Genomic DNA, 72,089 nt, shown 5'->3' on the forward strand with positions numbered 1-72,089 from the left:
AGAATTGCCAAAAGAAGAATTGAGACAAGCTGATATACTAGTAGTGAGGGAATTCCCAGATGTCTTTCCAGAAGAATTGCCTGGTTTGTCGCCTGACCTTGAAATTGAGTTTATTATAGATCTTTTTCCAGGATTTGCACTGGTATCTAAAGCACCGTACTGTATGGCTCTAGTCGAGTTGAAAGAATTGAAAGATTAGTTACAGGAATTGCTGGACAAATGGTTTATCAGGCCCAGTGTGTCGCCCTGGGGAGCGCCAGTTTTGTTCTTGAAATAGAAATATGGAACTATGAGATTATGCATCGATTATAGGGAGATAAACAAGCTGACATTCAAGAATAAATATCCTCTCCCTAGGATCGATGATTTATTTGATCAGCTTTAGGGGACCCAAGTTTACTCTAAAATTGACCTACGGTTGGATTACCATCAAGTGAAAGTTAGAGCAGAGGATATTTCAAAGACCGCATTTTGAACTCGATATGGGCATTACGAGTTCTTGGTGATGCCATTTGGGTTGACTAACGCACAAGCAGTGTTCATGGATTTAATGAATCGAGTGTTTCATCAATATTTGGATCAGTTTGTGGTTTTCTTCATTGATAATATATTGGTCTACTTGAGGAGTTTTAAGGAGCATGAACATCATTTAAGGCTAGTGTTACAGATATTGAGAGAAAGGAAATTGTATGCAAAATTCAAGAAATATGAGTTCTGACTAAGGCAAGTTACCTTTCTCAGCCATGTGATCTCTGAAGTAGGTGTATCAGTTGATTCAAGTAAAATAGAGGCGGTAGTAAGTTGGGAAAGGCCAGGTAGCGTTCAGGAGATCAAGAGTTTTTTGGGATTAGCAGGCTATTACCAACGCTTCATAGATGGCTTCTCCAGACTATCAGGTCCATTAACACGGCTTACGAGGGAAAATGCAAAGTTTAATTGGGCCGATGACTGTGAACAGAGTTTTCAGGAATTAAAGCGGCCGTTAGTTTCAACTCCGATATTAGCTATTCCATCAGAGGAGGACGGGTTTGTAATATACAGTGACGCCTCTTTGAAGGGTTTTGGATGCGTGTTGATGCAGCATGGCAGGGTTATTGCGTATGCGTCTAGACAACTTAAAAAGTATGAGAGGAATTATCTTGTCCATGATTTAGAGCTTGCTGCGGTGGTGTATGCTCTCAAGATCTGGAGGCATTACCTATATGGTGGAAAATGCTAGATTTTAACTTATCACAAGAGCCTGAAGTATTTCTTTACTCAGAAGGAACTAAATATAAGACAAAGAAGGTGGCTAGAGCTTATTAAAGACTATGACTGCACCATTAGTTACCACCTAAGGAAAGCGAATGTGGTAGCTGATGCTTTGAGCAAGAAATCAATTGGACTAGTACTAGCAGCCAAGGAGATTCCGCATTCAATTTTGATAGATTTGGAGAGGCTTAGCATAGAATTAATAGAGGAAAGTCCTTAGGCAGCCATTGCCACTCTAGTGTTTCAGCCTACACTATACGAGAGGATTAAAGCGGCCTAGAGTGATGATGAAGAGTTGGTAGAGGTATTAGCTAGAGTGCGAGATGGTCTGGGTGAGGAATTCAGCATATCAGATGACGGAGCTTTGCGGTTCATACTTAGCTTTGTGTTCCTATAGATACTGAGATCAGGAGAACTGTATTGGAGGAAGCTCATAGATCCTTATACACCGTACATCCATGTAGCACTAAAATGTATCGGGATCTGTGGGAGTGCTTCTGGTGGAGTGGAATGAAGAGAGAGATAGCTGAATCTGTACAATAGTGCTTGACGTGCCAACAGGTTAAAGCTGAGCACCAGAGACCAGCAGGGCAGTTGCAACCATTATTTATTCTAGAATGGAAATGGGATCACGTTTTGATAGATTTTGTTACGGGATTACCATCAGTGCATCAAGGGTTGAATGCAATTTGGGTGCTTATGGATCGTTTGACGTAGATCGCTTATTTTATCCCTATTAAAATTAGCTATTCCATGGACAGACTGGCAGAGATATATGTTCAGGAGATAGTTCGTGTTCATGGAGTACCAGTATCCATAGTCTCGGACCGAGATCCTCGGTTTACTTCACGATTCTGGAAAAGTTTTCAAGAGACTATGGGTACACAGTTAGCATTTAGCACTACTTTCCATCCCTAGACAGATGGACAGACTAAGAGGACGATCCAGACATTAGAAGATATGTTTTATGCGTGCATGCTGGATTTCGGGGCTAGTTGGACTCAGTTTCTACCACTAGTTGAATTTGCTTATAATAATAGCTACCAGGCTAGTATCGGCATGGCTCCATACGAGGCATTGTATGGTAGGAGATGTCATTCTCCTTTCTTTTGGGACGAGGTAGGCGAAAGGTGAGTTTTGGGTCCAGAGATAGTACAACAGGCTTGTGACAAGGTCCGACTAATTAAAGTAAGAATTAGTACCGCGCAGAGTCAACAGAAAAGCTACGCAGACACTCGCCGCTGAGAACTAGAGTTTGATGTGGGAGATCGAGTATTTTTTAAGATAGCTCCTCTGAAAGGAGTTATGAGGTTTGGAAAGAAGGGCAAGTTGAGCCCTAGGTATATTGACCCTTTTGAGATACTATAGAGAATAGGGTCAGTTGCCTATAGGCTAACTTTGCTACTAACTTTGGCTAGAATTCATGACATGTTTCATATAGCTATATTAAGGAAATACATCCCAGACCCGTCCCATATTATCAGCTATGCAGAAATAGAGCTTAAAGATTTATTAGCTTATGAATAAGTACCAATACAAATCCTAGACAGAAAGACACAAGTACTGCGCACCAAAGAAATTCAGTTAGTAAAAGTTTTGTGGAAGAATCACGCTATAAAGAAAGCTTCTTGGGAGATTGAGGAACAAACTAGGCTGAGATACCCGTAGCTGTTCCAAGAGGGTTAGCAGTAAACAGGTAAAGTATAAGTAGTTAGGTAAAGTTTCTTTTGCAGGTACATGTATTGAATTAGTTAGTAGGTAGTTTTTAGTTTTATTTGTGTAATCTCTCAGAACATAGTATGTAACTACGGTATTCCTCCACCATAAGTGAAGGTAAATAATAAAATGAGTAGACCCTTTTCCTTTATGGGATGATGGAGTGTATAGATGGTGTTCAATTCAGATAGTAAATTCCAAGGACAAAATTTTATAAGGAGGGGAGAATGTAATAACCTGATGAATTTTTCAGCATCTCGTCGAAGAACACAGGGGATTTGTTGACGAGGATATAAGAGGAGCTCGTCGATGAGAAAATACTGAGAAAGGCTTTTGGGACAGTCTGAAATTTGTCGACAAGGGGGGAAATTCGTCGACAAAATTCCTTAAGGACTCGTCGATGAGATGACATGTCTCGTCGATGAATTCAGGGCTATAAATAGTGAAAACCTGGATTTTTCAGCAAAAAACTGGCGCAAACTTCCTCTCTATCTCTCTCTCTAAAACGTCTCCCACTCCTTCTCTCTTCGATCCTGACTCTCTTTCTCGCCAGATTGAAGTTATGAGGCCACCACGACGCTCCTGGCGAAGTACTCTACAAGTCTGTGGGAGCTGATCGTGGGAGAAGTTGACTTGAAATTCATCCCAAATTCAGGGCAAGGTGTTTTATTCAGAATCTGCTTTTCCTGCAGTTATAGGAAATGTTGTTTGCAGGAAAATACTGACGTTTTTTTTTCTGGGGGATGTCGTTTTTAGGGTGTTGAATAGAGAACCCTGCGGGTGTAGGGCCAGAGTCTAGTGAAGGCTTTTCAAAAACTAGGTAAGGGAAATATGTTATACTAGGAAATTTGAATATATTAATAGAAATTTTACAAACATGCATGTATACCAGTATTTATGTAATTTTTACAGAATATGTGATTTTAAAGTATGTGTGGCTTGAGTAGATATTATTCGATATGGAGTTTTATACAGTTTTTCAGTATATCAAGTTGTACAGATATAGTTAAATATTTACAGATTTTATACAGACAGAATATGTATACATATACAGTTTTTATTCAAATGATTACAAAGACAGATATATATATATATATATATATATATATTACAGTATACATATGTTTATTCAGATTAGTATATATAGTATTTATAGAATGTTATGTTTTTCCTAAATGCCATAACACTCAGAGTATACAGACAGATTATACAGATAGAAGATACAGACAGATTATACAGTTTTAGCATCAAAATGCTACAGATATTATAATATTTACAGTACAGATTAATAGTGTTATGGTTATTTTGGAAACATGATGAAAACAGTAAAAGAGTATATATATATATATAGTATCAGATCCCTGTGAATAGATTACAAACAGATATAAAGTTCTGGGGATAAAAACACAGTTATGTATATGTATACAGTTTTACAGTATTTGATGAATATAGTATGATATTAGCAATATGAAAAGTAGAAAAACTCAGATGATACAGTTATGTTTTAAACTGCGAAAAATGTAAGATATGCTTTACAGATTTATCATTCTATTAGAGCTCAGATGTTATTAAAAGTTTATATGTAACTTAGTCGCCACACACTATTAATAGCATATTTCCACTTACTGAGCGTCGACTCATCCTATTATTCTAACATTTTTCAGGTGATCCAGTTAGGCGAGCAAATCAAACTCACGGATGGAGATTTCTAGATTACCCTAGTTGTAGGGTGAGTTTGTGACAGAGTTTTGTATTTGTGAGGTAGATGATACTGGAGGGAAATGTTTTATGACTATAGTCTGTATGTACTGAATTCTGGTATTGTATAGTATATATGGATGTATGACTTATGTTTCCGCTCCATAGGTATGATTATATATATATAAATGATATAATTTTGAGGTCGTTATATAAAGAATATTAAGAACATATAAAGAACATAGCAGAAAAAATAAGCACACAATGCCAAGAAAAAGAATGAAAAGACATAAGGTAAAGGGCGGAGCGAGGCGTACCTAGCAGCAAGGGAACCTCTCGGTTGAGACAGGGAGCAAATAGGCCTATAAGCGCCTTTTATGGAGAATATTTGGCCCAAATCTCTATAAGAACTCAAATCCAGAGAAGGCAGGATCATTGATTATTTCATGTCTTAAATAAAAGGTTGTAAGTCCCCATACGGGCCCACAGTCGAAAGAAGATATCTTCTAACTCCCGCGTGTTGGCAAAGGCTCCGTACAGGCACGTCTCCCAACCAGATGGGACACCTAAGAGATGTATGGTCCCAAGGAAAATCGTGATACCCCAAAGGTATGGTTCACTTAACAAAAAATCTTGAAACTCTACAGGTGAAAGTGAAATTATGGAGACTCTTTGGACTTCTGTTGACCTTATAGGTCACACCCGGTTTTGATAATGACAAATACTCTTGATATTTAATGTCTGTCAAGTTTGTGTGCAGCTTCATAATAACAAGATCATTTCATAGCAAGAGAAGACTTGAAGGCTAAAGACCCTAGAGACTTATTGTAATTTATATTTTGTATAATTTGGGTCTCTAATAGTAATATAGGGCAAAGGTCTGTAATAATCTGCATTGCATGCATGTAAGAACTTATAAGTTCAAGACCTTAGAGAAGACCTTAGGGATCACCCTTTGGTCATCCTTCGGTCGACCGATGCCAAGTTTTTTGGCGTACTTAAAAAGGCCTTAGAAAAGACCCTAGGTCCCAGTACTTGCACATAAGAAAGTCTTTAACATCACTTACTATATCAAGTGACCAAATCTATGCCGTGTTAAACGGCTCGGGCGACTGAACAAGTCAATATGTTGACTTGGTTTTCGGGCACTCGAACCACTTTTGAGCGTATCTGCCTTGGGCCCTTGAACCTGTGTCAACTTCCTTTTCAACAACCTAGGCGCCCGAACAATTACGTTCAATATAGGCTCGGGCGACAGAATTAATCAATTCGGTTAACTGAACTTTGAGCCAGCCACCTGAACTAACAAACAAATGCTATTGACTTTTGTTCAACCGACCGACTCACTATTCAGGCACCCGAACCACTAAAAACTAAATTTTTGACTGTGTCTATTTGGGCACCCGAACCTCACAGTTTAAAATATTTTTTACTGATTTTTAAATGGGGTAAACTGGGTTAATTTTCTTAATGGCTTTTGAAACAAATTTAATTATACTCATTGTGTCCCCAACGGTCAAAAAATTCTCCTTGCCTATAAATACCTGTTCATTTGTCTTAATTAGCAAGGATTAGAAAATTTGATTAGGGCAAAATTCTCTTAACATCCAAAAACCTATTTTAGCCTATACTACTCCAAAAACACCCATACACTTCATTTTCTTAGATCTTTCAAGTGTTGTGAGTATTTCTAAAGTGCTTGTGTCCAACCTAACCTGCTCATACTCTTATTAGATTATATTGTTTGTTTGATTTTATTGAGAGTAGAAACATCAAGTTCTTCCACTGATTTAACTTGATAAATCTTGTGTGGGAAGACTTGGAAGGTTGTGGTTCTTGCATTGTCATTGCAAGTAACCTAAGCCTATACATTTGTGTGCAAAAATAATTTTTAAAGCTTGTTTTCAAATAACTCTTGTGCTTGCTACATTGAAGAAAATATTTTTTGAGTTTGTTTGAATATTATTGCTAACATCTTTGAAACCCTAATATGAGATTGAGATATAGTTTATCTGGTTTTCAAAGAATTGCTTGTTTGATATACACTCTTGTGCTTGATTAGATAAAGTCAATATTTTGAGTGTTGATTGCATATGTAGGGCACCGAGCTTATATTTCATACATCATTGAGGTGCATTGATTATATTGCGCGTATTTGGGTACTTATCTGCTTTACATGAAAGCATAGTCACTGTACCAGTTTGATTGAGAAAAATATTGTAATATTCCAGGCGTGGCCTAAGGGGGTTTGATCTAACCCACAAGGATCATATTGGGTTCATCCTTGTGAATTTGACCTACGGCCTTCTTTGCCCTGCAAGGAGAATTCGTAGAGGTTGAGGTCAGCCCTGTGCTAATTGACCTGGTTGTATTAGGTGCCGCTCCACCCTTTAAGTGAGCATTAGTGGAATCCTTGTGCTGGTGTGGCCAAGGCGGGGATGTAGGCATAGTTGGCCGAACTCCGATAACATATCGTGCGTGTTCTTTATATTTCCGCAAATTTATTTTTCGCACTTTTATTTTCAACACATATATGTTATATGCTTGATTCATTATATGCAGTACCTGTGTTGATTGGGTTTATAATTAAATAGAAAGACCCTAGGATTGCGTAATACTGCTGATCTAATTTAACCTAGGAAGTAATTTTTGAATACCCAATTCACCCCCCCCCCCCCTCTTGAGAATACACCAAAGCTAACAACTTCAAAAGTGCACCACTGCTTACGAACTTGTCTCGAAACTGGCCTAAATGATGAGCAACGCTAATGAGGCCCAAAGAAGATGCTAAAAAAAAAAAGCATGACTCATTAAGCAAATAAGACCGACCAAATTGATGAGCTAAAGCTTATGAGACCACAAAAGATGCCCAAAAAATGAGCACGACTCATTAGGCAAAGACGACCGTCCCTACTGATGAGCTAAGGCTCATGAGGCCATAAAACATGCCCAAAAAATGAGTATGGCTCAATAGGCAAAGACAACCGGTCCAATTGATGAGCTAAGGCTCATAAGGCCACAAAAGATGCCCAAAAAATGAGTATAACTCATTAGGCAAAGCAGACTGACCCAACTAATGAGCTAAGGCTCATAAGGCTGCGAAAGATGTCCAAAAGATGAGCATGGATCATTAGGCAAAGAAGACGAAGAGCTGCTCAGAAGGCATCTTCCCTTCCTTCATTCTTATGTATCGAGCTATGTTCGATGCATAGCCATCAGGGAACTTCACTGATTTCAACTATTCGAAGAATTTATTCTTCTCATCCTTCGAAAATGTGTAACAAGTTGATGGCATGAGAAGTTTTTCCCAATTACGAATTAGATGCAACTCATGACGTATTCCCATATCTTCCATATCCCAATAAGCATTTGCCGTGTCCTTTGTCTTCCTATTTATATCCAGCAATGTACAAATGACATTCTCACAAATGTTCTTCTCAATGTGGATGACATCCAAGTTGTGGCATAGTGGAAGATCTTTCCAGTATGGCAACTCGAAGAAGATGCTTTTATTTGTCCAATTCAACTCCCACTCAGCATGTTTCCTTTTTCTACTACTTGGTGGTTTCCCAAATTTCACATCTCCGATCAACCTGAGCTAGTTCAATATATCTTCCCCACTTAGTTGGTTTGGCTGCACTTTCATTCAAGTTTTCTATTAAAGCTTCTGACACCACGAGTTCTCCAAGGATGTCCAGGTCATAGAAAACGATAATGACACATAAAATATAACTTGCATCCATGCTTCAAGGATAAGGACCCAACATCCTTATTACACATTGGACATGCTAAGTAACATTTTGTGTTCCAACCCGATAAGTTGTCTTAAGCGGGGAAATCATTAATTGTCCACAATAGTGCAGAATGCATCTGAAATGTTGTCACTATTTCCACATTGAATGTCTCCACTTCTTTTTCCCATAGTTCTTTGAACTCATCAATGAACGGACGCAGGTAAACATCAATATCATTAGCAGGTGCCCTTGATTCAAGAATAAGCAGAGACATATAAATGAAGGGTTCTTTCATACATCGCCATGGCGGCATATTGTATGGCATCATCATAACTGGCCACATACTATATGGGTTGTTCATGTTACTGAAAGGATTGAACCCATCTAAAGTAAGGCCAAGTCTGATGTTTCGAGGATCACTAGAAAACCACGGATGCAGTTATCAAACTCAACCCAAGCTTCCGAGTCCACTGGATGGCTAAGCGTGTTTTCCTCTTGAAGACGTTTCTCTTTATGTCATCTCAAATCTGTAGTAGTCTTTTCACATGTACAATTGTTGCAGACGTGGTATTAATGGACAATATCACAAAACTTTTTAGGGGATCTTTTTACCCTTCTTTTGATTCGTTTTATACCTCAGTTCACCATATTCTGGGCACTCATTCGCATTTTCATGTTCACTATAAAAGAGTGCACAATCATACCTATACTCATGTATTGGAGTGTAACCAAAACCCAATATATGCATGTATGTCTTCTCCTCATAAAAGGACTTTGGAAGTGTTTCACCATCAGGAAGTACCACCTTAATGGGGCATAAATGCATGTTGAATGCACTCTAAGATAACCAATGCATTGTCCTTGCATGAAGCAACTTTATCAGAAACTCTAATTTTGAGAACTTTGTACAGTTTGGATATTGGGACACCCGTGCATCCCTCACAAGATTAACAAATAGTTCATCAAATCGATTTAATGTACTAGGATCGCAAGGTATGGTACCTTCTGAAGTAGATTCATCATCAGTACGCGACACACTGACATCATCTGTGTCCACTGCAATCCCCTTTTGCAAGTCACCTAACACTTTGATTAACCCTTCCGAACGTGTATCACCACCTATTATATTTTCCCCCTCATCTTCATCATCATCATCATCATCATCGCTTTGAACTACGTAATCTTCACCGTGGAACACCCATATTGTGTACTTTTCTCCATTCCAAAGTCTAATAAATGTGTATGAACCAAATCAATGTGTTTGAATGTTAGGTTTTGGAATTTCTTGCAAGCACATCTTATTCTACTGGATTTTTCTGCACGAGGACGTGCGAACTCTATAAAATCATGTATCCCTTTCACGCATTCTGGGAAAAACCTACCCCGAGCCTCCATCCAACTCTTATCCATGTTCATTAATTATCATATAACATGTTCAAGTAAATGGTGTTAATTACATTCTCAGAATGTTTATGACGCATGCATTATGAATCCTAAAATCAACCACCTTCCGTCTAAAGGGTACGGATCCTATCCCATTTAGGAATGTCATATTTACAATGCAATCAATCACTTAAATTCCTTCATTGTAGTCATTATAAATTTCGGTAGTATCTCACCATGGATCTCCAAGTACATGAGATGGGGGAAGTGCACATCGCTTGCTCGTTTTCCGTCATCAACAAATTGTCACAACACCCCACTATGCACCCAGAGAATACAAGTAGAGACGCGCACGAAATATATAATGACAATGAACAAAGCGTGAACGATGAAAATAATATAAATACAATTTCCTAAACTGTCCACATTGGACAATTCAAGAATGGTTGAGAGCTTCTTGTGGAGAAGATTAGGAAGAAAACTGTAGGGTGGAAATTTAAGTTGCACTTGCAAGGTAGAAGATTGATTTATTAAGACATGTGTTGTCTAGCATGCCGATATATTTGATGTCGGTTATTAAGGTTTCATAGGTCACATTTTCTCGCATCAATAATTTTCTTGATAATTTTTTTATAGGGAGAGGTGAAAGGTAAAAGGAAGATTCATTGGCACTCTTGGGAGAAAATTTGTAAACCCACCTCAGGCTTGAGAGATCTTAAAGAAGTCTAAAAATCGCTTCTCATGAAATTTGCGTTCAGACTGCTCACTCCTAACAATCTATGGTCAAGTATTTTTAGGGCTAAATATTATAGAAATGATCATTTACTAATAAGGAGAGGGAGACCAAATGATTCTCGATTATGGAAATCAATGATGGCCACTACTTCAAAAGTTATGGACAATGTTAAAATTTTGGTGAGAGGTGGGAATTCTTCTTTTTGGTTTGATAGGTGGCTTACATTAGGCCCGTTAGTGGTGCGCATTGAGGATATTTTGAACAAGAAGCTGTGTATTAAGGATTGTTGGCTGAATAATAACTGAAACTCTGATTTATTAATGGAATTATTTGGGGCCGAAAGAACAATGAAAATCTTGCATAATGTGCCAGCTGGTAAAAGTGGTCAGGATATATTCATCTGGAAGCTTGCCCCTAATGACAATTTCTCTACAAAAATGGCATAGGAGGCAGTGAGGAGTAGAAGTGATAATTTTGAGTGGAATGACTGGTTTTGGCATTCTCTATTGCCTAGAAGAATTTCAATGTGTTTATCGAAAGTGTGGTTTAGATGTTTGGAAGTAGATGATAGAATTCAGGCAAAAGGAATATCGATGGCTTCGGCTTGTGATTGCTGTGTGCAGAGAAGCCACGAAAATACTGATCACATTCTTTCTTTAGGTGAGGTGGCTTCAGAGGTTTGGCGTCGGGCTAGTGTGGTGTTGGGGATTTCTTTCCAACAGTTCCTTCCCTGGAAAAATAGAATTGCAAACGGGTTCCACTATGCTCGAAAATTATCTATTAAAGGTATTTTAATCGATCTGATTTCGTGTTTGATTACGTGGTACCTTTAGAATCGAAGATGCAAAGCGAAAGTGGAAGGAGTTTACCAAAGTGCGGATCAAACGTGGAGAAGTGTTCGATACTGGGTTAGTTCTTTAGCTAAGAGCTCTACTTCTTTTTGAAAATTGAAGATATCAGACATTACAATTTTAAAAGAGTTTCAAATTCAGCATCAGGGAGTTTGCGCAAGGCCTGAAAAAATTATCTCTTGGGTTAAACCCCCAGCGGATAAAATTCACTTAATTGTGATGGGAGCTATAGGGCAATCCGGGTACTTCAAGAGGTGGAGGAATCATTTGGGATTGTCATGGCATGGTGAAAGCATCTTTTTCAAACTATTTTGGCAATGGTACAAACAATAGTGTAGAATTAAAAACAATCGTAGAAGGAATTCGTTTATGCAAACGACTTCATTGTTTTAATGTGATTATTGAAAGTGACTCGAGAGTTGTTGTTGATTGGTTTTGGAAAGGTAGATGTACATTATGGTATCTTTGGGATTTTTGGGAGGTCCTCGTGGTGGAGTTAGAAGGAGTGAACTTCATGGTGATCCATCAATATAGGGAAGACAATAGTACGGCTGATTTTCTCGCTTGAGAAGGAGAAATGGGAAATAGTGTCATCTACAAAGAACGATATCGTTTACCACATTCTCTAAAAGGTATCCTTTGGATGGATAGGTTGGATCTCACTTTCCTTCATCCTTAATTCATCCTCTCGATTTTTGTTTGGTTGGTTTAGATTTTTTTATTTTAATTTATTTTATTATGTTTGTTTTTCGCTAGGCCTGTTTAGATTTGTTTCTTATTTAGCTTTATTTGGATTTGCAGTCCTGTTTTGGTTGGTTGTTGGTGTTGTTTTTGGGAGGCCTTTAATGTCTTTTTTATCTGCAATCTCCTAATGCTTGTCTTATAACCATGGTATTCCTCCGCCAAAAGTGAGGGTATATGTAACGACCTGCTTAATTTAACATAAATGAAACATAAATAATAACAATCTCAACCCGAACCCGTGGGTAACGGGGACACCTGTTATTCACAGTGGAAACCTAAGTAACAGTAAACATAAAATCTCAATCATCCAACCATAGGACATAATACCAGAGTTATCTACATTCCCAAAATACTGTATTTATTTACATTCTTCCAAAATATTTCAAAATACATCTAGGATCCTATAACCAAAACAATCCTGATCCTAGTACATTGCTTACCCTCCTAACGGGGTAGTTTAGTAAACTCAACAGCGGCCATAACCCGCCGGTCACTCAGGGTCTCTTGAAAAATTAATTAATGTTAGGGGAGAGACACATTTCAGTAAGGGAAAATAAACTAAATACAGTTGTGTTGCAACATGAATATTTAATGCAATTATACATATACAGTAGCAACATGAATATTTAATGCAATTATACATATACAGTACATTCCATATTTTCGTAAACGTTTATCATATCATACTGAATAATCACATGCTTACATATTTTCTAATAAATCATATTGTACATAAAACATCTGTTATAACTGATAATATTGAAAACATACCCAGGATGAATAGTTAGCTAATGTCATGTATTACCCCCAATGACGGGTTGTGCAGCTCGAAGGCGGGACCAGACAATGGCTGGCCGACCACTGCCGAGTCAAATATGTTTGTAAGTACGATGGACCCACCACACCCTGGTTCGGACTGCCAGGTGGACGTCTACAACTTTACACCGAAAGTCACATCGACTATCCATCTCCCACCCCCTCATGGGGTGGTTAGCACAAGTCTGAATATAGATATCTGATCTATATAGCTACGGTACCGAGCTCCTGAACTAAACTAAACTAACATCCTAGTTATGATAACATATAATACATGATCATATATAACATCATTACGGCCTCATGCCGAACATATCATAATTACGGCCTCGTGTCGAACATAACATAATTACGACCTCGTGCTGAACATATCATAATTACGGTCTCGTGCCAAACATATCATAATTATGGCCTCGTGCCGAACATAACATAATTACACGGCCTCGCACCAGAATCATTTCAGGTATATACATTCTGAAAATAAATCAATTATCATGTATTTGTCAAAATCATCATAGCATATCATATCTTTTCATAATACCTGAAAACATACTTTACTCATAAAATCTTTCATATCATAATACGTTTCATATAAAATAATATTCATGCCACACATGCACTGTATAAAATCATACTTCTTATTCTAAAATCGTAATTCTCTGGCATCTCATACATACATATACATTTCAACATAACAGCAGTATTTCCCAAACGTACATTTCATCCATAATATCCAAATATAACATATGCTTTTCTGAAAATAAATTGACTCATAATTAATAATAATTTTTATGGAAAGTAACTGCTTTAATTTATTCCCTTACCTGGCTACTGAGAAAGCCCATAAAATATCTTGGTTTACCCCCCCCCCCGGGTAAGATTTCCAGATCAATACCCTGAAACTAAAAACTCTCAGTATTAAACTTTGGTATTTTTACGTGTACATCATTTCTTATAATTACCACAATATCAAATTTGGCTTAAAAATCCTTACCTCAACCCAGGGATGATTTCCAACTTACTTTCACCAACGATCCGCTCCGGCAGATTTGGAGAGAACTTCTCTAGGAGCATCGTGGTGACTTCGGATTGTCGATCCAGCATAAATCTGGCCCAAAATTGATGAGAGAGAAAGAAAGAGGGCCGAAAGGGGGGGGGAGAGAAGATAGTTTACTTAGTTGTGAAGTTAAAAATCCGAATTTTTCTATTTATAGAACTGGATTCGTCGATGAGCCACGTCATTCGTCGACGAATCCTTCTTTAATTTCGTCGATGAAATTCAGTCCTCGACGATGAAATTCAGTCGGCTCAAAACACCTCTCGGTATTTCTTCGTCGATGAAATTCAGTCTTCATTGACGAATTCTCTTAAGCCTTCGTCGATGAATCCCCTGTATTCGTCGACGAAGCCCTGATGATCCCCGCACCCTCGATTATTCCTTCTAAAGTGTGATGTCGTCGACGAATGCTACTTCCTCCTTCTGTTACTGGTTTCATTTTTCTTCCTCTTTATTATCTAAATTCCATTTTTATTCAGGTTGTCACAGTATATCAATAAATAATTGGAGGTGCCACCCTCCTTTAGTTGAAAAAAAAAAAATGGATGAAATACAAACATCAATAATCATAAGTGAAAACAAATAATTAACATATTCAGTTGATTATTAGTCTACATAGTATGACTAATAATCAATTGAATTTTAACAATTCATTTGTCTCATATCTATGATTAGTCATGAATGTATAGTAACCATTCTTGAATGAGTGAAAGTTTCAATGAACACAAAAAGGTGACAGTACTTATTATGTAAGGATGAAGTTTAATATTCGTTTAACTTTCATTCATCCTTTGAAAAATATTTTAATTAACATTCATTTTATCATAATTATCGTTGTACATGGTTTTATTTTGAAAAAATTTTAACGAAATTTTGGCAGCATGCCATCTGTAAATTGGATATTTCCCAAAAAATTCATACACTAAAACCTGATAGAATCAAGCAAACAAATCATAATAATCTACATCATGTAGATACCATTCAGTTAGAGCATGCGAAGACCTAAATCCACTACCAGCATACAATTCACAATATACTGCATTAGCCATACAGTTGGCATTTAACATAAGCATGTATTCCAGTAGTTCAATCTACAATTCATATAACATAATACCATCCATAAAAAAGATTTAGTCATTTGATGCATTATGGATAGTCATCCATCACCCATTGTGGACCTACTTGTTATGGATATAGATCTTTATTTTGACTAGATTTTATGTATGTTTTTTATCTTCGTTTCCCTAGTTGGGTCTTAAGTTGGGAGTTTAATATTGTTAGATCTTCAGTTAAGGAGTTAGGAGGCTCCTGTATTACTTCTAGGCTATAGTGTCTGGAAGATTTAATTAGGGGTGTGGTCTTCAAAATTTTCCTTTGCCCAATTTTAGGTTGCTTTGTTGGTTGGTTGGATAGGTTTCCATGTTGTGTGATTGGAAGGAGGTTAAGAAAACGTTGGAATTTAACAAATTTTTGGCAGCATGTCGTCTATAAATAGAACATTTCCCAAACCTGCAAGTCATAAAAGGTCGCAATTCACAAAATTTGTTGATCAACAAATTTTGTATGGAGTACATTCATCTTTCTTTGGTTTTATTTGGATTTTAGAATAGATTTTAACCCAGCTATTAATTTCAACCAAGGTTTCTCTCATCCTTCAAGAGCCAAGCTAGCAAAGAGTATCCTTGCCTACATTTGCATTGTTTAGATGGGCATAGATGTTTTTTTTATTAGTTTAGCACATCTTACTTTTTTTTTTAAAGAAAGGAGAGCGGCACCTCCAATTATTTATTGATATACCCTCACTTTTGGCAGAGGAATACCGTTGTTTCAAGACAAGCATTGGGAGATTACAGATAAAATAGACATTAAAGGCCTCCCAAAAACAACACCAACAACCAACCAAAACGGGACTTCAAATCCAAACCATGCTAAATAAGAAACAAATCTAAACGAACCTTCAAAAATCTAAACCAACCAAACAAAAATCAAAAGGATGAACTAATGACGAAGGGAAGTAAGACCCAACCTATCCATCCAAATGATACATTTCATAGAACGTGGTAAAAGATGTTGTACTTCATAGATGATATTGTTTCCCATTTCTCCTTCTCTAGCGAGAAAATCAGTCGCACTATTGCCTTCCCTATATTGATGGATCATTATGAAGTTTACTCCTTCAAGCTCTACCACGAGGTCCTCCCAAAAATCCTAAAGATACCACAAGGTACATCTACCTTTCTGAAACCAATCAACAACAATTCTCAAGTCACTTTCAATAATTACATTAAAATAATGAAGTCGTTTGTATAAATGAATTCCTTCCAGGATTGCTTTTAACTCTGCACTATTGTTCGTACCATTGCCAAAATAGCTTGAAAAAGCCGCTTTCACCATGCCATGGCAATCCCGAATGATTCCTCCACCTCTTGAAGTACCTGGATTGCCCCTATAGCTCCCATCACAATTAAGTTAATTTTATCCACCTTGCTAGGGATTTAAGCCACAAGATAATTTTTCTAGGCCTTGCGCAAACTCCCCGATGCTGAATTTGAAACTCTTTCAAAATCTAAATGTCTGATATCTTCAATTTTTGAAAAGAATTAGAGCTCTTAGCTAAAGAACTAACCCAGTATCGAACACTTCTCCATGTATGATCCAAACTTTGGTAAACTCCTTCCATTCTCGCTTTGCATCTTCGATTCTAAAGGTACCACATAATCCAACATGAAATCAGACTGATTAAAATACCTTTAATGGATAATTTTAAAGCATAGTGCAACCATTTTGCAATTCTATTTTTTCAGGGAAGGAACCATTGGAAAGGAATCCCCAACACCACACTAGCCAGATGCCAAACCTTTGAAGCCACCTCGCCTAAAGAAAGAATGTGATAAGTGTTTTCCTAACTTCTTTGCACGCAGCAATCACAAGTCAAAGCCATCGATATTCCTTTTGCTTGAATTCTATACTACCAAACATCTAAATCAGGCTTTCCATAAACACATTGAGATTCTTCTAGACAATAGAGAATTCCAAAACCAGTCATTCCACTCAAAATTATCACTTCTGCACCTTGTTGCCTCCCATGCCATTTTTATAGAGAAATTGCCATCAGAGGCAAGCTTCTAGATGAATATATCCTAACCACTTTTACCATCTGGCACATTATGCAAGATTTCCATAGTTCTGTCAGCCCCAACCAATTCTATTAACAAATCATAGTTCCAGTTGTTATTCTACCAGCAATCCTTAATACACAATTTCTTGTTCAAAATATCCTCAATGCACACTGCTAACGGGCTTTATGTAAGCCACCTATCAAACCAAAAAAAAAGAATTCTCACCTCTCACCAAAATTTTTTACATTATCCATAACTTCTAGAATTGTGAGTTTAGCACATCTTACTTCTTAAAGTGCTTTTTCTGTGGCTCTGGCTGGGTGTTTGACCAAGCTTAAAGGAGTGGGTTAGATGGGCATAGATGTTTGTTTTTAATTCTTCTTGATCTTTTATATATATATATATATATATATATATTATCATTATTTTGTAATAGTGCGTTGTTTTGTGTTTCTGACCAGATTTGATAATATAGCAAAAAGGTTTTGAATTATTTATAAAACACCCAATCTCTTTGTTAATAAAAAAAAAAAATAAAAGGCATAAAATATGTGTTTCTATTTTCAATGTTTGCTAATCAAACAAAAAAACACAAAGCTATATATTTTTTTCATTTGTCTAAACTTTTTACATTAAATTGTTAGAATTGCAATTGCCTCATAAAGTCTTCTAACCTTATATGGATTGACAATGCTTAACTTCTTTACTTTGTTTTTAATTAGTTAAATTAAATGTGTGTGTGTGCTCCACAAATGGATTGGCATTGTTGGGCTTTTGTGGAGCCTAGTTATGTTTTGATTTGGATGACGACCCGACCTCTATTTAATTAGAGATTTCTATCCTAAGGCTTAGTCCATGGAGCGAAGGCTTGGGCCGTGAGGCCATTCGGAACGGAACCCTAGGCGCAACATATAAAAGGGTGCTTTCGGGTGATTAGGGTTTCGGTGGTTGTATCCGCGAGAGAGAACGAGAGCGAGAGAATTGTATCGCCACACTCTCTGTGATTTCTTCCTGATAATATTGAAATCCCTGCAACTCCGTGGACGTAGGCAAAATTGCCGAACCACGTAAATATTGTCTTGTGCGTGTGATTGAATTTTTCTTTGGCGTTATTCTTTCTCTATTTGTTTCTCACAGGTTTTGGAATTTGATCGTATATTCCTAACAGGCATCCATAGCTTCCAATTGTGAGTTTCTTTCTTATTTCGGCGATCTTGTTTGTATTTTCTCTTGGAATTCTTTGTTTGGTTGTAAAGAATTGTTGAAAAAATTTTAAGGTTTCAATTTTATAGTCAATCAAATTTTGAGTTACACTATTTTGTAATATAGCTTTCCAATATTAGCGCCTTTTGTTTTCTGCTGCCACTTCTTTGATGATTTTAAATTCTATTATGCCTCTTCTTCATATTTGAATATTTACAGTATTTGGCTACCTTCATTTTATACTTGTATACTACTGAAATTTCTACAAAATTGATGAAGTTTTGGTAGACTTGTACTATTATATGGTTTTTAAAGCAAAGAGAAAAAAGTTAGCCATAAATCTTATCCATTTGATTCTACTGAAAAAAAGCTCCATAATTATTTCACTTGCTGAAATTATACAGTTACTTTTACTCTTTTTTTTTTGGGTGGGGGCTATTAAGAACATAACTTTTTGTTATTTCATTTTTACATAATTTTTACATATTCAAAAAAAGCTCCATAATTATCTTTTGTTTCAAAAAAAATTTTCGGTGGGAAAGGCATCCTTTTCTATCAAAGACATATTATGATTGGGGATGACTCCATTGTGTTGTTTTGAAAAGATGTTTGGGTAGCAAATACAACTCTTGAAGCACTTTTCCAATGTATTGTTCAACTTATGTGGGAATAAAGAAATGCACGACTTATGCAGCTGAATCCCTCAATCAAAATTGGAACCTCTCCTTATCCAAAAAATCCTAGGGCACAGAATGCCATGTGGCAATTATTTTAATTGAAATTCTTCACTTATACTGCCCGAAAGAGTGTGAAATTGACGATATTTATTGGCCACATTCTTCTTCTAGAATTTTCGTAGTGAAAATTCAATACAATGATACTGAAACAAAAAATAATTGGACTTATAGATTGAAAAGAAGTTCCTCACTAAACTATTGGCCATCTCCAACCCCATCAAATGTAAATTATTTTCTTTAGGACAATCTTAAGAAAAAAGGGCAGACTATTGTTCTCTAAATTTCCTTCTTTCTAATAAATTTCCGTATTAGATGTTGTCTAATAAAAAATTAAAGTATCAAACATAGAGAAGCATATTTCAAATTTTAAATGATTTTTTGTACTAAAAAAAATAATTTAAGTAGAACTGCATTTGTTATTGAAACCCATGGAGCCGCACATTATATATATATATATATCAAAGCATCACTCATGATTCCAGGGAGCATTTTGGACCCAAGAAGATTTATCAAAGTTGAGGTATATATATACTTGACAAGTTGTTGGTGGCAGAGCAAATCTCGAAGAAATAGAAGATAAGAGGCGGTTGGGGCAAGGAGCTGCGGAGGTTGGATAGAGAGGTTCCGGTGGAGATGGGGGTTGCGGTGGTGGATGAACGGTTGAGGCCATCGTAGGTGGTGTCGAAGGCGTCGAAGCTTCTCATGGAAGTGAAGGAGTTTGGGAGGGTTTGGGGGATTGAGAGCTTCGCGGGGTGCCAATGGGTTCTGTGTCGTCGGGTCTACTTTTTGAAGGGCGAGGGGCTACGATGGTCTGCGAACGGCGAGGGTGTAGAGACCCGAAGAATTATGATAATTAAATTAAAAAAAGAAAAGAGAGAAAAGGAATTTAAAAAAATGGGGGGGTTTCAGCCGGGTCTCATCGACGAGTGTAGAGTACTCGTCGAAAAGCAGGCCTCTTGGGCTCATCGACGAGGACGCGTGTCTCGTCGACAATAAATTACCGAAAGGGCTATTTTCAGGGTCTGAAGCTCGTCGACAATGAATAAGTATTCGTCGATGAACTCCCTTCATGGACTCATCGACGAGGTGACACATCTTGTTGATGAATATAAGTTGTATAAGTATGCAAATCTCGGGATTTCAGCGTGAAAATTCTTCAGGAAATGCTCTCTCTCTCTCTCTCTCTCTCTCTCTCTCTCTCTAAAACATCTCCCCATACTTCTCTCTAAGTTTCCAGCTTTGTCCTTCACCGGTTTGGCGATCGAAAGCCGCCACGCTACTCCTGGGAAGATTCTCTTCAAATTTGCTGGAGTAGTTCATTGGTTGGGCTAACTTGGGCACCATTCCAAAATTTGGGTAAGTTAGTTATTTTAGGCTCTTTAAGTTATTTGGTGTTGATGGATTAGGGAAAATGCTTTAGATAGTATTATACTAAAGTTTGGTTGGGGAAAATACAATTTCAAGGTGTTGTGCTGGAAAACACACGAATGTAAATTTGGAGTATTTTGTGGGTTTTACGGTAAGAAAGGTAAGGGGATAAATTAAGTCAGCATTTTCTATGTAATTATTATGAATTAAACAGTATTTATTTTTAGGAAAATATGTATGATATAGAATAATGTTTGGGAATACTGTTGTTGAACAGGGAAATGATTTTAACACATTTTATATGTAAATGTGATTTCAGAATTAATTATGAGTTTATAAGGTTATGTATATTTGTGTGACATGAGTACAGTATTTTTATGAAAATTACGCAATGTTGAAATATTTCGAGTTTTCCCAAATAAGTATGTTATAGTAATTTTGGAGGAAAACCCTAAAAATAGTACAAGAACTATGGTTTTAAAAGTATGTTGAAAAGTATAAGAAATTATGTTTATTATGTTATGAAATAAGCCGACCTAAATGTTGTGAATATTATGTTATGAATTATGTTGGCGTAAATGTAGTGATTCTTATGTTATGAGTTATGCAGGTGCAAATGTCATGAACATTACGTTATGAATTATACCAGTGTTGATGTCGTGATTATGTACGATATGCAAGAAATTATGAAATATGTTTACGTCAAATATTACTTTGAATTACGAAACAGTTATGTTTAAATAAGAAAAGTATTATATGTTATCAGAACCCGGATAGCCTAGTTCAGTTTTATGAAGTACGGTACCGTAACTATATGTTTATGATTATGAATATGTTAGAGCTACCACACATCTTATGTAGAGTGTGGAAGATGGTAGTCGATGTGGCTTTATGGGAGTGTTGTAGTTCCCCTAGTAGACCGGCATAGGTGGAACAAGTCCATCGTACTTATAGACTTATGTTTGATTTAGCATGGTCGGCTAGCCATTGCTAGGTCCCGCCTTCGGGTCGCACAACCCTGTCATGTGGGGGGTAAGACATGATGATAGCTAACTAACTATCTATCCTGGGTAATAAGTTTCGTATGATATGGTTATATATATGATGATTTCTCAGTACAAGACTTTAGTATTATACGCTATGTTATGATAAACCATGTTTCTATGCAATATGATACATGTAACAACTTCGACCCATCACGTGGGCCTGGAGTGCTAGTTTAGGGACGTCAGTGTACCTGATACCTTATTCATCAAATATAAAACACACATACGCAACAAAAATAAAATATAAAATCCTCAAATTACATTACCAGAGTTCTAACTATCTTTATACACAAATATATCCATTTTCACATAATTACATCCCATAAAACTAAAAAAAATAAAATCTCTATCTACACACTACCTACATAAATTTACACTTCTAGCCCGGTTCCTCTAGCCTGCCAGACCCGATTTCTAAGATTTCCTGAAAAAATAGTTTGTAAAGTACGGGTGAGGCACAGCTGAGTAAGGGAAAAACTAAGTTAATGTCAGTGTGTGGCCAACATGCATTTAGTGTAAAAAAAAATGACCAGGTCACTAAACAAATAAACACATTTATGAAAACATTATTATTTTACACTCACGCACACATTTAGCCGAGGATAGGGAAGATTACCTACCCATACAAGTAGCTTCCCTCTGCTCTAGTACCATTACTGCTGCCAGGGCACTCACCTTTTTCAGTAAGCCCTCAAAGTTATCTTATTAATTAACTGTATTCACATAAATTAACAGATATGAATATAAGACACTGCCTGTGACAAACACATCATTTACATCCCCATGGCACGGGTTGTGCAACCCAAAGGCTGGACTAATGTCCTGAGAGATCCACCTAGACAATAGTCATTTGTACTCTCCCCTAACATACTCCGCGGGTCTATCCAGCTCCAATTGCTGGTCCGATTTCCCTCACCCAAGGGGTGCATTCACTTCACGTAGGCAATCGGACAAAACCACCTACACCTCTCAGCACAAGTGTGGGCGCACACGGTCATATAAAAAATCTCTAATAACCGTACCATGCTAACAATACACTGGTCCCCAGGATTCCTAAAGCATATAATGCAATTTAGATAATAGAAAGTATCATTTAAAATATTAATTCACATATATTCCCTGTTATTCCAAAACCTGACCCCCGGCCACAAAATACAACCTAGCTCAAAGCCATTTAAACAAAACCTTGGCCCTCGGCCGTCAAATCAAAGTCCTGCATTTTTCACAAGCATTTCCAGTATTTTTCACAACCTTTCCAGTATTTCTCAAACAATCCAGTATTTCAAAATCTCAAATCCAGATATACAATAATTCATACAAATTAAATCATCCGCCACACAATTTTTCTACATTTTAACATATCCATATAAAAAAACAAACTTTCCACCGTTCATTTTATTCAAAAAATACCATTCCATATATCCTAAGTTTGTAAAATCCATTTCGAATGGCTGGTTTTCAAAATAACCTTTAAATTTAAAAATAAATAAATAAATAAATAAATTTATATAAACATAATAATTAAATTGATTCAAGTTTCATATGATTACTGACTTAACTTAATCCCCTTAACTGATTCCTGAAAAAGCTCGATAACACCCCGAGCTATGCCCCAGGTGTTCAAAAATCCCTAAGCCCTGAAATTCAAATTTCACCATATCATTCATCACAATCCCTAGAGTAACTTTCCCTAAAATTCCCCTAGGTTTTGAATACCCTAAATAGCCTAATAAAAAGCCTAAATTATCAAACTTACCCTCGATTTAGGATTGGTACCCCAGAGCTCCAATTCGAAAACCCGCTCCGGCTAGATTGTAGAGAGTCTCCCCACGACTCTCTTGGAAATTTCCGTTTGTTAATGGGGCTTATAGTTTAAGATAAATTGACATAAGTTTGAGATTTGGCCTTACCTTAGGAGATGTACCTACGCCACTCCCACGACAGATCCACTCAGGCAGAAATGTCGGTGGCGACGAGCAGAACCCAATGGTATTTTTGGATTTTCGATCAACCGAATATCGGAGACTAGATGGAAGAGAGTGGGAGAGAGGAGACAAGGAGTGAATAGAGGAGGCACTGCTGCCTTTCTTGCGCCTAAAGGATTCTCAAATTCTTCATGATTTGAGGTTTTGTTCAACAATTTAGGGACAGGACTTCTGTGGTGATTTCTGTGTCTTTTCTGGGGTGACAATTTCAGGAAAGTCATAGTAAACTATTGTCGAGTTGTATTTCAAAAGTGGGGGACTAGATCTTGAATTAAGATAGGAATGTCAAGATAGAAGGGATAGTAAGAGTTTTGGTTAGATATGTAAGTTGTAAGGATGGGGTCCCTAAGCTATGTTTATTATCTTTTCAAGATGGACCTGGGTAGTGGCAGTGCTCATGCTAGTGGTAGTGAGGGTGTAGGGCCCTCAGGTGCAGGAGAAGCTGATTCAGATACGATATTACACAGTGTGGCTCAATAAGTCATGGCTGAGATCGCACGAAGTTCCAGAGAGCAGGAAGGCCCGTCTTCAAGGCATGGGTGCATGATAGAGAAATTCACTAAGATGAATCCTCCGGCATTCTTAGGAGGAGCAGATCCTATAGTCGCCGAAAACTAGATATAGGAGATAGAGAAAGTTTTGGCAGTACTACAGGGTACGGAGGAGCAGAGGGTTTTATTTGCCACCTATAAACTGACAGGAAAGGTTGAAAGATGGTGGACTGCAATAAAATTATTGGAGGAACAGAGGGTGGTGCCTATAACCATGACTTGGTGCTGGTTTAAAGAATCATTCCTCGACAAGTGCTTTCCTGCCACTATCAGAGAGGCGAAAGTGGAGGACTTCCTGAATCTGAAGTAGAGACAGCAGTCAATCCAGCAGTACGCAGCGAGGTTTATAGAGTTATCCCGCTTCGCCCCTTACATCATACCTGATAAGGCAAAGAAGATGAGGTAGTTTGAAAGGGGTTTGAGGCGAGAAATTTATAAGCAGGTAGCAGTGTTGAAAGTTTGTCGAGTTGATAGACATAGTAGTTGTGGCTGAGGCAGGTGAAGGGATGGGTGCTAAGGAGTAAGGACAGAAGAAGAGGTCCATGCCTTCATGCTATCACCAGGGATCTAGTCAAAGCTAGTGGAGGAGAGGTAACTATGGCAAGGGACAAAGGCAAGAGACGACGGGTCATGAGACTCAGGGTATACAGGTTTACCCAGCTTGTCAGACGTGGGGGAAGAGACACTTGGGAGAGTGTCAAGCAGGGAGAGGAATCTGCTATCGTTGCGGTGTACCGGGACATTTAGTACGAGATTGCCCTACACCACCGGGTACCACACCTGCTCCTCGACCGCACCGAGGAGGTTATCATGTGCCTCGTGGAGGTCTGTAGAGGAATGTCACCCCGGTGAGAGTTTATGCTTTGATGCCAAGAGACACGGAGGCCGCAGACGATATTATAACAGGTACCTTTACCGTTTTATCATATCAAGCTATTGTTTTATTTGATATAGGTGCCACCCACTCTTTTATATACGCGGGGTATGTTAAATTTGCTTGTATGGAGACACAATTATTAGATATTGAACCGTCAGTAACAACACCGACAGGGTCAGTGGTGAGATGTCATAGGGTGCTCAGGGGTTATCCAGTAGAAATTCAAGGGAGAGTATTACCAGCTAACCTGATTGTGCTAAATTTGTATGGATTCGATGTAATACTGGGTATGGATTGGCTGGCTACTGACTATGCTAGTATCGATTGTCATCTAAAAGAGGTGATTTTCATACCACCAGGGAAGCTAGAATTTAGATTTGTGGGGTCGCAAGTACATTCCCCACCTCAGTTAGTGTCAGCATATAGGTGAGAAGACTACTTCTGGATGGATGACAGGGGTTGTAAGTACACCAGTGGTTAAGGAGTTTTCAGACGTTTTTCCAGAAGAATTACCTAGGTTGCCTCCCAACCATGAGATAGATTTTACTATTGACTTATTTCCAAGGACTACACCGATTTCTAAAGCTCCTTACCGAACGGCTCCAATAGAATTGGAAGAATTAAAGGATCAGTTGTAGGATTTATTGAATAAAGGGTTTATTAGACCTAGTGTATCACCCTAGGGAGCTCCAGTATTATTTGTGAAGAAGAAATATGGGTCTATGAGAATGTGTATAGATTACAGATAACTCAACAAAGTAACAATTAAGAACAATTATCCTCTACCCCATATAGACGACTTATTTGATCGACTTCAGGGTACACAATTCTATTCCAAGATCGACCTCAGGTCAAGTTATTGCCAAGTGAAAGTTAAAGTAGAAGATATTTCAAAAAACAGCTTTCAGGACCAGGTATGGGTATTATGAATTTCTAGTCATGCCATTTGGTCTAATGAATGCTTATGTTGTATTCATGGATTTGATTAATAGAATCTTTCACCAGTATTTAGACCAGTTTGTTGTGGTTTTCATTAATGACATACTGGTCTACTCGAGAAGTTTTGAGGAGCATGAGACGCACCTAAAACTTGTACTTCATATGCTCAAGGAAAAGAAATTGTAAGCCAAGTTTAGCAAATGTGAATTCTGGTTAGAGAAAGTTGTGTTTCTGGGGCATGTTATATCAAGGGATGGAATTTCTGTAGATCCTAGTAAGATAGAGGCAGTGGTAAATTGGGTCAGACCGAGGAACATACAGGAAGTCAGGAGTTTCTTAAGACTGGCAGCTTATTACCGTCGGTTTGTAGAGGGATTCTCAACATTATGAGGGTCTTTGATGCGACTAACTAGGAAGAGTGCCAGGTTTTGAATGGGATGACAACTGTGAGCAGAGCTTCCAAGAATTGAAGTAGAGGCTCGTCACAGCACCAGTATTGACTATTCCATCAGGAGGTGATGGTTATGTGATCTACTGTGACGTGTCTTTGAAGGGGCTCGGATGTGTATAGATGCAATAAGGCAGAGTAATAATGTATGCCTCTAGACTATTAAAGAATATGAAAAGAATTATCCTACTCATGATCTAGAATTGGCTGTAGTGGTTCATGCACTAAAGATTTGGAGGCATTATCTGTACGGAGAAAGATATGAAATATTTTCAGATCATAAGAGTTTAAAGTACTTCTTCACGTAGAAGGAGTTGAACATGCAACAAAGAAGATGATTGGAACTCATCAAGGATTATGACTGTACTATCAACTACCATCCAGGTAAAGCTAATGTGGTGGCTGATGCTTTGAGCCGAAAATTAGAAGAAATAGCATAGTTAATAATAGTAAGTTAGCACCTGATCCAGATGGACTTGGAGAGGCTTGGCAGGGAATTAGTAGAGAGTGATCGCCAAGCATTTATTACCAACCTGGTGGTGCAGCCTACACTATATGAAAAGATTAAAGCTGCCTAGAAGAATGATGTAGAGTTGATGGAGTGGATAGAGAAGGTGCAGGACAGACAAGGAGAGGAGTTCAGTATTTCTGATGATGGAACTCTGAGGTTCCATACCAGGTTGTGTGTGCCTGCAGATGTGGATATCAAAAGGACCATCCTTGAGGAGGCTCTCAGATTTTTATATATGGTTCGTCCACACAACACTAAAATGTATAGGGATCTACGAGAGTATTTATGGTGGAGTGATATGAAGAGAGAAATTTCTGAGTTTGTGCAACAGTGTTTGACGTGCCAGCAAGTTAAAGTTAAGCACCAGAGGCCAGCGGGCCAGTTACAGCTACTTTACATCCCGGAGTGGAAATGGGATCACATTTCTATGGACTTTATGACGGGTTTACCGCCGGTACGACAAGGGCAGAATACTATTTGGGTAGTTATTGATAGACTGACAAAGACCGCTCACTTTATTCCTATTAAAATCAACTACTTGATGGACATACTGGCAGAAATATATATTCAAGAAATAGTTTGACCACATGGTGTGCCAGTGTCTATAGTATCAGACCAGGACCCACGTTTCACGTCACGATTTTAGAGGAGTTTGCTGGAGGCTTTGGGGTCTCAGTTGTTATTCAACACGGCATTTCATCCTCAGACGGATAGGCAGTCAGAGAGGATGATTCAGATATTAGAGTATATGCTATGGGCATGTGTGCTGGATTTTGGGGGGTAGTTAAACCCAATATTTTCCGCTGGCAAAGTTTGCATACAATAATAGCTATCAGACCATAATTGGCATGACACCTTATGAGGCGCTATATGGTAGGAGATGTTGCCTACACAAATTGATTATAGCGCACAAATTGCATGACACCTTAAATGACATATAAATGATGAAACTTGCATGAGTGATGTGCTTTGGAGGATGTGCATCGAATATGAACGAGCATGTGTGAAATTCAGTTATATTCTTGTATGTGAAACGGTATGCTTGTGTCGCATGTGCATTGATTTCATGATCACTGGAATTTGAAGTTGTAGGCACCACCCTGAGATTCATTCACATCATTTGCTAGAGACTAGAAAAATGTTAGTTGGGGGGTGTGATTACGCGCCAAAACTGCGTTGAGGTTGCCTGCACAAATTGAAGATATTCAGTTCTAAAGTCATATTTCCAAAAATCAATTTTAAAACACCACTCCTACAATTGATTATGGCATTAGAAGTTGCTAAAAATGGTCTTCCCAAAATCACAGGTGGTGAAGAATTTGAGTGGGATGACACTTTCATATCCAAAACCACAAAATCCACAGGGTAGTAAAATTTATCCACTTGGACTAAGACGTCCTCAATGATACCCTTAGGAATTTTTATGGATCTATCAGCAAGCTGTAAGATAATGGATGTGGTTTTCAATTAGCCTAGCCCCAATTGTTCATACACACTATAAGGTAGCAAATTAACCCCCGCACCTAAGTCTAGCAAGGCCTGCCCTATCTTAGAGTTTCCAATGACACATGAAATAGTAGGTGACCCAGGATCCTTGTACTTAGGTGGTGTGTGATTTTGAATAATAGCACTAACTTGCTCAGTGAGGAAGGCCTTTTTCTGCACATTTAGTTTGCGTTTTACAGTGCATAAATCCTTTAGAAATTTAGCATAAGCAGGAATTTGTTTTATAGCATCTAGAAGTGGAATGTTAATCCTAACTTGCTTAAAAATTTCCAAGATTTCAACATGCTGTTTATCCTTGTGCAAAGAAACCAAACGTTGTGGAAACGGTGCAGGTATGGAACATGCATCATTATGTGAATTTAAAGTGTTCGACTCACCACTATCAAGAGAAGGATTAGCATTTTTACCTGAACTTCCTGCACCATGGGCAGGGTCACCCAAAACCTTACCATTCCTCAAAGTTGTAATAGCTTTCACTGATTTCACATTGCTCCGTTCACCTGAATGCTGAGATGATCGACTGTGCCCTTGTGGATTGGGCTGGGGTTGAGCTGGAAACTTTCCTTTCTTCTGGTTACTCTAAGTGCTGGTTACTTTAGTGAGAGTCCCTCTGATGTCATTGATGGCCTGGGAGTTTTGGTTGTTGATCGTGCTCTGACTCTGCATAAACTGTTGCAAGCTAACAGTTAGCTGTTGTATGGAGTCTTCCACTCCTCTTCTTTGCATTTGGGGGGGCTGATTTGGAAAATGAGGTGGCCCCAAGCCTTGGCTAGCGGCTGCATAAGGATTATACTGACTTGGTCCCTGCATAGATGGCCCCACTTGGTCATTTTTCCAACTGAGATTTGGATGATTTCTCCAACCTGCATTATATGTATTAGAATAAGGTCCAGAAGAATTCTTAAAAACCATATGCACTGGGTTAGATTGATCAAGAAAAACTTCCTTAAAAGCAAGAATAGTTGGACATGCATCAATCACATGCCCTAGATCCTCACATATGCTGCATTTTTTAGAAGATGATGGTAAAACGTGCATTTCATTTACCTTCTTAAGTTCAATGGACTCTAACATCAATGCAAACCTAGCATTCAAATCATCAACTTCTTTCAATTGATACTTACCACCCCCACCAATGCATTTTTGCTTTTTAGATCTATCATACACATCAGAGACATCCCAATATTAGGCATTTTCAGCCAAGTAATCAAAATAATCAAAAGCTTCTTCTGGCCCTTTATTGAAAAACTCACCATTGCACATTGTTTCTACAAATTGCCTCATCTTTGGTTGCAATCCCTCATAGTAAAAACTGATGACCCTCCAATTTTCGTACCCATGGTGAGGACATGCATTTAAGAGATCTTTGAAACGTTCCCAACACTGATAAAATGTCTCCACATCCTTTTGGCAAAAATTCATGATTTGTCTTTTCAAAGCATTAGTTCTTTGCATGGGAAAAAATTTCTTTAAAAACTCCGTTTGCATTTCTTGCCAAGTCCCAATGGATCTTGGTCTTAAGGAATTCAACCAGGTTTTTGCTTTGTCTTTTAAAGAAAATGGGAACAATTTCAATCTTATTACCTCCTTAGTGCATGTTCTATCCATGAATGTGGAACAAACTTCTTCAAACTCTTTAATATGCAAATATGGGTTTTCATATTCAATGCCATGAAAATGAGGTAACAATGGAATCATCCTAGGTTTAAAATTAAAAGCATTTGCATTCAAAGGTAGAATAATGCAGGATGGGGTGCTGGTCCTAACAGGTTGCAAATATTCTCTGAGTGTCCTATTAGGGTTCTCCATATCATGAGGTTCATTTTCAGCCATGATGTTACGCATGTCAGGTGGTGATTCAAGTGAAACAGGTTCACTCAATGATGAGATGGATGAGTCTGTCTTGACTAGTCTAAATGTGTTATCTCTAGCCCAACCAGTCATACAACTCGGTATAAACGCAATAAAAGCAAACAGGTCAAAGGAGAGGAAGTAGATATCACCCAGGCTGTGAAGACGTTCACAGCTCTAAAACACCTCTCTGAAATCTGAGAAACACTTTGATGACACCAATTAATCCCCGGCAACGGCGCCAAAAACTTGACTTGTTCTGAGTTGTGCTTCCAAGTGCAGAAGTGTCAAGTTGTATCATGGATGAGTCCAGGATCGTATTCCACAGGGACCACTGAGTATCAAAGTATTTATGCAAGTTTAGTGAAATCCTGTTGCTGAAAAATGGGATTTGAAAATCTTTTTGGTCTTTCACGATTTTGAAAATAGTAAACAAAGTGAGAGAAGCATGAGTAAACTATCAAAATGAAACTGAAATTTTATCAATTTTCCAAAAATGTAAATCTAATAACGCAACCGAAACTAAACAATTTTACCAAACACTCGGGTTACGGGTTCAACATCTGTTTGCTTCCACCGTTTACTAATTTCCTAGGCCTTACTCCTCTTCTTGTTAATCCAATCAAGGCATTAATAAGATGAACTTTTATCACTAAAAATCGAGTAAATTGGCCACATCCAAACGGAAGAAAATAAAAACTCTCATTAAGCATCAACCGAATTTTATGTAAAAATTAGTTGATTAAAATCTTAGATTAAATCAAGATTTTAATGTGCCTATCGTAAACAACAAAACAAGAAATAAGAGCTAGCGATTAATCAATGATACCTTAAATTTTCGGGTTCAACCAAATAAAAGTTTATCAATAATTTCTTAGGAGAACTAATAAACCATGGAAAACAAACGACATTGACCCACAACCCGAGTTACCGAACTTAGCCACTCATGCTAACAATACACACTTTTCAGGTTAAATTAATTCCATGGTGGCTCATTGCATCAATAAAACGAAAGACATCAAAATAAAACAAACCTAACACTTAAAGATACCGAAACATGAGAAAAATACGAACTTTAATCGAACCAATCCTAATCTAAATTGAATTTCAAAAGAAAGAAAAAAAATTAAAACTTGGAAAACTTCAAAACTAAACAATATTTTTTTCTGTCTTTTTTTTCGAACCGAACTTAATTTAAAGGACTAATTAAAACCACCAATAACTAGTATAATGGAAAAAAAAATTCAACAAGAGTTAAATGCTTAACAATATTCAATCTTAAAAGAAATTTCAAATAAACTAAAAAAAATCTGAACTTTATGCAATATTTAAAGTCTTAACAAAAATAAATAAATAATTAAAAGAAAGAAGGGAAAAGAGAGAGCAGGGAAGGACGGCCATGGCAGGCCGTGAGAAATAGAGGAGAGGGCTACTGTTGCTGCTGTGCTCTGCTAGCTGAGAGGGCTGTTGATCCTAGGCTGGCCGAGGATCAGAGAGGAGCAGCTCTCAAGTTGTTGCTGCTACTGTGCTCTGCTGGCTGTGTAGAGGGCTGCCCGACTTCTGGTGTGGTGTGCTCGATGGTCTATCCAGAACAGCTGCAACGGAGGAACTTAGCTAGCAGGATGGTGGAGTGGAGTTGCTGTGGTCGGCTATGGTTCACGGTGGCTGCAGGTGGTGTCTCACGGGAGAGAAGACATAGGGAGAGGGAGAGGTTGCAAGGAAGCTGAGAGAGTAAAAAAGAACGAGAAGGGGAAAAACAGAGAGACGAAAAAAATGAAGGAGCAAAGGAGAAGAGGGAGCAGAGATTGGTGTGCTGGAGACACGCTCAAAAAAAAAAAGGGAATAGGAGAATTTAAAGGGGAAAAAGAATACCTAGACCCGACTAACCCAAACCGACCCGGCCATGCATGGCCGGGTCACATCAAAACAAATATATATATATATATATATATTTATATATTTTCATTTTTTGTTCTTCACGAACATGGTCTGTTTTGACCTTCCTGGAGCCCGTTTCTCACAAAACTCAAAAGATAAAAGTTGTAGATAATCCTTTCCTCTTTCTCTAAAAATTTGAATCCTCTAAATTGAAGCTTGGATGAAAAAGTTATACACAAAATACGAACAGGTGTCGATATTGGCTCCCGGGACTTTTCCTATGACAAAAAATTATCAAAAATTTATAAATTGTGCAATGAAACTCAAGAATACTAAATTCGACACTTTTTTAAAATATTAGACATAATTGGATATTTAATTAAAAATATAAGCCGTAAAACCCGGGTTAAAGTGCCTAATTACGCAGTTTTGACGCGTAATCATTTGTGTATTAACTTGGAGAGTTGTTTTACACTTAGCCTACTATTAATCAAACAAACCTATAACAGTTGTCAATCATCATTTTTCATGAATCATATTACCAAGAAACTACTCCAATACCCCCTCAAATTTTACATATTTTCAAATAATAACTCTTCACAACAAGAATAAATGTGTAATAATATATTTTACAAATTAACTTTCACTCTTTCAAACAGCCCATCTCCTTCTTCTTTTTCCCTGATTCAACTGTCACTTTTTTCCCCCAGTTTCCAATCTTCTCAATGTTCAGGGTGTTTCAAATGATAAACTAATTTCTAATTTGAATGTCTACAATATTCCCACCATTCCTCAACTCCTCTAAAAAAATATAAAAGTCATAAACTAATTTTAATATTGAATTCCTGAAATATCTTCACAATTTCTCATCTTTTCTAAATATAGAGACATTTGAAACTCATAGAGTGCACACGTAATGCTTGACCATGGCTAGTGTGTGTGTACACTCTTATGAATTCCTAAATAAGCATATCTGAGTTCATACTGAATGTATATGAGCACTGGCTTGTTGATCTCTTTTATTTTTTTATAGCAAATGAAATTTCATTATCAGGGAAAGAATTTACAAGGGAGAATAAGATATTTCCCATTAGAAATTTGGGATAAAATAGAAAAAGAAAAAAAAAAGAACTAAGAACAACAAAAAGAGAAAAAAATCAAACCAACAAGTTAATAAGATATTTTCCAATAAAAATTTGGGACAAAACGGAAAAAAGAACTAAAAACAACAAAAAGAGAAAAAAAAAATCAAACCAGCAAGTTCCTCCAGTCTCTTTGTAAATCCAAAATACTAGCACCCCTAAAAATTTCAAACCCAAGACACCATAAAGAATACATACACAGAATCTTTTCCCACACTAGTGTCCAGTTTGACTTCTTTCCAGAAATTATCTGTGCATTACGCTCTAGCCATAAACCCCACAAGACTACAAAGATGTCACACTTCCACAAAGCTGCTCCATCCTTCTTTCTTCCAAAACCTGCAAAGGAAATGGCTAACAAATCTTCCACCAAAGGAGGACAAACCCAACTCTTTTCCATGAAACCGAATAGTTTGTTCCAAATCCTCCAAGAAAATTCGCAATGCAAAAGAAGATGGGATGTTGTCTTGGAATTCCTAACAGAGCATGCAAGCATCTGGAGAGAGAGCCCTCAAAGGTCACCTTATCTGCACCAAGTTATTGGTATTAATCATGGATCATGGCCGTTGGTGGCAGACGGCGACGGCAGTGGCCGTGGGTCGTGGGATGTGGTTACGTAGATAGTTTGAACTTTGAAAATTAAAACAATAGAAATTATGAAGGCGAAACCCTAAGATTTGAGAATTGAGAGGGGCTGCTTCTTGAATCTTTCTTGTGGCCATGTGGGCTACTGGCCATAGGCTGTGAAGACCTAGCATAAATAATGGGTCGTGTGGGCACTGCCGGGCCGCCGGTGCACTAGGCTTTCCATACTTGGGCAGTGGGCGGTGGGCACTTTACTTGGGCTAGGTTAATTAGTAATGAGTTTTTAAGTGGTTTGGCGGATATCCGCTGGATAAAACCAACCCGACCCGCTAAAGAGGCGAATATGAAAATTGAAAACCATATTTGACTCATTTAGCAAGTGATTGATTATGAATCGATTAAAACGGGTCGGATGTGGGTCGGATTAATGAATTTGTATCCATTTTGTCATGTCTAAAGATAGGTAAAGGGATAAATTAAGTCAACATTTTCAATGTAATTATTATGAATTAAACAATATTTATTTTTAGGAAAATATGTACGATATAGAATTATGTTTGGGAATACTACTGTTGAATAGGGAAGTGATTTTAACACATTTTATATGGAAATGTGATTTCAGAATTAATTATAAGTTTATAAGGTTATGTATATTTGTGTGATATGAGTACAATATTTTCATGAAAATTATGCAATGTTGAAATATTACGAGTTTTCCCAAATAAGTATGTTATAGTAGTTTTGGAGGAAAACCCTAAAAATAGTACAAGAACTATGGTTTTAAAAGTATGTTGAAAAGTATAAGAAATTATGTTTATTATGTTATGAAATAAGCCGGCCTAAATGCCGTAAATATTATGTTATGAATTATGCTGGCGTAAATGTCGTGATTCTTATGTTATGAGTTATGCCAACACAAATGTCATGAACATTGCATTATGAATTATGTCGGCATTGATGTCATGATTACGTATGATATGCAAGAAATTATGAAATATGTTTACGTCAGATATTACTCTGAATTACGAAATAGTTATGTTTAAATATGAAATGTATTATATGTTATCAGAACTTGGATAGCTTAGTTCAGTTTTATGAAGTACGGTACCGTACCTATATGTTTATGATTATGATTATGTTAGTGCTACCACACATCTTATGTAGATTGTGGGAGATAGCAGTCAATGTCGCTTTATGGGAGTGTCGTAGTTCCCCTGGTAGACCGACACAGGTGGAACAAGTCCATCGTGCCTACAAACTTATGTTTAACTTAGCATGGTTAGCCAGCCATTGTTAGGTCCCGCCTTCGGACCGCACAACCCTGTCATGTGGGGGGTAAGACATGACGATAGCTAACTATCTATCCTGGGTAATAAGTTATGTATAATATGGTTATATATATGATGATTTCTCAGTACAGAAATTTAGTATGATACACTATGTTATGATAAACCATGTTTTAATGCAATATGATACAATTGTTATACCAGTTATGAATTATGTATTGTGTATATGTATACCACGAAAAATACTCATGTTGCTACACACTGATATTAATGTGTCTCCCTTACTGAGAGGTGTCTCACCCCAGCATTACAAACATTTCAAGAAATCCAGGTAGGAGGCCAGATAGATCCCCGCAGCAGTAGAAGAGGACTGGACTACCCTATCTATAGGGTAAGTGGATGAGTAGGTTTAGATGGATTTTTGGGTTGAGACCCTAGGAGTACTTTTTGGTCTTTTGTGGATGACTATGTGTATATGTATGTGACAGATTTAATAGAACTCTGGTATGGTTTCTAATGTTTTATGGTATGTATGTAATTTATGTTTCTCGCTACTTAGGTATCAGAGTTTTATGACAGATATATCCCTGGTACCCATGGGTCTAGGTTGACTATAACTATGACAGTTTAACTGAATATTATGTATGTTATTATGGAAAAAAAATATATGAAAAAATAGGCAGGTCGTTACAGAGGAGCTGTGACGAACGGCAATGACGAGGGGCTGGGGTTGCGATGGAGAAAGGAGGATCGAGAGGGGAGAGGGGAAGGAGGGAGATTGGGGGAAACCTGGGTAAAGTGTGAAATAAAAGAACTAGTAGTGGCGGTTCTCTAAACCGTCACTACTACTATGAAATGATTTTTTTTTTTTTAAATGAAAGAACTAAACCGTCACTAATAAGAGACTAATAGTGACAAATGTGCAAAATCGTCAATAATGCTATGAAATAATTTTTTAAAATAAAAGAACTAGTAGTAACGGTTCTCTAAACCGTCACTAATAAGGGACTAATAGTGACGAATGTGCAAAACCGTCACTAATGCTGTAAAATAGTTTTTTTTTTTTATCTTTTTTAAATAAAAGAACTATTAGTGACAATTTTCTTAACCATCACTAATAAGATATTAATAGTGACGAATGTGCAAAACTGTTACTAATGCGTGAAATAAATTTTTTTATTTTTTTTTAAATAAAAGAACTAGTAGTGATGGTTCCCTAAACCATCACTAATAAGGGATTAATAGTGACGAATGTGCAAAACCGTCACTAATGCTATGAAATAATTTTTTTTATTTTTTTAAATAAAAGAACTATTAATGACGATTCTCTAAACCGTCACTAATAAGGAATTAATAGTGACGAAAGTGCAAAACCATCACTAATGCTGTGAAATAGTTTTTTTTTTAAATAAAAAGACTATTAGTCACGGTTCTCTAAACCGTCACTAATAAGTGACTAATAGTGACGAAACTCCAAAACCGTCACTAGTACTGTAAAAAAAATTTATTTATTAATACAATAATACTAGTGACTGTTTATTAACCGTCATTAATAAGTTCCTTTTAGTGACACATTGAAATCGTCACTAATATCTCAAAAATCGTCGTTAATATTTTTTCATGATAGTTTTTACTCAAAAAGTGGTTTCCCGCGCTTGTTTGAACGCGGGAAATTGGTTTTTAGTGACGGAAATATTAGTGAAGGATGAAATTTCGTCACTAAAAGTGCAGTATTAGTAACGGATTGAATTTCGTCACTAATACTGCACTTTTAGTGACGAAATTTCATCATTCACTAATACCTCCGTCACTAAAAACCAATTTTCTTGTTGTGAGGGAACTTTATAATCCTTCTGTGCATGTAGGGTTAGCATATATACAATGTTGTAACCCTGATTTTGACAGATACTGAATTTCAGCCGCCGCTTACTCCTGTGAACATAGGCATTCTGTCGAACCACGTTAATTCTTGTGTCGTGATTCTTATTTGTACGACTATGTTTCCATATTATTCATCATTAGTTATTGCATTGTACGATCCGGTTCCGCACACATTAATTTGCACAACATTTTGCTCTTATGATATTTGTAGTGAAGCTGCCAAGAAATGTCTAATATCCTTGGCATAGAAGAAGGCACTCTTCCAGTCAATTTTGGGTCTCCCTTTGCTAACAAAAGGATTGAATAAGATGGATTGTGAGATTCTAGTTGTGAAAATTTCAGCTAGAATATATTCTTGGTCACATAAATTCTTATTCTTTGCTGGTAGACTGCAATTAATCAAATCTACTCTTCAGCGTATTCAAGCTTATTGGGTTGCAATATTTTTTTTCTTCCAAGCTCAGTGATAATTCAAAATCTAGATAGATGCTTCAAGGCTTTTCTTGGATAGGGCAATGACTGGAATTCAATGGAAAGTAAAGTTAAATGGCAAGATATATGTTGTTCAGAGGCTAAGGTGGACTTAACTTGAAATCTTTATTTGATTGGAAGCAAGTTACAATTATAGAGTTCTTATGGTACATAGTTTCTTCAGAGGACTTTTTGCAGGTCATATGAACAGACTTACAAGCTAAACAGGAATAGTATGCGGGCAATCAAGCCAAATGTAAAACAGTTCAAGCACTTGGAAAAAAATTCTAGAGGTCATAAATTTAGCAAACAACTGGTTCAAAATAAAGATTGGAAATATGGGAAAAGCTTTCTATTTTTATGACAACTTGATGCCTTTATCTCCTCTTCTCTTGTCAACTTAAATGATCGTTTGCCATTTTGAATTGGGTATTTCAAGTAATGCAAAGGTTGCTGAATTCCATAAGAATGGAAGATGGAACAGGCTGAGGAGATTCTCTTATAATGCTGAATAGATGAAGAATAATCTTCTTAGATTACCATTTTATCTAAAAGTTTAAGCTAACAGCCAACAATATATATCAAGCTTAACACTCCCTCGCACGTGGAGAGATAAACAAATGACAAATAAAGTTTCAGAATAAAGACGGACGACAAAATTAGAACCCAAGATCTCTTGGTAACCAAAGCTCTGATATTATGTTAGATTGCCACTTTACCTAAAAGTTTAAGTTGTTAAGTTGTGGACCAACAATGTATATCAAGTTTTAACATATGCAATTCAATATTTGATGGAGAAGATAAATGTATTCGGATTCACAGTTCCACAGAGAATTTCAAGACACCATGACTATTTCCTCTAATTAATACTTCTAGTTGTACCCTTTTAGAAAGACCTTTGGCCAGGGATATCCAAAACATTTTTCCTTTATCAATTTTTTGATGGATCCATACCCAGTCAACAGAAGGCTGCTGCTCTCCTTCAATATCTACGGCGCCGGCTGCCCTGCTCCGTCAACATTTCCGGCTCCACCTGCTTTGCCGGAAATGTTGACATTTCCGGCCGCCCATTGTTGAATTTTTTGCTCCCGCTTGTGTGTATATATACATGTGTGTGTGGTGTTGTAAATCAGAGTGCAGAGTGTGCAGAGTGCAGTGCAGTAAGAGATAAGAGAGAGTTGAGTGAGTGCTGAGGGAATCCTCCTCCTCCTCTCTGTTTATTTTTCCCAGCAAATAATAATCCCTCGCTCCCGTGGACGTAGGCCGGAATTTGGCCGAACCACGTAACTCCTGTGTCAATTTTGTGTGTGTGCTTGTTTACTCATCTTATTCATCAATTGATTGATCGGTAAAACCCAACAAAGTGGTATCAGAGCGTCCAGGTACGCCGGAGTTCACCAAACAGAGGTGAACAGAGGAGAAATTCTATTTTCTCCCAGTTTTTGAAGTTGCTCAAAATCCCAAATTGAGCCTTCCATTGTGCAATTCAGCTCGAGACGATTCCAACGGTGTAAACCAAGCCTCAAACGGACACCAGGGTAAGCCCCACGCGCCCCCACGCGCCGGCGAAGACTTCGGGACGGCGACACGCGCCTGCACGCGTCTTCCTCGCCCGATTGGCGAGATCCGACCCGCGTGCCCGACCCGTAACCCGGCACAGTGAACCGCGACCCGGATCCACGACCGCGACCCGGATCCGTGCTCGAGATCCGACCCGCCTCCAACCCTCTCCCAGACGCCGCGTCAGCGTCCACGTCAGCGGCCGCGTCAACGCCCAGTCAGCAACCGGTCAAACGCCACGTCAGCACCCGTTGACCAATTTTGACCAAAGTTTGACCAGGCCTTTCAAGGCCATTTCAGGTCCGTTTTTCGAACAACTTAAGTCATTTCCAGGGTTTTTGACCGTTCCGGACGCAACCGTATATTCGGTTTCTTGAGATTCTGCCCCAATTTTTCTGTACAAGCAAGTTAGTGCTTAAAATCAATGGAGGAATCAGACTCGGGTACTATGATCAAGCTCACAGCCTCCAATTACACTCTGTGGAGGTCTCGGATGGAGGATCTCCTTAATTGTAAGGATCTGGCAGACCCTTTGGATTATAAAGGTATGAAACCAGATTCCATCAAAGATGACGATTGGAGAAGAATGAATAGAAAGACCATTGGTCAAATCAGACAATGGATTGACCACAAGGTATATCATCATGTCGCACAAGAGACTGATGCTTATAGCCTTTGGGAGAAGCTGGAAAACATGTACCAGGCCAAGACTGCCCGCAACAAAGCCATGTTAATGAGACGGCTTGTTAATCTGAAGTTAAAAGGCGGGACCTCTATAGCTGAACATACTAGTGAGTTCCAAAATTTAGTAAATCAGCTTTCATCAGTAAAGATGGATCTTGGCGATGAAGCAGAAGCATTGTTGCTTCTTAGCTCCTTACCAGATAGCTGGGAGACATTGGTCATCACTCTCAGCAATTCAGCTCCTGACGGCAAACTTACCATGGCGATGGTAAAAGATGCTTTATTCAACGAAGAAGCCAGGAGAAAAGAAACAGGTGCAGAACAGTCACAGGCCTTTGTTACTGAAACCAGAGGCCGACCTCAAGAAAGTACCAGTACCAGAAGTCGAGGTAGAGGTAGAGGCAGAAGCAAATCTAGAGGAAGATCCCAGGATCGCAGCAGATTCAATGATGGTAAAAGTTGGCAGAGAGGGAAAATCTCGTGCTACTATTGTGGCATTGAAGGCCATATGAAGAAAGATTGTCGAAAATTTCGACGGGATCATGGTCAAAGCCACCAGCAACAAAAGAAGGAGGAAGGTGAGAACTCGGTCACCTTAACTCAAGATATATCAGTTTTCTCTATTGATGAAGATGCATGCTGTCATATTGGGAACCACGACACTGAATGGGTGGTAGACACAGCAGCCTCCTACCATGCCACTCCTCACAAAGAATTCTTCACGATGTATAAATCTGGAGATTTTGGTACAGTAAAGATGGGGAACACTAGTTCTTCTCAGATCGTGGGAATCGGAGATGTGCAGATTGTAACCAATATTGGTTGCACCATAACATTAAAGGATGTGCGACATGTCCCAGACCTTCGGCTAAACCTTATTTCTGGGGCAGCCCTTGATAAACAGGGCTATGAAAGCTACTTCGGGAAAGGTACTTGGAAATTATCAAAAGGTAATTTGACAATAGCACGAGGACGCATTTGCTGCACATTGTACAAAACGCAGGTGAAGATTTGTACTGATGCCATCAATGCAGTGGAAGATGAAGCATCACCAAACCTATGGCACAAGAGACTCGGACACGTAGGAGAAAAAGGACTCCTTACACTGGCGAAGAAGGCATTTATAAAAATCACAAAAGGTATTGCCTTAAACCCATGTGATCACTGCTTATTTGGGAAACAGCATAGAGTTTCATTTAGTTCCTCTATGAAGAGAAGGTCAAAGCCATTGAGTTTGGTACATTCTGATGTATGCGGACCCATTGAAGTAGAATCAATCGGCGGCAATAGGTATTTTGTTACCTTTATTGACGACGCTTCAAAGAAAGTGTGGGTATATTTTCTGAAAACAAAGGACCAGGTTTTTAAATATTTCAAGGAATTTCATGCTATGGTGGAGAGGCAAACAGGGAAGAAATTGAAGTGCCTCCGGACAGACAATGGAGGCGAATATACTTCCAACGAGTTCAAAGCATACTGTACTGAACGTGGTATTAGGCATGAAAAGACGGTCCCACGTACCCCACAACATAATGGTGTAGCTGAGAGAATGAATCGGACCATTATGGAAAGAGTTAGAAGCATGCTCAGTATGGCTAAATTACCTAAGCCATTCTGGGGGGAAGCTGTTCGTGCCGCATGTTACCTTATTAACAGATCACCGTCAGCACCACTTAACTTTGGAATTCCAGAGAAAGAATGGACCAGAAGAAAAGTTTCTTACACTCATCTAAGAGTGTTTGGGTGCAAAGCTTTTGCATATATATCTAATGAGCAGAGGCAAAAGCTCGACGCGAAGTCCATTCCATGTATCTTTATTGGCTATGGAGATGGTGAATTCGGCTACAGATTATGGGATCCAGAGAGGAAGCAGGTCATCAAATCGAGAGATGTGGTTTTCCATGAAAACCAGGTGTTTGAGGACTTTGAACCACAAACAAAGTCTAACCAGCCTAGTTACGGTGCTCCTGTCATTGTAACAGATCCTACACTATCATATTCTCCCACAAACCATGGAGAATTGCAGGATGATCCTTTGGAAACAGATGTAGAAGGTGTTGAGCAGGGGGAGCAACAACCCCCTTCACCAGAAATTGCAGAATCATCACAGCAGTCAGATGATGAGGTATATCCTCCTCCAGAAGAAGCTGAGCCCAGAAGATCTGAAAGAGGTCGTATTCTGATTCCGTCGAGAAGATATCCAGAATCAGAATATCTTTTACTCACTGATGAGGGGGAGCCAGAAAGTTTCCAAGAGGTCCAATCTCATACCGACAAAGCCAAATGGATAGAAGCTATGAAAGCAGAGGTGAATTCTTTACATAAGAATCAAACGTATGAGCTGGTAAGACTTCCCAAAGGGAAGAGAGCACTAAGGAACAAATGGGTGTTCAAGCTTAAGAAAGATGGCAGTGGAAAAATTGTGACGCATAAAGCCAGATTGGTCGTCAAAGGTTTCGAACAGAAGAAAGGTGTTGACTTTGACGAGATATTTTCGCCAGTAGTGAAAATGACAACAATTCGAGTCATACTCGGATTAGTAGCCAAGATGAATCTAGAGCTTGAACAAATGGATGTGAAGACAGCCTTCTTACATGGTGACTTGGAAGAAGACATCTACATGGAGCAACCAGAAGGATTTGAAGTTCCAGGGAAAGAACATCAAGTCTGCAGGTTGAAGAAAAGTCTCTACGGTCTTAAGCAAGCACCGAGACAGTGGTATAGAAAATTTGATTCTTTCATGGTGAGTCACGGATACAAGAGGACTGCAGCAGATCAGTGTGCATATGTTCAGATATTTCCTGATGGTAATCTTGTCATCCTACTACTCTATGTTGATGATATGTTGATCATTGGTCAGGATACAAGAAAGATCAACAAGCTAAAGATGGAGTTGTCTAAATCTTTTGAAATGAAGGACTTAGGCCCAGCTCAGCAGATCCTAGGCATCAGGATCAGTCGCGACAGGAAAGCCAGAAAGCTATGGTTATCACAGGAGAAGTATATTGAACGGGTAATTAAAAAGTTCAACATGGAAAGTGCCAAGCCAGTAAATACTCCACTGGCTAATCATTTCAAGCTAAGCAAGAAGTTGTCTCACTCATCAAGGGAAGAAATGTCAATAGTCCCATACTCATCAGCAGTTGGAAGCTTGATGTACGCAATGGTATGTACGAGACCAGACATTGCCCACGCTGTAGGTGTTGTGAGCAGGTTTCTTTCCAATCCAGGGAAAGACCATTGGGAAGCTGTGAAATGGGTTCTCAAGTACTTGAAAGGTACATCGGGATTGTGCTTATGTTTCGGGGAAGCTGAACCAATCTTGGAGGGTTACACTGATGCAGACATGGCTGGTGATCTTGATGGAAGAAAGTCCACATCAGGTTTTTTGTTCACCTTTGCAGGGGGAGCTGTATCATGGCAGTCAAAATTGCAAAAGTGTGTTGCCCTATCCACAACAGAAGCAGAATATATTGCCGCAGCGGAAGCTGGGAAGGAGATGTTGTGGTTAAAGAGGTTTCTTCAAGAGTTAGGTGTCAAACAGGAAGAATACAAGGTACATTGTGATAGTCAGAGTGCACTGGACTTGAGCAAGAATTCAATGTACCATTCCCGAACAAAACACATTGACATTCGCTATCACTGGATACGCGAAGTGATGGAACAACAACTGTTGAAGTTAGTCAAAATTCATACTAAAGAAAATCCGGCAGATATGTTAACAAAGGGAGTAACCTATGAGAAGCTCCAGCTATGTAGGGATATAGCTGGGATGGATGTCAATTGAAGATTAACATATTATTCTCCTCCTATGGGTATGGAGGGGGAGAATTGATGGATCCATACCCAGTCAACAGAAGGCTGCTGCTCTCCTTCAATATCTACGGCGCCGGCTGCCCTGCTCCGTCAACATTTCCGGCTCCACCTGCTTTGCCGGAAATGTTGACATTTCCGGCCGCCCATTGTTGAATTTTTTGCTCCCGCTTGTGTGTATATATACATGTGTGTGTGGTGTTGTAAATCAGAGTGCAGAGTGTGCAGAGTGCAGTGCAGTAAGAGATAAGAGAGAGTTGAGTGAGTGCTGAGGGAATCCTCCTCCTCCTCTCTGTTTATTTTTCCCAGCAAATAATAATCCCTCGCTCCCGTGGACGTAGGCCGGAATTTGGCCGAACCACGTAACTCCTGTGTCAATTTTGTGTGTGTGCTTGTTTACTCATCTTATTCATCAATTGATTGATCGGTAAAACCCAACATTTTTTTCATGATTTATGCATAGGATAGCTATTAGAAAACGAAAAAGAAGGGAGAAAAGGAGGGTCTAATAAAAATTAATAAAATGCGAAGAAAAAATAGATATGCGTTATACGTTAAATCGCAACACAATCATATGCAAATGTGCTTCCGCACCGTCCCAAAAGAAGGACCCTAATCAAGATAGGGTTTATGCAAATTCTTGTAGGATGACGTACCCATAAATTTTATGTCTTATTCATTACCGTTATTTACTCATGATAAACCTTAATTTTTCTCTCCTCGACTTATCCCTGTAAAGACGGGAGCCGGGTTTGAAGCTTCGATTCCATTTTTCAAAACTTCTCTTGTAAAGTTGGGATTAATTAACACGGCTAAAGATGAAATCAAAAGGATTGTATAAAATATGAAAAAAGAAAAGAATGATGTAATAAAGAGAGCATGTGCTTGATCTATGAAGCAAAAGGAAGAATTAAAGTCAAAAAACTTAGTTTTGTTGAGGAGAAATTCTGCAGAGGGCATGTTCTGCTCTTTTAGAGAAAAAAAAAAGGTTCAGATTTTCACATAAAAGTAATTAAGAAAGAAAATTTAAAATAAAGCTTAAAGATTTCTTTTCTTTAGAATCGAAGAACCATCCTTAACGTGTAATTACTCATATAAAACAAAAGTTCAAATCATAGGGCTCATTTGGAATGGAAAATAGGAATGAATCAATAAAATGAAGTTCCTAGAATGGTCATTTCTATTTTTTGAAATGAAAATGATTTTTTATTATGCATTTGGATTATTGAGATATATGCCATATTTTTTTTTTTATCATAATAAAAGAATATATAGTAATGTTATTTTAAATCATAAAACTATATTAGTCTCACCCAAATTCCTATTACCATCTCCGAGAATCCCAATATGGGTGCGACTCTAATGCTCGCCAGCCAAAGAAAAAAAAATTATTTCTATTTTTTGCCTTTTATTTTTATTTTTTATGAAAAAACCTAGGGATTGTTTGATATCACTACTAATAATTAGAGAAAAGAAAACCAAAAAAATCAGAAACAGAAATTAAAAATTAGAATCCAGCAACTTATTTGGTTAACATTTATAAAACTAATACAAATTAAAACTTAATTAAAAAATACACATTTACATCTTTAAATCAAACTAGTATAAATATATAATTAAAATAATAAAATTACACATTAAAAAATTGCTATAATTAATATAAATTTTATTTTAATTATTTTACTTAATTGTTCTACTTTCAAAACCTTATAATAAAAATTTTAGATAATTGAAAAATAGTAAAAGTATTTTGTAATTGGCTTTATTATTATTATTATTATTATTATTATTATTATTATTATTATTTATAATTTATGTATATTTTTATTTTAATTATATTTATATTTAGTTGATCATTTAATTTTAATTTTAATTAGAAGTGTATAAAATGAATAATTTAATTCAAAAAATAAATATTTCTGGATATTGAAATTTTTTACAACGATACCAAACAAGCGCTTAGTTTGGTCAAAAGAGTAATCATCAAAAGCACATTCTTGGTTTCTTTGAATGTGAAAAAAAATTCCTAACTATGGAAACAATTGTGTATGTTGAATGAAAAAAATAATTCCCTAAGCAAATAAGTTCAATTAAAAAAAAAAAACCGCCATATTTAAAACTTCAAAGTTTTAATTGTTCTAACCTGATATGAGTATTTATATCCGTTGAATATTTTATTTTGGCCGGAATGACTATAGTGGGCACACTACATGTGTGTTCTATGACTCTAAATTTAAGGGAGTTACGGGATGAGTAGTTTTGAAGGATCATCATTCATCAAATTTGTCACTAAAATATTATTTTATTTTTAAACTTATAAAACAAATAAGTCATTTTAGACACGATGAAGAAAAATGTAGGTTGAAAACAGACCCATCTTTTTTTAATCAATAGCATCAATAAATATTACTTAGTCCAAAAAAAAAAAAGTGACATGCACTGCTATTCTAAAGCAATTAACAATGTAAAAAAATCAAATTGGAATAGCATAAGAATAGACATTCCAATAGTTAAAAAATTACCAATTCTAAGTCATAGATTATTATGCACAATGCCCATTATTCTATTGTACAAACCAAATACAAAACATAAATCTCAAACATTAGATAAACAGTATGTAATTGTAAGGGTTGCTGCGAAACTAAGATGGGCCTTTGCTTGTATAGATTTCTCAGTATTGTTTTAAAAACTTCTGTTGTCCTTCTTGCCCCAGACATCACAGCTAATGGATGAATATTTGGGGAATGACATAGAACCTGCATACACCATGTTAGATTGAGATTAAATTATGCATTATTTATTAATTAAATACTCTAAATATGGCATCCAGGAAACTCACCACAAACTAATGAGTACTGAAACAGTGGGATTTAAAAATAAAAAATTAAAAAAAGAAACATAAATCTGAAACTTGCCATAAAAGATGACTCGATCGATGGAGCAAGGCAGTGAAATGAATATTAATTTAGTTAAAGTATTTATTTATTTATTCCACATTATCATTTTAGCGTTGCCAGATGGGATGCCCCTTCAATAGACAAGCACCTTGATTGCTTCTTCTATATATAGAACCCACTTATGTCAATGCCGAAGTAGCTATAGCCCAATTCATCTCTTCATCCAGACAAGACAATTAAAAGAGCTTCAAGGAGAGAGAGAGAGACAGAGACTCAGAAACAGTGAGAAATTTGATCACAAGCAGAAAGAGAAAGATGGCCTGCTGGTCTGCTGAAAATGCCACTCAAGCTTACCTCAGAACTTTGAAAATGGTGAGTCATCGTCATTTCTGATCAAATCTCATGATTGTTTTTCTCTCGAGCCTTCTTTCAATCTCTTCTCACTTGGGTATTTTTCATAATCAAACATATTTCTCACTTGTTTGATATTGATGCAGGGAAAGATGGCCAAAGAGCCAGATTCTGCAGAGTTCATTTCTGCTCTGGCAGCAGGAAACAATGCCCAACTAATGGTAGTGGCCTGTGCCAGCTTCTCCAGCTCCACCACCCTCCTAGCCCTGGTGGCTGCAGCCCACCAGACCGGCGGCAGAGTCGTGTGCATCCTCCGCGGCCGAGAAGAGCTACTCCCGTCCAGAGAAGCTCTGGGCCCTGATGCCACTCATGTCAAGTTTGTCATCGGCGAAACCCGAACCTTACTGCTACACCATTTTTCAGAAGCAGACTTTGTGCTAATGGACTGTAATCTGGACAACCACGAAGCGATTCTTAAGGCGATGCAGGCGAACGGGAAGCGCAACGGAGCGGTTGTTTTGGGATATAACGCATTTTGCAAGGGAGATTGGCAGTGGAGCGGATCGAAAACTCACTTGTTGCCCATCGGAGAAGGGCTCTTGGTGACTAGAATTGCTGCTGCAACTTCTGAAAATGTTAGACCTGATGGTGTAAAAAATGGTGGGTTTGGAAGGAAGAAGAGCCATTGGATTGTGAAGGTGGATAAATGGACAGGAGAGGAACATGTGTTTAGAGTGAGATCTCCAGAAAGAAGAGAGATTGAAGCATAGCAAATGTATGCATATCAGTAATCAGATCTTCTGCCAATTTCAATTTTATTGGCAGCTAGATTCGGTCTGAGGTTTTAGTTTGAGTTGTTCCTTGAAAGCTTAAATTGATCGAGCATTGTAAATAGTGGGGAGTTGAGTAAAGGTAATCTTCCTATAAGGACAAACACTCCAAGCTGCCCAGTTCTGTCACCATGATCAAAAGATGAATGTCAATGATCACAAGGCATCCCAGTGTTAAAGTTTGGAACTTCTATTGAGTGTCTCGGGTTCCAATACATTTTTAGTGGACCAAAAAAACAATGAATTGACCTATCTTTCCCTCTTTCTCTAGTGGAAGCTCTGGCTACCCTACTTACATGCGCATTTTAATTAATAAATAACATCTTTAAATTATCGATATTTTACCCGTAATTATTTGTAATCTTGTAATCTAGTTAGGGGATGTGGCTAATTAATTTAGTCTCTCTAGAAAATACAATATGCTGCCGTACCCATTTTGTCGAGTTCTTGCAAAAAAATTAATTTTTGTAGGGATATTAGATATTTTAAAATCTTGAAGTAATATTCTCTCTCTCTCTCTCCATTTAGGACAAACGAAAAGTTTGTTGGTAGCGACATATAAATTTTCGCTCTAAAAAAATCAAACTTAGTTATTAATTTATCCCACCCCCCCCCCCCCCCCCCCACATTTTCAAAAACAAAAGTGGAGCTTTTGTGACATCATTACTATCTCACCAATCACTAAAAGTAAGTTTGTAGTGGTTAGTTCTTTTGTCAGTATAAGAAGAATTCAAAGGTTTCATGCAGTTTTTCATGTTTAATCGGTAAGTGATCGTTGTCCTTCTTTCTCTGCCTCTTTAGCATTTCTTGATTGACTTTATAATCGCAAGATAGTAATTGTTGTGATTTTTCCTTTTTATGAATCGCCAAGAAAAATAAGCCCTAATGATCCAGATTTTCCCTACTTGTATCCTCTTAGATTTTTTAGCATAACTTTTTATCTTATTTTTTAGTGGCAATCAGAACTCCTACAGGAAATAAACCCTAACAATCTGCCTCCCCGTCAAAGAAGGAAAAAAAAAAGATGTTGTTGGGTAAAGCTCATTCGATCTAGTTTTGTGAAGTGATTTTTTTATTTTAATATTTTATTTCTATAAGATTCGTTCACTTCGGCTTGGATTATGCTCCTTAGTGTGTTGTAATCCTAAAAATTTACATTTCCAGGATTAGAAAGTTAATTTAAATGTAAAAATTATGTTGTTTTGCTTGCGATTCGGGAATCCGTGGATGGTTTGACCTAGAATCCAATACCCTTGATTCTACTGGTGAATGATCATTGTATGAATCTTTTGTCATCAATTACAAATGAAGCCTGGATGAATGTTTAAGGCATTTCGACAATCAGCTTCTTGAGTTGAAACAACAATTAATTTTTTTTTTGTTGCTTCTACCTATACCATCTATGTTTGTAAGATGAACTATCAATTTAGAAAGGGGGTATTCTGATACTAGTAGAGCTGATTGTCTTCTTTCAATTAGGGTATGAACAAGGTTTACATGGTTGATTAAAGTAATAAATTGTAAAATATTTATGAGTCTTGAGTTGTTGATTGTGACACTAAGAAACACTGAAAATTTTTCAAGCTTGAAATGTCGGTATTCAACATATTTTGGATACCAACACTTGCGCGGAATGCATCCGACACTTGTTGAAAATTAATTGATTTATTTTTATTTTTGAATACAAATGAGACATTTTGGGACACTCTCGACATGGCACGGACACCTTTGAAACACTTTGCATCAACTGTCTTGTTGCCCCCTTTAATTTTGTTAACAACCCCAACCCCCCCTCCCCAAAAAAAAATTTGAGAATTTGAGAAGTTGAGAGACTGAGGGTCGAGAGGTTCTTTGACATTGGAGTTGTTGGACTTTGGAACCCTACTGTGATTGTGCCAGCCTTCTAAAACACCATCAAACCTCCTAGTCCCCAAAATTCCCTGTCTCTTTAGAGCCATCATCATTTTGCCTCTCTTTGTTAATATTTTTTTTTTTTAAATTCTTGATGAACCATGCCCATTGTCCCCCTATTAGCCATGCCCTTGAATTGTTTTTTTGTTGTTGAACCAAATTTTTCCTTTTTAGTATATGATTGTATACATTTAGTTCCTAAAATGTGTAATTGATAATATTGCATGAATAGTGCTTATATTTTGTTTTAAATCAAAATTACTATAATATTTGTCATCTAAAAAAAAATTGTACCTAAATATATGTACGCACGCGTGGGCGCGCGCACACACACATGCATATATATATATATATATATATATATATATATATATAATAATTCATATATCCTTGCCGTGTGGCATCCTCATTATTTCAAAATTGTGAGCATCTCCATGTTAATTAGTATCGTGTTGTATCCGTGTCTTGTGTCATATTAGTGTTGTGACATTCTACACATGCTTAGAGCTAAATCTTTTTATTGAATCAGATGCTTTAGGTTTATATCACTTCCTCTGTAATTGTTATATGGGGTCTTCCTCACATCCTACTTTCTTCCATATAAGTTGAATCAATCATTTTTGGTGCAGCTATGATCTTTGTTGCACATGACTTAGCTAGCTATTTTTATTAACATTACCTAATATTGCCTGCACAAAAATTGGGAAGCTAATTGGGAATGTGATTTGGTTTTTTAATATATTTAATTAAAAGCAAGAGAGATGGAAGCAGATACAGAAAAAAAAAATAAGTTTTAAAGAAAATTACTTCAACATTGAGTTGTTGTCGTACTACATGTGCTATTCTCCTTAAAACAGTCAAAGGTGGAGGCCCATACTTGTGAGCTCAAACCATTGGTGATCTGTGTGGGCATATATAATTCTTGCTACTTCAATTCTATCACTTTTTTTAATTGGATTTGTTGTATGAAAACTTTGTTGACCTTATAGGTCACACCCGGTTTTGATAATGATAAATACTCTTATATTTGATGAATATCTAGTTCTTGTGCAGGTCTACATTAGCAAATACATTGACGGCATGAAGAGAAAGTGAAGTTGAAGACCAAATCTCCTTTTGTAATGCATTTCATATCTATTTGGTCTGTAATAGTAATTAGGACATTTGGTTTGTAATAAGTTCACACACATCACATGTATGATTTATTTCATAAGCTCAAACAAACTGTAAGTGAGAAATGACCTTAGAAAGACCTTAGAGTTTTCCCTTCAGTTGACTGACACCGAACTTTTTCAATGTCTTAAAATTGGACCCCAAGTGACCCTAGGACACACACATTTACACATATATTTGTTAGGCACCTGAATAAGGTTTGTTTGTCTCAAAACGGGACCGAAATGCACACTTGGTGCACTTTCGATCGACTAAACCAGGCAATTCATTTTGCCCTGGTCGACCGAACTAGGCTTGGGTTAACAGTTGACCAAGGCCCTGGTCGATCGAACCAGGTAGTTCAAAAAGCTCTGGTCGATCGAAACCCCCTATGGTCAAAAGTTTGACCATCTAGTCGACCGACCCCTTTTTGTACTCCAACTACCTGGTCAACTGAGGGTCCTTGGGAGAAATCCCAACGGTCCGGTTGACCGAACCAGCCAGTTCAAAATGGCTTGATCGGTCGAACCTCAAAAAATTAAGAAATCGCCCTCTTCTAGTCGACCGAGCTCTTAGTTCAAAATTCTCCTGGTCGACCGAACCATATGAGACCTCGTCAACCGAAACATTTCTAGTCAACTGGACCTCTCGGGTTGCACCTAATTTTTTTACCATAGTTAAAATTTTTAAACAGGGTTAAAATGGGTTAAATGTCATTAAACTTTTCTAACAATCCCTAATAGGTCCCCAACAGTCAAAAATCCTAGTATGTCTAGATATACCCTTTCATTTGGGAGAATTAAGCATCGATTAGCAAAAATAGAAAATCAAATTCTCTCTCAAGCAAAATATTTCTCATTGCTCATACTCTTCCAAATACACTCTAACTTACCTTCAAAAGTTGTTAAATTATCTGTAAGTGTTCTTGAGTGTTTAGATTGAAAGGTTTGCTCTCTCTTTGTTGTGAGATTGTTTCATTTTGTTGAGAGCCAAACCCAAAAGGATTCTTAGGGGACTTTGCTGATAAGTTCATCTTAAGAAGACTTTACTAGATCTTCTAAGATTGCATATTCGTTGCAACATCTTGAGAAGTTCGCATTTGCTTTTGGTTGTGAAATATTTTTAAAATCATTTACAAATATCTATTGCTCTTTATTTTGAAAACCATTTGAGGAGATATTTGTTTTTGAGGTGAAACATCTTTGTTGCAATATTTATTCACTCATATATTTTTTGCTGAAAACAAAGATCATACATATTTTGCAAGTCCAAGCATATACATATTTATGTGCTTGAGATATTCTACTAGTCGATACTCTTGAGGCTTGCTTGATATTTTGTGTGAGCACCCTTGATTGAACATCTTGAAATACATAGATTGTCGTTGACACTCTCGCGTACGTACTACACTGATAGAAAATATATTTGAGAGTTGAACTATCTAGATCACACTGAGCTTACATATTAAATCATTTGTAATGTTTGTGATTGTGCGCATTTGGGGTACAAATCTGCTTTACGTGAAAGCACCCTTATTGTAAAGACCTCAAAATTCTTATCATTATTTTTTTTTAATTTTTTTTTTTTTTTTTTGTAAACAGTAAACATGCCTTCGCAGTGGAAACATATATCATGAAACCATTTATACATAAACTGTACAATACCAAATTCTAGAATATACAAACCATACAAAAATGCCACTCCAGTATCATCCATCCCAAAAACATACACAATTCTGCCAAAAACTCACCCTATAACCAGGGTGACCAAACACTCTCTCTATCCACGAGCCTGATCTGCTGGCTTATCTGGCTCACCTGAAAAATGTTAGAGTAATGGGGTGAGTTGACCCTCAGTAAGTGGAAATATGTTATTACTAGTGTGTGGCAACTAAGTTAAGTGTGCTTTTAAAATATAAATGATCTATAATATAATAATCCATCTGTAAATCATATCTTTCAAACATATCTTTCTTTCTCAATTTAAAGTACACTGTATCATCTGTACTTTTCTACTTTTCATACTGATAATATATATCATACTATACTGTAAAACTGTAAACATACATACATATATATATATATATATATATATATATATATATTACAATGCTTTTATCCCTGGGACTCTATACGTCATGATTTGACCCCTCATAACAGGGTTGTGCGGCCCGTAGGCGGGAGTATATCTGGTCGGCCCTATAGATAAGTCATCATACTCTACACTACCTCAGCCCGGCCAAACTGCATCCTCTCCTAAGCTCGGGACTGCTACTACCTCGTCAAACCGGCCCCCTCAACCTAGTGTACTGAGGAGCTGCATACTCTCTGAGCACGGCAGATGGTACCCACATACTATCTGAGATATGTGGTAGCACTCTATCTGTATCTGGCAAAGGTGCCGTGCTCTGTAATCTGTATATGTCTGTGTATCTTTCCTTAGGGATCTGATACTATATACATATATTCTCTTTTACTATTTTCATCATGTTTCCAAAATTACCATAACTCTATCTTTCTGTACTGTAAATACTGTATCTGTAGCATCTTGATGCTACCTCTGTATATCTATCTGTATATTCTGTATATATACTCTGTCTGTGTGTTCTGTATGTTATGGTAATAGGAAAAACATGGCATGCTATAACACTGTATATATATACTGTTCTGGTTATCTGTATACATGTATATGGATATATGTATATAACTGTTTCATGAAACCATTCATATAAAAGCTGTATAAACATGTACATTTCTCTGTGAATATAAATCTATATCTGTATATTCTGTGTAAACCCATATAATGGAAAAACTATGTAAATTACATGTACTGTCAATAACTGTGTATACAGTATAGTATAATACATCACAAAACTATATAAATTCTTTATCTCATGAAAATCTACTCAAGCCACACAAGCATTTAACTCATATTCTGTATAAACTATATAATAAACTGATATGAATATATGTTTATAAATTCTCTAATAACTTTATAAAAATTCCTAGCATAGCATATTTCCCTTACCTCAACTTTGAAAAGCCCCTATAAAAATCTGGCTCTATACCCACAGGATTCCTAGATCAACCTCCTGAAAACACAATATCCCAGAACAAAATATTATTATTTTTCCGCCTACGTCATTTCTTATAACTACCATAAAGCCAAAAACTCAATAAAAGATTTTACCCAGATTTTGGCATGAAATCCAATTTTGTTTTCCTGACAATCCGCTCCGGCAATCTTGTAAAGAACTCCGCCAGGAGCGTCGTGGTAGCTTCGGATCGTCGATCCGCTGACTGGTGGGGCTGAAAACGAAGAGAGAATGGAGAGAAAGTCATAGAGAGAGAGAGAGAGAGAGAGATTTCATAAAAATGAAATTTTTCCCCAGATTCTGTATATATATAAACAGGGGATTTCATCGACGAGACCCTGTATTGGTCAATGAGTCCTTCACAAATTTCGTTGACGAGACCCTGTATTCATTGATGAAATTCAGGCTACCTCAGAACCCCTCTCAGTATTCTGAAGGCCTTCATCGACGAGACCCTGTGTTCATCGACGAAGCTTGGAAATTTTTATGATATTATTTTTATTTAATATTATCTCCAAAATGCAATGTCGATGCAGCCTCCTTCTGTTTATGTATCTATTTTCCTCTCTCTTTAATATTTGAATATGGATATTTTCTAGGTCGTTACACTTACACTGTACCTTTTGTTTGTATATCTGAGAGATTTCAGGCATGGCCTGAGGGGGCAGTAATCAAGCCCGATAAAGATTGGTGTATAGGTTGAGGTCAGCCCCGCAAATTGACCTGATAAAAGTTGAGGTCAGTCCTGTGGTAATTTGACCTAATTTGTATAGGTGTCGCTCCACCCGTTTAAGTGAGCAAGTTATTGTAATAATCCTTGTGCTGGTTAGCCAAGGCGGGGACGTAGGCAGTTGGCTGAACCTCGATAACATACTGTGTGTCACCCTTCTTTTTACTGCTTTCTGGTGCTTGTGTAATTGATTAACTGCTTTATTTAATTTCTAATACTACTCGCACTAGATTGACCATAGGATTGTGAACATATTGTTGTTAGGAGGAATACCTAGGGGATAGATTTTAAAAATACCAATTCACCCCCCCCCCCTCTTAGGATCACGGTAAAGCTAACAAACTTTTCTTGTATGAAAATTTTGTTGAGTTTGTTGGGTATTGCATTGATGGAAATCAACATGCTCTTGCCTATGAGTTTGCATCTAATGGATCTTCTCATGATATTCTTCATGGTATGCAATATTGCACAAATTTGGCTTATTGTTTTTGTGAAATATGTGTGTTGCGGGATAAAAATGGTGATGACCTGCAACATTACTCTCAGACTTCCAATGACTTGAAAAGGATGAAAACAAAGTAGACTTGGAGCACCCGAGGTGTGCTCTGGGCGATCACTTCGATGCCTAAGTAAGGGAACGTTTCGAAGAGGTTGAATGCAATAGTAAGATTGCGTTAAGAGTGAGTTACCTTAGCCTCTTGTCCGAGTCCCTTCTCATAGTGGCCGAAGTTGACTCGAGGGTGTATGGATATTTATTGGTGAGTTATGGTGCGGGCATGAATTGCGCTGGCTTTTAAGGAGTCAATTACAGCTATCTGTGACACGAGCGTGGATCGCTCTAGCCTGCATAGGGTGGACCCCTTCAGAGTAGTATCCTTGAGCGATAATGGCCCTGATTGTTGCTGCACCTTAATGCTCCTTTATGGCAGATAGATATATATTTAGGGAATGTCAGTTGTTCCCCCCTTAGTTTCAAAATTTTGGAACTTGTTCTTGAAAGTTTGAAAGTTGTCCTATCTTTCTTTTTCTTTTTCTTTTTTCGTTACTGAGCCAAAGTGGAGGAAGATGCCTGATCTAAGCCGATGCCGAGGTAAGTTCGGCTGATCTGAGCCAATATTAAGACGCATTCAACTTCGACAAGCCAGATTGGAGGAACACGGCTGATTCGAGCTGATGTCTAGCTAGATTGGAGGAACACGGCTGATCCGAGCCAATGCCAAGCCAGATTGGAGGAAAATGGCTGATCCAAACTGATGGAGAGCCAAATTGGAGGAAGACAGCTGATCTGAGCCGATGCAAAGCCGTATTGGTGGAAAATGGCTGATTTGAGTCGATGTCGAGCCGGATTGGTGGAAAATGACTTATCCAAATCGATGTCGAGCCGGATTGGACGAAAACGGCTTATCCGAGCCGATTTCGGGCCAAATTCAGCGGATCTGAGCTAATATTAGGTTGCGTTCAGCTTTGCCGAGCCTGATTGGATGGAGATCGCTTACTCGAGCCGATGTGGAGCCAATTTTGACTTATCCAAGATGATTTTGAGATGCGTTGGCTTTTTCCGAACCAATCACACCGAGCTAGCTCTTACGAGCATTTACACCAAGCAGCTCTCCTCATGGATTTCTTCCAAGCGACTCCTCAGCTCCTCTCGAGGTAAGTTTCTGAGCAGCTTCTCTTGGGAACTTTGTTCCGACCAGCTCTTCTTGAGAATTTTGCTAAGCAGCTTCTTGTGGAACTTTGTTCCAACCAACTCTTCTCTAGAATTTTGCTGAGCAGCTTCTCTTAGGGAACATTGTTCAAACCAACTCTTCTTGAGAATTCTGCCGAGTAGCTTCTCTTAGGAAACTTTGTTCCAGTCAGCTCTTCTCAAGAATTTTTTCGAGCATCTTCTCTTGGGAAACTTTGTTTTGACCAGCTCTTCTCGAGAATTTTATCGAGCAGCTTCTTATAGAACTTTGTTCCGACCAACTCTTCTCTAGAATTTTTCCGAGCAGCTTCTCTTCAGGAACATTGTTCCGACTAGCTCTTCTCGAGAATTTTTCCAAGCAGCTTCTCTTAGGAAACTTTGTCGACTAGCTCTTCTCGAGAATTTTGCTAAGCAGCTTCTTGGGGAACTTTGTTCCGACCAGCTCTTCTTAAGAATTTAGCCGAGCAGTTCTCAGTGTTCTTTGCCTAATGAACTGCACTCATCTTTTGGGTATTTTTTTTTACCTCATGAGCCTTAACTCATCAGTTGGATCGGTCTTCTTTGCCTAATGAGTCGTACTCATTTTCTTGGGCATCTTCTTTGAGCCTCATAAGCGTTGTTCATCAGTTGATTCGATCTTCTATGCCTAATGAGTCGTACTCATTTTTTGGGCATCTTTTATGGCCTTATGAACCTTAGTCCATCAGTTGGGCCGGTCCTCATCAACGGTGCCGATTTCGAGACAGGTTCGCATGCAATGGTATAATTTTGGAGTTCTAAGAGTCTCCATCATTTCTCTTTCACTTGCAAATTTTCAAGATTTTTCATTAAGTGAGCCATACCTTTGGGGTGTTGCGATTTTCCTCGGGATTACACATCTCTTAGGTGTTCCATATGATTGGGAGGCATGCCTATATGGTGCCTTTTCCAGCATGCAAGAGTTGGATGATATCTTCTACAGACTGTGGCCCCGTATGGGGTTTTACAGCCTTTTCCTTAAGATGTAGGATAATCAATGATCCTGCCTCCTCTAGATTCACATTCTTGTAGAGATTCGGGCTAACTTTTCTCTATAAAAGGCGCTTGCTAGCCCATTTGCTCTCTGTTTCGGCCGAGAGATGTTCCCTTGCTGCTAGGTACGCCCTCGCTCCACACTTTTCCTTATGTCTTTTCATTCTTTTTCTTGGCATTGTGTGCTATTTTTCTACTATGTTCTTCATATGTTCTTAATGTTCTTCATATCTTGCTTGAATGTTCTTCGCACTCTTCATTATGCACCGTTGATCCAAATCTTTGTATTGTGTAAGTTGTTTGTCCTTTTGAAACTTTAAAATTTTGACTCTATGAATTCTTCCAAGGCTCGGTACAGATCTCTAGTGGCCATTAGGAATGCTCGATCTGACCTTACCCTAGCAGAGCTGCAGACCGTACACCGTTTATTTGTTATGCCTGACACCATCCATATTAGGCTACCCACCAGCTCTGAGTCAACTCAGCAGCTTAGTCCAAATGAGATCTATCTATATATTGATTACCTTGACCTAGGTCTTAGGCTTCCCTTCTTAGCTTTCTTTTCCAATGTGCTTTGTTTCTACAACGTTGCCCCTTCGTAGTTGGCCCCCAATTCTTATTTTATGTTGACGTGTTTCGCCATCCTTTTCCTCAAACGAGGTCACCAACCCACTGTGCCTCTATTTTGGGGCTGTTATCAAATGAGGAGGCATACCATGAAGAAGGATTTGTACTATTTCAATGCCATTCCCGACTACAAGCTGTTTACCCCTAGTAGCTCTTCCATTTATGATTGGAAGTTTTGGTTCTATTTTGCGTCTAGGGAGCTAGATTATCACGAGCCCCATGTGTGGTCCACTCCTCTAGATAGTGATGTTCTTCCCTACATGTTTTGTTTATTCTGCAGATGCCTAAGTTATATTATTGCATAATCGTACCCTTTGTTTCAGCCTAATTACGACACTTGACTCCCACTTTGTCTCGGTTAGAGGAAGCTATCCTTCGAGAGCTGTGGGCTAGTGCTCAGCAGGGTCTTATTCCCCATGAGCAGTTGCTCAAGGAGCAAGTCCTTGTGCAGTGGGGGCTGAGTCGCGTCTCTCCTGGTCTCTATTTTTCTCGAGCTTTATGCATATTATATGTGTACACTATTTTATTTAACTTTCTCTTACCTTTCCCTTTTTTATTTTCGTAGTTGTGGACTTCAATTAGTACAAGGTTGTAATGGTTGAGGCCAAAAAGCAAAGAGCAAGTAGGAAGAAGAAGAAGAAGAGGCTAGACTTACAAGGTGAGTCTTCTCAAATGGAGGACGCCCTCGTTGCCCAAAACGAGCCTCCACCTATTCCGTTGGCTTCTGTTGTGGCTACTTCTTCTGAAGGACCTATCTTCTATGATCCTACTCTATCTGATCCTGTCCTTCGTCGTGTAGTGCATGTTGAAGACCTTGTGGAGGCGAAGCTGACCCTCCCTGAAAACTTGCTCTCCAGTATTCAGCACACCACTTATCAAGTAGCTTGATTCATGAGATTTGATTTTACTGCCCATTGATTTGCTCTCCAGTATTCAGCACACCACTTATCAAGTAGCTTGATTCATGAGATTTGATTTTACTGCCCATTGATGTTTGTTAATTTCTATTTTTCTTGCAACTAGCTACTATGTCCCTAAATGCTAAAGACAAGGTGGCTGAGATGTACGGTTCTCCACAGAGTCGCGTGAAAAATACGTTGCCGCCCAGAATGAGTTGTTTGAGGCCAAAGTTGTTGTTGATCATCGTGAGAAGGCTTTGCAAGAGGAGATAGCAAGGATTCGGAATAAGGAGATCCCTGGTGTTGTTGCTGCAATTGCTAGCGCTGTAGTATCCGACTACCGAAGCTCCAAGAAATTCATCCTAGACACTTCCAATTCTTACCGCACAGGCTTTCAGAAATGCCGAGAATAGATCAAGACAATGCACTCTGACATTTCTCTAGTCGGGGTATGCTCATATGGCTACGACAGTGAGAGCCTAGAGTCAGGGGATGAAATGGATGAGACTAAAGTATGTGGAGGAAGGTGGAGAAGGAAGCAACGCTGGTAATTAAAGATTACAGCTTAATATTTTATTACTTTTGAGATTGTACTCTGGATTTTGAATCATTTTAGCTCGATTGTACAACTTATGCAATGAAATCTAAATAGTAGTACTTTTTTCAACATATCAGAGTTCCTTGTGTTCTTTATCTCCCTTCACCTCTAGGTCTTCCATGGTCAAGGTTTCCCTTGCTTCAGTCTTGCCTTTTTAATGCCATCACATAATAATTCCAAGTTGATGCTTGATCTCCCTTAATCATCCCCGTCCCATGTGGGGTACAGAATTTCATCTTTAAGTGATAAGTGGACGTTATGGCTTAGGCTACATTAAGCGATGGTTGGCCCAGTAAAATGTTGTATACTAATGGCCGATCAACCACCAGGAAATCTGTCAACGAGGTGATTTGCTGTGGGGTAGTCCCCATTGTCATCGGGAGTGTAATTGTTCCTACGGGATGTACTATGTCTCCTCCAAATCCGACCAATGGGGTGGAGATCAATTTGAGGTGCTCTCTACCGATCTTCATTCCTTCAAGCACGGACCTGAATATTATGTTGGCTGAGCTCCCGTTGTCTATCAACACGCGCCTTACTTTGTGATTAGCCACCATGAAGGATACCACTAGGGCGTCATGTACTCCTTCATCTTTGCTACTCAAGATGATAGTGTCTTCCTGTTTTTGTCTTTTGCAGTCTGGCCCTCTTTTTTTTCGTTGAGAGCACCTACTTGTCATACCTCTTTCGAGCGCCTCCACTGTCTCCGCCACTAGCGGGTCAGCCAAAGATCACAGAAATTTCTCCAACAATCTGCTCCTCTTTCTCATCTCTATTTGGCCTTTTCTGCTCACGAGCTTCCCCTCGATGATCCCTTTTCTTTACAAACCTCGACAAGTGACCTTTTTTTCATCAAGGTCTCAATTTCATTTTTCAATTGAACACACTCCTTAGTATCGTGCCCGTGATCTCTATGGAACTGACAAAACTTTGACATGTTCTGTTTATATGAAGGTGTTCGCATAGGTTCAGGCTATGAAACATACTCCTTCTTTCTTATGTGCATCAACACATCAGTTTATGGTGCATTTAAGGGAGTATAACTTTGAAACTTACAGGTGCGCATCCTCACCCCAGAGCTAGCCTGCAGCGTACTATTCTTCTGTCTTTTCCCTGCTCTGGAAGATTCGCCGACCTCTCTGCTACCCTTCCTTTACAACTCAATCTGATTTCTTCTTGTATCCATCATCTCCACCAAGTTAACATACTTCTGTGCTCTGTCCATCAGTTCTCCCATATCAACTAGCAGCTTCTTCCCCAATAAGTACAGGAAATTCCCTGGATGGAGGGTCATGGTTAGGGCGGCCAATGCCACTCCAATTTCAAGGTTGCAGATCCCTACGGTCGCGGTGACAAAGCGGTGCATGAATTTTTTCAATGTCTCCCATTCTCCTTGAACCAAGTTCATCAGATGAGCCCAAGTTTTGATGATTCTTCAACTACTAATGAAATGGCTGGTAAACTGCAGTTCCATCTCAGAAAAGGAGTCGATCGATCCAGGCCTTAGGGTTTGGTACCAATCCTTAGCACTACCTTTAAGGGTGGTTGCAAATGCTTGACACATGATGGCATCAAGTGCGCCCTGCAATTGCATCAACACCTTAAAGGTATCTTGATGATCGGCTGGGTCAATCAAATTTCAAAAGTAGGCATCTTGAACTTGCTGGGCAGCAGGACTTCCATCACTCCGAGGATTTTAAATAGGTTTCCCCATAAGAGGGGTTGGTTTCGACCCTCTTTCATAATTTTCTCTATTTGGTCTTTTTTTTTTTTTTTATCCTCTCCTCTAACTCATTCAATCTTTGCTCGATGACTCCTACGTTGTTCGCGTCTTCCACCTTCTTAGTGAGGTTAGTTTTTCCCTCACTCTCCTTTGAGTTCTCTACTTTTTAGGCTAACCCATTGTTGGCGGGGGACATGTTCCTCCTTACCCTTCTGCTGTAAGAGTAGGTTGAACATATCCTTCATCTTCTTCTGAGAGGCTTCCATTCTCCTTTGGAAAGTGAGAAATTCCTCCCTGGTGACCCCCGAATGATCTCCGGGCGTGGGGTAAACAGACTGGGGTGATTCTTCACCAGTGGTAGGGTTGGAGCTTGAGCCATGGGTTGTTGTCATTATTTGAGAATCAGAGGTCGGAAGCAAGATGAGCACCTCTCAAAAGCGGTTCCCACAGACGGTACAAACTGTTGCGGGATAAAAATGGTGATGACCTGCAATGTTGCTCTCTGACCTTTGATGACCTAAAAAGGATGAAAACAAAGTAGGCTTGGAGGACCCAGGGTATACTTCTAGGGATCACTCTGATGCCTAAGTAAGGGAATGCTTCGAAGAGGTTGAATGCAACAGTAAGATTGGATTAAGAGTGAGTTACCTTGGCCTCTTACCCGAGCCCCTACTTATAGTGGCCGAAGTTGACCTAAGGGTGTATGGATATTTATTGGTGAGTTATGGCGTGGGTGTGAATTGCTCTGACTTTTAAGGAGCCCATTACAACTCTATGTGACACGGACGTGGATCACTATAGCCTGCATGGGGTGGACCCCTTCAGAGCAGCTATCTTTGAGCGATAATAGCCCTGATTGCTGCTACACCTTAATGCTCCTTTATGGCAGATGGATATATATTTAGGGTATATCAATGAGAAAAGACAATGCCTGGTGAAATGAAAACCTTAATCTAATCCAATAGTTACCATAGATGGGAGCGCACTATTTTATAAAGTATGATGAAATCACACGCTCCAAACTCCCAATCCTAGTTTTTGGGAATTTTTTATTTTTAAATAAAAAATCTTATTATTGTTTGTTTAATGTTGATCTTAAATTATTTATCCTATTGGTATTTGAAACTAGAGATACTGTTACTGCACGAAGAGAATTCTTTTTTTGAAAAAAAAAAAAAAAATAGTTGCCTACAAAGTGTAGTTTGTGTTGAATTAGTAATAGAATTGCATCTAAACTATTATAGGTTTGAAAATTTTATGTATTGTTTTAAATTTTTAATTGACTCATTGGAGTTAATCATCAAAAAAATGCAAAAATTTAAACTTTATCAACATTAAATCATGGCATTTATAAAATAGTGACATTAATTAATTTAATGCAATTTCTTTTGATGTCAACAGTGATGAAAACCTCACAAATTTATGATATGTTTTCTGATGATTTACCAATTTCCCTCCAAAACTTTTCTTGCCAATAATTATTGATTTTGTGGTGCACGTAAATTTTTTCACAAAAAGATAATTGTTTGGTGATGAATTTTTAACTAAGATGACTTCATCACAATAGATATTTAGTGGTAAAATTTTGGCTTAAATGTTGACACAAAATGTGTAGTTTCCTTTGTATTTTTTTTTTTTTTTTTTTTGGCAAAAGACATTGATCACTTTTGAGATTCGACAAAAAAAGGTTTTCAAAATTTCACAACCATTTCTTTAAGTTTCGTTTAAAAAAAAAAAAAAAAAACACACACACACACACACACACAAATCATTCCTCAAGTCTCTAAAATTTTATGAATCTCCTCCAATGTTTAATAAAAAAGACCTAAACTTCTAATATTCGGAAAAAAGACAAGCCCATGAGGGGGTACAATTGTTTCAAAAGTCAAATATCAATAGAAGGTTTGTAGGATTTTTTTTAGATAGGGAGCTCTATGTGTTTTTGCCAAACTTCAAAAATATCTGAAATTTTTGAAACTTCTGGAGAGTTTAATTTAGCGTTTTGCATTATAAAAATTTGTTAAAGTTAAAACATAAACATAAACAATTACAACTAACCTTGACATAAAATTATAATCACCTCAACTAAACTTTTAAGTAAAATCTTGTGTTGAAAATTAACCACATAAATTGCTAACCTTTTTTATTCTTTTCTTTAAAAAAATTTTAAAATATTGTTTATGTTTTTTATGGTGTGGCTCTCACACTTTCGATTTCATAAACAAAGAAGGAAGAAAAACATAAGGGGGGCAGCACAGTAGGGACTCGTCAACGAGTGCCCTGTCTCATCGACAAATAAATCCTGAGAGTAGAAAAATCTCAGGGTTCTGGAGATATCAAGAGCAAAAAATGGGCTCGTCGACGAATGTCTTGTCCTCAGCGACGAGTGTCCTTCTCTGGATTCTTGACGAATCCCCTGTACTCGTCGATGAGTGCGCCTGGGCTGCAAGCATTTTTTTGAATTTTGAATTTGAACGTTAGGGTGATTGGGTAATTGGAGGGAAACCTCCAAGGGACTGTTATATATGTCATTTTGGGCATGTATTGAGAAGTAGTGTGATCATTTAAGAAGTGTATTGTGTACTTTGAGATTTCCTTAGTGAAATTCTTGTGTCATTGCTTTCGTGCATGTAAGTTTTGTTGAACCACGTAAATCTTGTTGTTGTTCTTGTTGTTTATCATTTTCTGGTTGTATTTTGTTTACTTGTTGCACTTTTATTTCATTGTGCATCCTATTTATCCTATCCATATCACAACAAATTGGTATCAGAGCGATTTTTGTTATGGCATCAGGATCATCTTCTACAAGATTTGACATTATCAAATTTGATGGAACTGGGAACTTTGGTTTATGGTAGAGGAGAGTGAATGACATTCTTCTGCAACAAGGAATAGGAAAGACGCTACTTGGTGTTCAATCAGATGGAATGGATGAGGCAACATGGGGAGAATTGCAAGCAAAGTCCGCTTCTACAATATGCTTGTGTTTGGCCGACGAAGTACTCTATCGGGTAATGGAGGAGGATTCTCCAGCGGCTATATGGCGAAAGTTAGAGAGCTGGAACATGTTCAAATCTCTCAATAATAAACTTTTTTTCTTAAGCAATGTTTGTATTGGCTTAAGATGGTTGAAAGATCAAACTTAGATCAACATATTAATGCCTTCAATCAAATTATTAGTGATTTGATGAGAGTCGATGTTAAGTTTGATGAGGATGACAAAGTTTTGATGTTGTTAAACTCTTTACCCTCAACTCATACCTATGAAATCTTGTAACCACTCTTATGTGGGGAAAAGAAACTCTTGATCTTGAAGAAGTAACAAGTGTTTTGCTAAATTTTCATCAAAGATTGAAAATATGTGATGAAAGAGAAGGACTTGTGGTAAAGGGTAATAGAGAGCGAGGCAAAGGAAAATCCAAACATGGATCAAATCAGAAATCTTGAAATTAATCCAAGAAGAAGAAAGATATCCGATGTTATAAATGCAGTATAAAGGGGCATGTGAAACTGGATTGTCCAGATTGGAAGAAGGGAAATTCTGAGAAACAAGAGGGTTGTTCAAAATATGTGAATGTTGTTCAAGAAGGAGATTTAGTGTGTAATGATGGTGATGTTCTATCAGTTTCAGTAGGGTCAGATAATCTAACGGACTTTTGGATACTTGACTCGGCATGTTCTTATCACATAACTCCGAACAAGGAGTGGTTCAGCACTTACAGGTTAATGAATTCTCGATCAGTTCTTATGGGTAATGATGTTTCTTTCAAGATCATTGGCATAGGATATGTAAAGATAAAAATGTTTAATGGTGTTGTAAGAATGTGGTGTAATGTAAGACATATATCAGAGTTGAGAAATAGTTTGATATCACTTGGTACTTTGGATTGTAATGGATTTAATTACAATTCCAAAGGTGGAGTTCTGACGGTATGGAAAGGTAATCTAACTGTAATGAAAGGGCAGAAACTGGATGGGAATATCTACACATTGCAAGGAACTACCATTGTAGGTGGAGCTACAACCGTAGATGATGAATCATATGAGACCGTCTTGTGGCATATACGTCTTGAGTATATGGGGAACATGGCATGAAGGAACTACACAAAAGGAAACTCTTGAAGGGCTTGAAATCATGTCAGCTAGAATTTTGCAAGATTTGTGTTCTTGGAAAACAGAATAAGGTAAAGTTCATATCAGCTATACACAAGACAAAGGGTATTCTTGATTATGTGCATTCAAATGTTTAGGGTCCTATTAGAGTTGAATCAAATGGTGGACATGTGTGTTATGTGAGTTTTATTGATGATTACTCACAGAAGGTCTGGGTTTATTTCATGCATCACAAATCAGATATGTTTTCCAGGTTTAAGAATTGGAAGGCTAAAGTGGAAAACCTGACAGTAAGGAGAATCAAATACTTAAGGTCGGATAATAGGAATGATTCTCGATTTATAGAGTTTTATGTGGAGCAAGGCATCAAGAAAAACTTTACAGTTCGCAGAACACCTCAGCAAAATGGTGTGGCAGAACGGACGAACCAGGCTCTTTATGAAAAGGCTCGATGTCTTAAGCTTAATACAGGACTACCAAAGAACATCTGGGCCAAGGCAGTGAGTATGGCTTGTTTTCGAATAAACCTGTAATAACCCGAGAAATTAATCAGGGTCTCGTTGACGAACACTGGGGATTCGTTGACGAGGATACATGAGGATCTTGTCAACGAAGAGACGTCTCGTCGACGAGAAGATACCGAGAGGAGATTTTTGAAAGTCTGAAATTCATCAATGATGGGTGTAGGCTGAAATTCATCTACAATGGGTGTAGGTTCGTCGAGAAACTTTCTACAGGACTCATCGACGAGATGACATGTCTCGTCGACGAATCCGGGTCTATAAGTACTTCTAAAATCGGATTTTCATAGAATTTCAGTGCAGGAATTTCTCCTTCTCTCTCTAAAATGCTCCCCTCCCCTTCTCTCTTCAATCTCGGCTTCATTTCTCACAGGATAGAAGATCTGAGGCCACCACGACGCTTCTGGTGAAATTCTCTACGAGTCTGCCGGAACTAATCGTTGGTGGAGTTGGTTTGAAATTCATCCCAATTTCAGGGTAAGGCATTTTATTCAGTATTAGTTTTTCCTACAGTATTAAGAAATGTTGTCTGCAAAGAAATACTGATATTTTGTTCTGGGGGGATGTTGAGCAGGGAACCTTGCGGGTATAGGGCCAGAGTATAGTAGGGGTTTTCCAGAATTTAAGTAAGGGAAATATGCTATACAAAAGATTTTTAATATGTATAACAGAAGATTATGAATGTGTATTTACAAGCATGCAGATCAGACTATTTTTCCAGAATATCATGAATACTATTTTTATAGCAGAATTACAGAAATTGAGCATGAAATTTTGATTACTCAAATGTGTGGCATGAGTGTATTACAGTATAGTATGTTGATTTTACGGCTTTACGGATATTCAGTTTTATAGATTATTAGCAAAGAATGAGACTTATAGTATTTCTCAGAATAACATGATTTATAAAACATAACACTCAGACAAATATTACAGATAGAGATTACAGATATTACAAACAGAGATTACAGATATTACAGATAGAGATTACAAATATTACAGACAAAAATTACAGATATTAGAGATAGAAATTACAGATATTACAGATAGAAATCACAGATATTCCAGATTTACAGTGTTATGGTTGTTTTTGAAATCATGTTAAAAGCATCAAGATAAATATATATATATATATATATATATATATATTTACATATGTATATTGTATTACATGATATCAGAAATCCCTGTGGAAATTTCAGATAGAGATAAACAGTAAAGCATGGTACCGTTGCTATTACAGATAGAGTGCAACCACATTACTCAGCTAGTATGTGGATTTCGTCTAACTATACTAGGAGAGATTGCAGACTCCCTAGCGAGTTGGGTTGAGGTGGCTGGTTAGATGATGATAGATATGGAGATTGCCCAGAGAGATTGCAGTGGGCCAGATTGGCAGATGTTATAGATATAGTTTGACTTGTCTGGTAGGCCAACCAGAGTAAGTCCAGCTTACGGGCCGCACAACCCTACCATGAGGGGGTTATATCATGATATTCAGAATCCCAGGGTAAAGCAGAAGTTCCTATGTGCATATATATCACACAGCAGTAGTGTATATTATCTTATTAGCAGTATGTACAAATAGCAAACTCAGAAGTACAGTTGTACTTTAAATTACATTATATATATATTCTGTACAATTTATCAGTTTTCTTATATTACAATATCAGTATTATTTCAGTATTTTAAGTGTGTAACTCAGCCGCCACACACTAGTAATAGAATATTTCCTCTTACTGAGCGTTGGCTCATCCCAGTGACTTACTATTTTTTAGGAGATCCGGCTAGGCGAGCAGATCAGGCTCGCGGATAGAGGTTGTCTTGTGCTGCCCTTACTGGAAGGGAAGGTGTATTTTTGGGTACCAGTAATTTGGGAATAGTTTCCAAGTTTTTTTATTGTCACTGGGTATGTTTCCGGTTGTAAATATATACTTCAAAATATTATAGTTTCTGGTATTGTACATGTATATATGACAGTTTACAGTTTTACAGTTACCGCTGCTTAGGTGTTTATGACATACAGAGTTTCTCTTAGTGCTCCCTTGAGCCTGAGATACATTCAGTAGTATTTCAGATAGATGACATTTATGATATACAGATGGAAAAAAAAATGGTTAAATAAATAGCATGTTGTTATAGTTTGGTATCAGAGCCTAGGTTGCTAGGTTCTGTAGACTTTAGAATGTAGCGGGAACAATACCAAAAAATAGGAAAGAATATAAGGTTTGTTCTGTGGTCTGAATACAAGATTTTTGTGATGGTTTTTGTGTTTTTCCTGGGACGACGATTTCAAAAAAACCATAGTTAACTATTGAAAAATCATGTGTTTGGGTTGCAAGGTTGGATTTTGGGATAAAGAATAGGGGAATGGTTAATAGAGAATCTGAAGTTTTAGTTGAATGAGTGGATTAGATATGTACGGGGGATAGGATACTAAAATGATGTTCTGTGTATTTTCAGGATGGATCTAGGGAGCAGTGGTACAGATGCTAGAGGTGATAGACCAGGACCCTCCAGTATAGGAGGTGGAGATATTGATGTTTATCACGCAACGTCACTCAGCAGGAGATGGCTGAGATGGCTAGGAGTGGAGGAGAGCGTGGTTGTGTGATTGAGCAGTTTATGCAGATAAAGCCTCCTTCTTTTGTTGGAGGACCTGACCTGATTGTAGCTGAGAATTGGGTTCAGGATGTTGAGGAGATTTTAGCAGTGCTGGCATGTACAGACAAGCAGAAAGTGGCTTTTGTGTCATTTAAACTGATGGCAGAGGCAAAGCGCTAGTGGAAATCAGCGCTTTTGATTAAGGAGCAAAGGCCAGATCCAGTGCTAGTATCATGGAGTCAGTTTAAGGAATTATTCTTCGAGCGATATTTCCCTGCTATCGTTCAGAGCGCGAAGGCAGCAGAATTTCTACATTTGGCTCAGGGGCAGATGATGGTGTCTCGGTATGCTACACGATTTATCGAATTGTCCCATTCCCCGCACTTAGTACCGAATAAAGAAAAGAAAGCAAGGAAGTTTGAAGAAGGCCTAAGGCAGAATTTATTTGAGCAAGTCATCGACTTTCGAGCCCAGACATTTGCGAAGGTGGTGGATAGAGCTGCCATTATTGAGAGTGGTATGCAGAGAGGTGCTACAGCTCAAAGTATGAGGAAGAGGTCTGTGTCTCAGGATCTTTAGGCGAGCTCCAATAAAGGGTCATGGAGAAGGGATCGATATGGAGGTGGTCAGGGATGAATGGCTGGTTGCGGTGATTCTTAGGGTGGACAAGTAGTTCCTACTTGTCCTAGGTGTGGCCGTAGACATCCAAGTAAATATCAATTGGGTGAGGACATCTGCTACTGATGCGGGAGACCCGGGCACAGATCTTGGTCGTGCCAGGGATTGCCAGCTCAGGCACCAACTCCCAGACCATATCGAGTTATCAGGCGCCCCGTGGAGGACAGTAGAGGAATACAACATCGGCAAGAGTATACGCATTGACATCGGGTGAAGCCGATGCAGCTGGAGACGTAGTTACAGTTACCCTTACTGCTTTCTTATATACAATTTTTATTTTATTTGATACAAGTGCCACCCATTCTTTTGTTTCTTCAGTGTATGCTAAATTAACGGGGTATGAGGCACAGTTGTTGGATATTGGGTTGGCTGTAGCTACGCCGACTGGAATAGTGGTGAGATGTAGGAGGGTACTCAGGGACTTTCCAGTGACTATTCAGGGAAAGATATTACCAACTGATTTGGTGATATTATATATGCAAGGGTTTGATATAATTCTGGGTATGGATTGGTTCGTAGTTAACCATGCTAGTATTGACTGTTATTTGAAAGAAGTGATTTTCAGACCTCTAGGTGAGATAGAATACAAATTTCTTGGTTCATAGGTTCGTTCTTCACCAAAGTTTGCATCATCTATTCAGGTGAGGAAATTGATTCAAGAAGGCTGCTAGGGATTTGTTACCTACGTAAAAGAATTGCCAAAAGAAGAACTAAACCAAGCTGATATCCCTGTGGTCAAAGAATTTTTAGACGTATTTCCAGAAGAATTACCTGGTGTTAGCTTTACCGTGATCCCAAAAGGGGGGGTGAATTGGTATTTTTAAAATTTAATTCCTAGGTCAATCTCCTAACACCAGTATATTCACAACCCTATGGTCAATTTAGTTCAAGTAAAGTAAGTGTATACCAGAAATTAAATAAAGCAATTTAATCAATCACCCAAGCACCAGAAAGCAGTAAAGAGAGGGTGACACGCAAATATGTTATCGAGGTTCGGCCAATTGCCTATGTCCCCACCTTGGATAACAAGCACAAGGATTACCACTATAACTTGCTCACTTAAACGGGTGGAGCGGCACCTATACAAATCAGGTTAATTAGCACAGGGCTGACCTCAACCTTTACAACAATCCTTACCAAGCTGGATTACCGCCCCCTCAGGCCACGCCTAGAATCACTCAGATTTACAATCAAATGGTATAATATAAAAGTGCTTTCACATAAAGTATATTTGTATCCAAATGCGTTCAATCACATACACCACAAATGATTTAATATGTAAGTTCAGTGTGGTCTAAATAGTTCAACTCTCAAATGTATTTTCTATCAATGTAATGCGTACGTGAGAGTGTCAACAAGCAATCTTTGTATTTCATTATGTTTTTAATTAAGGTGCTCAAACAAAGATATCACTCAAGTTTCAAATATTCCAAATAGCAGATTATGTCAATCACGCAAACAGTGTATATGCTTGGTTTGCAAAAGATATGCAATCTTTGTATTTAGCAAATGATATATACTTGAATAAATATTACCACAAAGATTAATATAACAACCACAAATATCTTTTCACAAATATGTCAATATGAATACCACAAGATATTTGAGTGGGTTTTGAAAACGATTTTGCAACCCAAAAAAAAATACAAAACTTCCTAAGTTATTGCAACGAAAATGCAATACTCAGAAGTTTAGCAAAGTCTTCTTAGGATAGACTTATGAGAAAAGCCCCCTAAGAACACTTAGGTAATGCTCTCGAAATAATCAATTCAAGCAATCAAACAATGAGAGCAAACCTTTTTGTATAAACACTCAAAAACACTTATAAAGGATTTTGGAACTTGAGAAGGTAAGCTAGAGTGCTTTTAGAGAAAATATGAGCAGTAGGATACTTTTGGCTTAAGAGAAAATTTTACTTTGATTTGCTAATCTTGTTTCTAATTTTCCCAAATGAAGGGGTATATATAGACACCCCATGAATTATGACCGTTGGGGACCTATTAGGAATTATTAGAAAAGTTTAATGACCTTTTAATTAGTTTAACCCTGTTTTTAAAAATTAACTGCGGTAAAAAAATCAGGGCAACTCGAGAGGTTCGGTTAACTAGAACTAGTTCGGTCGACCAAAGTTCTTAAGATTCGGTCAACCGGGCAAGAAATGAACTGTATGGTCGGTCGACCGAAAGTGCTTGTCCAAAGGGCGATTTTCCATTTCTCCGAGGTTCGGTTTGAACTGAATGGTTCGGTCGACCAGACAGTTGGGATTTCTCCCGAGGACCCTTGGTCGACCAGGTAGTTGCAATATAAATTTGGATCGGTCGACCAGATGGTCAATTTATTGACCTCAAGGGGTTTCGGTCAACCGGGGGGTTTTGAACTACATTGGTTCGGTCGATCAGGACCTTGGTCAACTGTTGACTCAAGCCTGTTTCGGTCAATCGAGGCAGAATGAACTGCCAAGGTCGGTCGACCGGAAGTGCACAATGTGTGCATTTTGGTCCTGATATGATCCACTCAAACAATAATCAAGTGCCTAACATTCATAGGTGCAATGGTGAGTGTCCTAAGGTCATTTTTGTCCAATTAAAGACACCGAAAAAAATCCGGTGTCGGTCGACCGAAACCTAAGGTCTTTCTACAGTGTGTGTGAGCTTATTACAAACCAAGCCCTATTTACTATTATAGACCCTTTGCATATAAATGAATTATATTACAACATGAAATAGAGTACAATATGTAATGGGTCTTCCAACTTTAAGCTTTCACGTGCCATCAATATATTTGCTAATATAGACCTGCACATGAACTAGATATCCCTTAAATACATAAGTATTTGTCATTATCAAAATCGGGATATGAACCAAGGGGTCAACACCTAGCTTGCCACCAGACCGTGAAGTTGAGTTTACTGTGGATCTTCTACCAGGGTCAGCACCAGTATCTAAAACTCCTTATTGGATGGCCCCAGCTAAGTTAAAAGAACTAAAAGATCAATTTCAAGAATTATTGGATAAAGGATTTATCATACCCAACGTGTCGCCTTAGGGAGCACCAGTTTTATTTGTGAAGAAGAAAGATGGGACTATGAGGATGTGTATAGATTATAGGGAGATAAATAAACTAACAGTCGAGAATTGAAACAGAGGTTGGTGACTGCCCTGGTGTATGCTCTTAAAATCTGGAGACATTATCTATATAGTGGAAAGTGCGAAATTTTTACGGATCACAAGAGCTTG

The 72,089-nt window shown here is 38.0% G+C and overlaps 1 protein-coding gene and 1 non-coding gene across 2 annotated transcripts; both read left to right on the top strand.

Annotated features, from left to right (window-relative positions):
- Nucleotides 1-29,609: 29,609 nt before the first annotated feature.
- LOC131147033 (small nucleolar RNA R71) lies at nucleotides 29,610-29,717 on the top strand. Its single transcript, XR_009134564.1, has one exon. It is a non-coding gene; the product is annotated as a small nucleolar RNA R71 (small nucleolar RNA).
- Nucleotides 29,718-46,521: 16,804 nt separating this feature from the next.
- LOC131146924 (uncharacterized) lies at nucleotides 46,522-47,585 on the top strand. The gene is made up of 2 exons (XM_058096777.1): nucleotides 46,522-46,696; nucleotides 46,822-47,585. Exons 1-2 carry the CDS (start codon nucleotides 46,640-46,642, stop codon nucleotides 47,443-47,445), a joined length of 681 nt encoding a protein of 226 aa, XP_057952760.1. The 5' UTR covers nucleotides 46,522-46,639; the 3' UTR covers nucleotides 47,446-47,585.
- Nucleotides 47,586-72,089: the final 24,504 nt, after the last annotated feature.

The sequence above is a fragment of the Malania oleifera genome, chromosome 13 (assembly GCF_029873635.1).
Source record: "Malania oleifera isolate guangnan ecotype guangnan chromosome 13, ASM2987363v1, whole genome shotgun sequence".
Lineage (NCBI taxonomy): Eukaryota > Viridiplantae > Streptophyta > Magnoliopsida > Santalales > Ximeniaceae > Malania > Malania oleifera.

What these genes read in the sequence shown, in the direction of transcription:
- LOC131146924 (XM_058096777.1), top strand. Translation starts at nt 46,640, where the DNA reads ATGGCCTGCTGGTCTGCTGAAAATGCCACTCAAGCTTACCTCAGAACT. An exon ending in ACCTCAGAACTTTGAAAATG is followed by an intron (nt 46,697 to 46,821) that starts GTGAGTCATCGT and finishes ATATTGATGCAG; the next exon opens with GGAAAGATGGCCAAAGAGCC.